Below are 69,884 nucleotides of genomic sequence, written 5' to 3'. Positions count from 1 at the left end.
GAATAGCATATCTCAAGGATGTTTCTACACCTATTTTGGTTAACAACCGCTTTGCACCTTCAGTCAAATCTACATCTTCCTCTTGGCATCTGATATCCAGAATCTTGCGAATATCATCCTCAGTATAAGGTTGAGTGGAGATGATGAGGAGTCGGTCAAGTAAATCAATGGGAATCCCGTGTGGGGATTTGTAATTTGTGCCTCGAATAGTGGTGATGCCTCTGTTGGTAGCAACAACTAATATGGGAGACATCTCATTCTCTAGAGCTCGATTGAGGAATGAAAAGCATTCTATGTCAAGCATGTGCACCTCATCAATGAAAAGAACACCTGGCACAATCTCTGCTTTTCCTTCTTCTCTCCACTCTGCCACTTTGGTATCGATTTGCTCTCTGACTTCTGCGCGAATTTCACCGGTATCACCAGTGAAAAGAGCCAGAAATCCCTGTGTTCTGTAAACATAATGTAGTTAGATGATAGGAACTAAGATGAGATACACAATATAAAAGCGTAATTATCAAAATAAAAGTTCATCTCCTCTATACACAAAGGAGCTTAACAGCTAAATGATTTCACATAGTTAAGTTGGAAAATCTAAGAGGAACTTCATATCAGTTTAGAATGGATCATAATTTTGGGGATAGAGGAGACCCTCATCAAATCAATGACTGCAAAGGACACAAAAGTGTATCAATCAAAGCATTCATCATAGATTGTGTTAAAACCGTATCTCAATTAAGAGAACGTGAACTAGGTTCTCCTAATCTGGACAAAAGCCAGCAATGACCATAATGAGTTAATGACAGCTAAACAAAATTTTACCACATGCTACCCAAAGCCTCCCTTGTTAAGTCCAAATTCCACTTCCATTGGTGAATTAATAGAGAGGAAAGCTCAGTGTGAGCTGAATTCTCATTGATGAAGAGAATGAAGAATGAAAGTTACAGTTACATGTACTGGAAGTAGACTTTTATACAATGATAAATAACCAACTGTATCTTTTAGCTAACTTATATCCACAATCCACTATCCACTACCACTAATTCAAGACTAAAGGCACATTTCTTAATTTATAACATTTATTTAGATTAGCTTATTTATGTCCAGAAGCTTTAAGCTAATTCAAAACATGCAATCACTTCCCCAGCTCCATGATGAGTCCACTGCCTATATTACAGCTAACCACTCAAATTATCACTTCAATTAGAAAATATTAGGCATAATCCTTTACTCTTAAACCAGCATTAATTAGTAACAAGCTAATTATATGGAAAGAAAACTACCTGCTATTGATAACATCAATCTCATGAAGAGTGACGCAATGCACGACCTCCTTCCTCTTCTGCAACTCTCCATCAGGGCACTGCACAAACTTCACCTGCGGCCCCATCGCGTCGAAATCCCTCGACCGAGAGAACGACCTTCCCAGCTTTGTAATCTTCCCTGAAGCCTTGTCAATGGCAATAACATCACCACCAGTCACCTTCTCCTTCCCAAGCGCCTCAATCATCTTAGCGCCGAGATCATACACCGTCTCCATCTCCGTCGTCTTCAGCGTCAGCTTCCCGGTCTTCGCGGCAGCTCCGGAGACTGAAGGACGGTCAATGTTGACTTCCACAACCTCACCCTCGATGACCTCGGTCTCCTCCTTGATGCGAACACCAATGGCCTTACGGAAGGCCTGTGTGAGAGCCTCAGTCTTCGACATCTCAAGCGAGAAGAGCTCGCTGCCGGCGATCATGGCGAAGGGGGTTTCGAGGCCGAGGGACTTGGCCATACCCATGGCGATGGCGGTCTTGCCGGTTCCAGGCTGGCCGGCGAGGAGGACGGCGCGACCGGCGATTTTGCCGTCCTTAATCATCTGGAGGATGACGCCGGCGGCTTTGCGGGCGGAGACCTGGCCGACCATGCCTTCGGAGACGTCGCGTGGCTCGAGGGAGGAGTCAAGGCCGAGGCCGCGGATGTGGGAGTGGGCGCCGACGCGCTCTATGCGTGTGAGGTCGCGGCTCTCCGAGAGCTTGAGCTCCGCCATGGTCGCGGCGGAAGAGGGATACGGAGAAAGGGTTTTTGTTAATTGTTAGGGTTTTGAGAGTTTGGGTGGAGTGTGCTGTGTCTGCTGGATTTTATTAGACTTTAGAGTAGTATTTATAAGTAAGTAGTTATTGTTAAAAATTATGGGGAAATTGAATAATCTTATTTAGCTCATTAGCTTAGGTTCGAGTCCCTCACAGTAGTTTAAACAAAAAAAAAATAAAGGATATTTTAGGAAAAGTAAAGCATTATTTCATGAGAATAAAATTATGTCACGAGAGGGTGCTGGTTCGCTAGCAACCCAGGGATTCGTGTGGACCCGCGTCTTACGATGGTGGAGTTCATGACTATGGTGACCATAGACTAGGACCTTGACGTGGTGGCCTATGTGCAGCGGGTGCTATGTGCCATTTGGGAGGCTAGAAATAAACTTGTTTTTGAGGAGCAGACCCTGAGTGTAGCAGCAGTGTTGGACTGCGTCGCTTGCTTGGTTCTCGCATCTTCTTCATCTTTCACGATGGCAGCGGCAATAGAGAGAGCGGGCTTAAGGAAATGGTGCAGACCCCCCGGAGGATACATTGAAGGTGAATGTCGATGCATCGGTGGGGAAGGAGCGATTGGCGGGTTTTGGTTTTGTGGCGAGGGACAACGTTGGTGAAGTCCTTGCGGCTGCAGCCAAATACCCAACAGTTGTGCTTTCCCCAACGGTGGCAGAGGCTCTTAGCTTAAGGTGGGCTATGGATTTGGCTATTCAGCTTGGCTTCAAATGAGTGCAGTTTGAGACTGATTGTTTGCTTCTTCATCAGGCTTGGAAGAAGGCTTTTGGAACTTCACATTTGTTTTCCATTATTCAGGATTGTCATAGTTTAGTTATGTTTTTTGATCATGTTGATCTTTCATTTGGGCGTAGGGAAGGCAATTCTTGTGCAGATTACCTGGCTAGGAGTGCCTCTTCTTTTCCGGATGCTGTCTGGATAGAGGAGGGGCCTCCCAGGTTGTCTACTTATTTGAGGGCTGATGTGTTGGCTTCTATGTCAGATTCTATTTGATTTAATATTATTGGTTGTTGAGTTCAAAAAATAATTATGTGCTGAGCTTGAATTTAAATACAAAGTAATTTAGAAAAATCTAAGTTTGGTATGACTTTAAGTTAATGGCTCATTTTGGGGCACGTTTACTACACCCACCCATTTTTGACCTGCTATTGCGGGTTTTCCCGGTTTTTAAAAAAAATAAAAATGCATATTTATTAATAACAAAAATTAAAAATGATAAAATATCAAATTAGAAAAATAAACCTAAAATTCTTCTTCTTTCATCTCTTCCCCTCACTGCACCAACTCTGTTCATTCTTCCATGAATTCTCTTTCTCCTTCGCTCTCACATACCCACCACCATGTACGTTCTGCACCCACCTAATTACATTGTGATGCAATTGCAAAGAAGAACATGACATAACCAAAGAATCAGAAGCATGAACAATAACAAGAACACCAAAATGAAAATAAGAATAACAAACTCACTCCCAACGCAGAACCCCCACCACCACCCAAATTCCACTCCCAACCCAAAACCCCCACCACCACCAACCCATAACTCGTCACAAACCCCAGATCCAAACCACCACCCAGAACCCACTCCCACCACCATCACCGACTTGTTCACCATCAACCCAGAACCCCTACCACCACCACCCAGAACCCACACCCAACCCACCACCACCCAGAACCCACTCCCAATCCACGCCACCACCAACCCAAAACCCCCCACAAACCCATATCCAAACCCCAAACCCAAAATCCATAACTCATACAAAATCGAAGGAAAAGAAGGGAAGAAGAAGTTGGGTCGTGATTGAAGTCTCAACCCAGAAATCAGACGTCGTGAGAAGCGGAGGTGGTTGGCGCTGGCCGAGGAGATTCCACCGTCGTAGATGCAATCGGATCTAGAAAAAATTTCGGAGGCACCACAGACCAACAGATGGCATCGGTGGGGACCCATTTCCCAGATCCTCTTCTTCCCCGTCGACGTTCATCGCTAAGAAGAATAAGATCTTGTGGTTTCCCTATACTTGTCTCAACCTTTTTTGAAATTTTCTGATTTCAACTTCACCCAACCACCTTAGAGAAGATCCACGACCCAAAGCTTTACTCTTTCGATTTTGTGGTGGTGGTGGGGTTTAAAGTTGTGGTGGCGGCGAGATTGGGTGGGGGTGGTCGGGTTTAGGGTTGTGGGTGGCAGTGGTTGTTGGGTGGGAGGAAGAAAAGAAGAAGATGAACTAATTAATGACCATTTAATTTGACCTAATTCAATTAACCTAATAATTAATTAAAGATTAAGAAATATGTTTTTTTGATTTTTTTAAATAAAAAAACCTGTTATTGTGGGTCTCAAAAGGAGGTGGTGCAACTTTGCCCCACAAAAAAGTGGTCCATAATAAATTTTTGGGTTAATCCTCTAATTGGTCCCTGTGGTTGTGTGGCCGTCTGAAATTAGTCCCTCCCGTAAAATCTAAGTCCTCGTGTTTGAAAAAGTGTGTGTAGCAGGTCCTCGCCGGAGGGACTAATTTCCACACACTTTCCAAACACGAGGACTTAGATTTTACGGGAGGGACTAATTTCAGACGGCCACACAACCACAGGGACCAATTAGAGGATTAACCCTAAATTTTTCCCTCGGTTGGTTTGTTACACCGTAAGTTTATACAATACATTGTCTATTATTGTTTGGTGTTAACATTGCATAGAATAATTTCATCAATCAGTTCACTCATATACATTAAAATGATGGATTATTTAATGTAGCATATAGGTTATGAATAAAGTGATTGTAGCGTATAAGTTACTTGAAATTATTTAATCCATTGTTTTAAGTTTACCCACACCCTTCACCATGACCACCTCCACCATAGCCGCCATTGCCACCTTCACTGCCACCACTACACCCCGTTGATGTCTTTATCGCCATCACCACCACCAACTCCACCTCCACCACCATCACCACCGCCACCGTCACCCTTCACCACCGCAACCACTGTCCTACAACATTGCAGCCACCACCACTACCACAACCAACTCCACCACCATCCTCACCACTGCCTCCACAATCCACCACCATCATTATCGCCACTATCACCTCTACCACCACAACCAACTCTACTACCCCCTCACAATTGTCTCAACCACCCTCCATCACCACCATCTCTTTATTGCCACCGCCACTCTATTGCCAGGACCCATCACTACTACTATCGCTGCCACAACTACAACCCTCCACCAGAGTCACCACTGTTGTCATCTACCACCACCACCCTCCACCAAGCACATGATTGTATCAATTTAAACAATTTGGTAAGTTATATATTCTATGACCAAAAGTTGCATAGTATTAAATTCTTATTAGGTCTAATACTATCAGATTTTATATTATACAACATATCAGGTAAGCCAATTTTATCTGATTTAAATTTTTTAACATGTTTTCTGATTATTCAATAAATGAGTTGTGCTCTTCTGTCATATGTTATGTCATGTTTCTCTTTACTAGGTAGTCTTTGCTCTCATATTAAGGGTATGATTAGCAAGTTCTACTAGAGTGGAGACGCTAACAAGCGTGGTTTGTATCGTTTGAATTGGTCTAAGTTATGTGTGCCTAAAGGATATGGTAAGCTTGGTTTTCAGGAATTCAAAGCTTTTAATGATGCGTTATTTCAAATCGGTTGGATGTTTAAGAAATTATGCTCTTGGAGGATTGGTGACGGCTCGAAGGTGCGGGTTTGGGAAGATACCTAGAGAGAAATTAAGAGAGATGTAAGAGAATAATTTTTCTGAGCAGGTGGAATTTTTCGGGCAAGGAAGAAGGAATTTTCTCGGCAATAAAAGGGTTTAAGTATGTCTTTTTTTTGTCAAAGTAGATTAGATTGAAGCCATAAGACAGCCAAACGACACCTATATCAGAGAGAATGACAATCCTTAATACATGAGCAATATTGCAATGCTTAAAATATAACAATAGAACTCATAACATACTTACTTATATGGATTCATACCAAGAACCTCATGAACCATGGAAAATATAAAAACAAATGAAAAACCCCACATCAAACCCAATATCTACCATTTGCAAGAACCAAAGTTGTCTCCTTTCTTTAGATCTCCATTTGTTGTTGCTATGTTTCAACCCTTCAGATGATTAAATTAACACGTAGTAAAGTGAGATAACGTCACAAGTCCAGTAAGTGAATTTCTCTTGACTTAATGGACTCGAGAAAAGCCCCCCACAACACGCCTCTAACCTTCAAATTCGTAAAGTCTCCGCGATAATACATTTTTACATTTACATTGTTAGGCTTTTCATTCACCTTGGGTTGCTCACTAGTGTTCTAGAATGATTGTCAAAGTTTTTCATAGAAGGTGGCCTAAACCTTCACACTCACATAGGTAGATGCATCAAGTGTGTGTATATAGAACCACCCATTAAGAGATGTGTAGATACATCAAGTGCATCTCTATAGCTCCACCCAAATATTGGGTTATGTATCTTTATGAGCTCTGCAAATACATCAAGTGTGTCTTTATATCACCCCCTAAATATTGAGCTATGTATCAGATGAAAATTAAGCTCAACCCCACATCACACGGTACCACACGCCATAGGGATGAGAAGTGTAGTGCATAGCAGTATTCGCATGACTTCATTTGACCGTAAAATAAGTATCCACCAAACATTCCTCTACTCAAGGCTTTATACTCACCCCCTCGAGCGACCAGGACAATTTTCCCAGCTAGTCCTTTATAAAGGAACTCACAAAATTTTCTTCTCTCACTTGTCACTTATGTGAAGTGAGCTTATACCATTTTTTATCAAGTATCTACACCACCATATCTCATGCATGTGTGTATTATCTTGCCATTATAGGCACTGTTGTTACCTACATCAATTACAGCTTGCCAAACATAGTGGATAAATATAGTTAGGTGTAGTTTCTCTACAATGGTAAATCATCAATTAAAACCATCACCATTAAGTCCTTGACCAAATCAAGTCTCATTGATTTATAAGAGGGATGAAAATTAACTTAAGAGATTATTAGCAACTGATTTCCCATAATTGGCAATAAATCATATTAAAAGCTACCATCAAGGAAATGGTAATTTCCTATATTGAATTTCTCTTAATTTCAAATTGATGTTACTTTTTCAATGAAAGTAAATGATATTTAGGGTTCGTTTGGTGGCCAGGACAGGATATGATAGGACAGGATAATAATCATATCATGTTGTTATCTGTTGTTTATTGCGCCAGCAGGATATGATAACATTATCCTGTCTCATATCCTATCATGTCAATCATGTGTAAAAGTTATTGATAACTCCTAGGCAAGTGTACCTATTCGTTAAGTAGTAATAAAATATCGAACTCAAGGATTGCGGTTGTCTAAATCAATTTAACTACTATTAAATAACTAAAAGACTAAAGAAAAAGGTTTGGGGTGAATAATTGTTGAAAAATAACTAAATTCAAAGTTGTAAAATTCAGTGAAAGGCAAGTACGTAGTATTGAAAGCAATCAAAAGGGGAAGTACCTAGGGTAAGATTTCATCAATTTCACTTATATTCTTAATAGACTAATTAACTCATGAATTATCTAACTTATTTATGGTGTTTGCCTAAGTTTCTAGGTGATAATCTTTTAACTACGCAGAACTTCCAATTAAACTGCTAACACTAATCTCTTAGCTCCTAGACGAATTTAATTGGAGAATTAATGTACTTAGTTACTAGCCAACACAATTAGGAGTTACCCTTATCTCTAAGGTGTAGGCGTTCACAATCAATTCCTCACCGGATTCCTATTTTCTACCGATTTCTCAATCGCATACAAAATAGCCAAGTTAATCTTCATGCATAAAGATTCATAGATAAAAGATTAAAGATTCATAGATAAAAGATGAGAAATTCATAAATAAAAATAGGATTCATGAGTCTAAAAGCATATCAAAACATAAGATCAAAAGAATCAAATTAGACACTCAAAGTACCTACGGAGGTTTGGCCATACATGACTTTCATAATCAGATAAATTATTAAAATAAAAATAGTTCTTAAAAAAGCTCAAAGTGTTGCTAGGATTAACTCCAGGGAAAAAAACTTAAAAGCTGCTCTCCAATCTCCAAATTACGTTATGTTCCCTATGTACGTTTTTTCCCAAAATATATATTCTATTCCAATCTGTTTCCGTTTTATTTCCAAATCCAATTTTTGCTTTCAAAGTCAATCACGTGATTCCTTTCAAATAAGCCAAAACCTGCTTCTGCCACGTGTCATCTTCGAATTGGTGCAGACCTATTCCAGTGCTCCGCGCACCACCATCCTTATGGTAGACCTTCGTCACGATTGTAGCACGTGGCAGAGAAGAAAATATCAACCGCTGGATCTCCGCAGGACAGGTGCATGGTAGATTCCATGGAACAGCAGCGCCGGATCAGCTCTATTATTCCTGATTTTAACATTAAATAAAAATCAGATAAATAAGATAAAAATATCAAAATAAACCAACTAAATTCTAATCAAATCTATAATTCAAAACGTCCTAATTAAAGATAGATAAAAACTAACAAAATCTAGAAAATCAAAATAAAAACTCATAAAATCCTAAAATAATTTAAAATCCGAAAATTATATAAAAATATCATAAAAACTAATTAAAACTCGGAAAATTAATTAAAAATAAAATAAAAGACCCACAAAAATACCCTTATATTCCCGAGTTATCAGTTATCCTGAGGGGGGAGCTAGGATAGAACATGATAGAATATCAGTTATATATTTTCTTTAGTATTCTAACTTCAAATTAATTTATTTTAATATTTTATAATTTACAATTTATAATAATATTAATTTAACTAAAATAAAAAATAAATAAAATTATTATTCATAAATAGTAAAATATACTACTCACTTACTAATATTGATTTATTAATAATAATAGACTAATTTAATATTTTCATCTCCTATTATTTAAAAATTATTTATCTACTTATATAATAATTTAAATATAAAGTATTTTTTAAATAATAATATTTTTAATTTAGTTAATTTTTATTGTTTATCACGTGTCGCAACTAAGTGAAAACCATTGATTACAAATATTATTTTTTAATAGTAATAGACTAATTTTCTATTTTCATCTACTATTATTTAAAACTACTTATCTACTTATATAATAATTTATAATTTAAATATAAAATAATTTTGAAATAATAATATTCTTAATTTAGTTAACTTTTATTGTTAATTATCACGTGTCACAACTAAGTGAAAACCAATTTGTTAACTGCATAATTTTATTTAAAATATAAGATATCTTCAAAACAATAAAATAGGCTAATTAATAAAATTTAAATTAATTTTAGTTATTTTAAAATATAAACTCATTCATGAAAGTGTAAAGAAATTAAATTTAGTACAATGATCATTTTTTTTGAAAGATAAAAGATATATATATTAATATCACAAAAAGATATATATATTACAATGATCATTTTTAAATGTATTTTTTATTCAAATATAAATCTGATACATTTTTCCTTATCATATTATGTCCTTATAATGTGCACCTCAAACACAGGATATGATAAAAGTCTATCCTGCTCTTATCTTATCCTGTTGCTATCATGTTCACATATCATATCCTATCCTAACTACCAAACGGGCCCTTACTATATATATACTTGAAAACTTCAATAGAGACTTTTGGAAATTGAATTCCTCACCCAGAAGCAGCTATCAGTTCATCAAATTCACCATGCTCTTCCTTTGAAAACTCTTGGATCAATTCACGTTGTCTCTCTGTCAAGTTTGTTGGGATCTTAACATTAAAATGAACGAATTGATCACCAAATGTGTAAGATTTTTTCGTCTTGATCCCTTTCTTTTTCAGAACCACCTTCTGACCAGGTTGAGTGCCAGGACGAACCTTAAGAACAACATCTCCACTAACTGTTGGAACCTGAATGGTTCCTCCAGAAAATTCCTGAGTGATACTTAAAGGAGCATCTACATGAACATCAAAACCTTGTCTACAAAACACAGGATCTTCCCCGACTTTGATAGTAACATACAAATTACCAGGGTGAAATCCACCACCACCACTTCTGAAAACCTTGATGGTTTCATTGTTATCCACCCCAGGCATAATATCCAACTTGATTGACTTTGTGCTCTTGATAACCTTTGCACCATTGCATGACTTGCAGAAATTCAATGCAATTTTGCCAGTTCCCTCACATATGACACAAATAGAGCACATCCTAACACAATCAGCAGCTTTGACAGATGTGAATCTTGACCCTTTACAATGCTTACAAGTTTCAAGTCTTGTACCAGGAGCAATCCCAATTCCACCACAAGTGTTACACAACACATCTGTTTGATATGTAACAGTTTTCGCGCATCCTTGTACAACTTCCATAAAGGATAGTTCAATGAAAGTCTTGACATCCTATCCCCAAACACTTTTCCCAAATCCACGACCAAAAAAACGACCAAATCCAGGGCCTTGTTTTGAAGAATGAGGTAAAGCGTCAGCTTCGACATCATACTGTTGACGCTTTACCTCATCCTTCAAAACCTCATATGCAGTTGTAACTTCCTTGAACTTTTTTCAGCCTCATGATCATCTTTGTTTGTGTCTGGGTGGAGTTTCTTTGCAAGCGCATAATATGCTTTCTTTATTTCATGTGACCTTGCATTCTTACTCACACCAAGAATGTCATAATAGTTTTTTTTTTCTTTTTCTAGTGATGTTGTGTTATGAATGGATTTGCATGTTGCCCAATATGTATTAGCTGCTCCTAATAGCATCCACTGCTTCAAAGTAACATCGTTTCCTACATTTGGAAAAAAATTTCCCATGGAAGGCTTGTAGAGTCATGAATTGAATACCCTATCAAGCCCTTTGGAAGAAGACTCCATTACGTACAGATTTGTCGGCGGCGTTGTAGAGGAGTTTTGCTGGAAGAGATCGAAGACGCCGAACCATTTAGAAGCTCTACACTACACACTATGGAGGTGAGTGTCAATGGAGATGCTTTGGAAAAGATATTGAGGGTTTTTGCTGGTTGCAAGCAATGGCTCTAAACCCCTCCCAGAAAACCCTATTAATAACAGAGGAAGGTTATCGTTATTTTTATTATTTTTCTAAGGGGAGAGAGATGCAATGCTTTCCTAATCCTCGTGGCTATGAGTAGGATTGTTCATGGTTCTCTGAGAACCAAAGCTAACCAAAAACCGAATCGTTAAGAACCGAACCAGACTCGAACCTAAATTTAAAAACCGGTTCGGTAACTGAACCAAAATCTCAAAACCCGTTCAGTAACCGAACCGAACCGAACCAATATATCCACTTATTCAATGTCCAACGGTTAACCGAACCGAACCTTTAAAAAAGGTGAACTGAATTAATATTAAGTTAGTTGATTCTGAAAAAAAAAACTGGTTCGGTTCACCGTTTTACCAAACCGGTTAATCGAAACTTGAAACCGGTTCGGTTCTCTCGAACCAAATTATTGGTTCAGGTTCGGTTCGGTTCAAGCAAAGAACCGAACCATGAACAGTCCTAGTTGTGAGTATATCAATATCAATCAATCAATATCAATATCAATATCAATATCAATCAATATATATTAGAAAAGAAGAACTTCTATCAGTCTGATTTAGTGACGTGTCATTCTCAGGTTAATTCTCAGTGACATGTCATTCTCAGGTTAATTCTCATAAAAATAATTCCACATGTCATTCTCATAAAAAAAATCCACGTGTCATTTCATTAGATAACTTCTTTTCTGTTGTGTTATTTTATCTTGAAACTGAATTTTAAAAGATTTGCCCTAATTATCTAAGATTTACCTAAGATTACTCCTTACTAAATTTATTTCCAAAACAAATTTTGAAACCGTTTTCATTATCTCTTTAAATTAGGAAAAATCTCAAACCTAATTTACTGCATATTTACAGCAATCCACTGATGTTTCCTTTTATTTTTCTCATGATCTACAATATAAAAATAAAATATGTAGTACTGAGATTATAATCCATTAAAATTTTAAAAGGTTTTCCCTAATTATCTAAGATACTGCATCAATTTGGTGACACGTGTTCCCTGAACACATATTGGGAACAACTTTAAAAAAAAATTAAAACATAAATAACTTAGAATTTAAAATATAATAACTGAAAACAAACTCGCATAATCACGTTCATGATTAATTGATGTATCAAATACACTAGTACAATTAGAATTTGAATGGTGGTTCACATGATTTGTCCATTATGTCATTTGTTTACGGATTTGATTGGTTCTCTTTAGAAATTAAGCTATTGTTTGGTTGGAGGGGAATGAAGGGGGATTTTTTTTAAATTAAGTTGTTTGGTTCAATTTTTATGAGGGGAGGGGAGGGGAGGGGAGGGGAGGGGAAGGGAGGGGATCAAAATCCCTCATAACTCAATTTTATGTCCCCTCCAAAATGGAGGGATTCGGAGGGGAAATAATTAACATGACTAAAATGACCCTATAAATTATATAAATTCCAGTGATACCCAATCAAATCTCTTTCTTCCCATCCGTGTTCAACTCAATTTTACTACTTCCATTTTTATATTGCTTGGCCCGGCTTTTTTTGGCTGTGAATGAAACTTTGCTAGGTTTTGAAATCATATTTAAACTTCGCAAGTTTTGAGTAGGTATATTCAAAAAATAAGATCTGCAAGAAGACGAATTTGAACAAGATGATGGAAGGAGTCCAGAAAAAGTGGTTTTCAAAGATATGCATGCCCACAAAGATACAAATGAATTTGCAAAAGGAGCAGAGGCGGCAGAGCACGCTTTAGTCAAACGAAGAGGTTAATTAGGTTTTTCTTTTATAAAGTAACAGTAAATGCAGAAAGCATGAAAAAGTAATTTAACTCTCTTTTCTAATAAATAAATGATTACTTTCCCTTCCCTCCTCTCCTTGAACCAAACAAGACGACTAATTAAAATCTCTCCCCTCCCCTCCCCTTCCCTCCTCTCTCCTTCATTAAAATTCCTCCCCTCCCCTCCTTTGAACCAAACAGTGCGTAAAGGAAAAGTTATCAAATCTAATCTCATCAATTTTTTCTTGGTTATTTTATCGATTTTTTTTAAATTTAAATCATGAACTGATCCGATCGGAATAACGGTTTAGATTAGATTGAATTGGTTTTTTCAGTTTTAGTTTTTTTTGGTTACCTTTTTTATTTTGGTTACTTTCAGTTTTAGTTTAACAGCGAAAATAAAATAAGATTACTTTTCTCACAAATGGGTAAAATTGTAAAGTGATAATTTTTAAAAAGAGTGGATTATGATTACATTCCATACCTCCTAATCTCCTAATATGAGGGAAAGCAAAATGATGAAAACCAATGGAATTGGATGTGAGACTTTGTAAAATACTATTTCCAGTTACTTTAATATTTGTTTTACAACACTTTATTGAAATTTATATGAGCTCAATAAAAAATATGAACCCTCATTTCTAATTTAGTGAGACATACATGAATTTTAACAATAACTCATAGAGTATTGAAAATAAAACGTTAAAGTGAGTGTTAGAAGTAGGGACAGACCTAAGAAAAAATTGAAGGGGTCGCAAATTTAAAGCTAATCAGAAGTATTAGTGACTAGCTTCTAATTTCTACTCAATGTTCGATTGACCACTATTTGATGTAGACACCTAAAGATAAGGGAAGAGAAGAGCGAAATAATGAATAAATGCGATAAAAAATGAGAGATAAAGATTAAAAACATGCAGTGTTTAAAAGATGTATGTACTTTTAATGGTACATGTATCATAACTCATTCTTAAATGGTATTTGCAGTTTAGTTATGTTACCATAATGCTTAGTTTCTATACCACAAAGTTCTTACTTGGTATATGTACTTTTAGTGGTGCATGTATCATAACTCATTTTAAATGGTATTTGCAGTTTAGTATTGTTACCATAATGCTTAGTTTCTATGCCACAAAGTTCTTACTTGGTATATCTAAAATATAAAATGACTACATGGCCAATCAATATGCCACCATAATATTCAACAACAAAAAAATGCCACCATAATAACATCATGGCCAATCAATATGCCACCTTAATGACTTCATGGCCAATCAATTGGTTAGAGGCTTTTCTTTTATGAGGAATGGGGTGAAACAACTAATCAATAATACTATTAAAAGAGCAAGGGTTATAAGAACCCAATGCTGATGTGTCGCACTCTGGTGCATTCTCTTCTCTCATTCAATCTCACCATAGTGGAATTCCACGTGTTCATTCCACAGTTCTCCATTGTTAATTATGCACACGTGTCCTCACCAGGTTTTTCCCCCTATTTTTTAATTCCTCTTCCACTATTAACTACCAATTCTTTCTCCCACTGTCAAATGCTAATTAATGCCATAATATGAATAACCATTAATGCAAATTATTAATTTTCATTCATCTCCCTTCTATCTAAGCGGCACACATTGAACCCCACCCCATGTGCTCTAACCGAAAAGCACTTTAATTACTCCTTTTGAATTTTCAACTTTTAATTTAAATTAAAAGTAACAACTTCTCAGCCAAATATTAATTATCTTTTTTGGTGTTCTCCTTTATCTGTTTTTATATCCTACTTTTTCTCCTTCCACTATGTTTGATAAGCGTGTAGTCAAATGCCATTTAATGGAGCCGGAAAAAACTTGGGTTTTCCCATTCTTTCTATGTGCAGCCGCCCAAAGTAACCCTACTTTTTCCCCTTTCAATTGCTTTCAGCCATAACTCTCGCACTCTCTACCAGAGATGGGTTATTGAGACCATCAACCATCATTAATGGAGATGACTCCTGAATTCAATTTAGAGATGGAGCCATTACCCGTCTCTTTTCTCCTATTTAAGGTCCATTAGGTATGTAGCTTGCTGTATCAACTCTTGCTTCGTTATTTCCGTATCCTCCTTGCCTTCCACATTGCCTCCTTTCTGCCATGGCTATCAATAGCTTCTTTAATTTATTGTATCTGTCTTTTGTAAAATATTGGAATTTGAATTGAACTATGTTGGTCTTATGAACTACATTTAAAAATTTATTTTTGCAGATCAAATTTGCTGATAATGTTTTCACATGAAGCATTCTTTGAGCTAGCTACAGATTTTTATCCCAGCGCATGTGTTCCATCCAGCAGGTTGATGTCTTCGTTTCCTTTCTCACTCTCATGTTTCTTTCAATTTTTTTTGACTGAATTTTGGTCTTTTTTTTTATCAAGTGAAGCATTTTACCACCTGAAATTTGTAGCCTAACATATTGCATAATTGCTTCATTGAGATGAAAATTCTATCGTACAGAGTCACACACTATGCAAGAATTATCCTGTAATGGGAGCCTAGCACATCATATTTTGGTCCATTAAGTATTTTTCTAAGGATTAAAGTATGTTAACAGTTATTTCACCGGCATCCCAATGAAAAAGATAGGTAAAGAAAAATTAGAGGTATAATTGCTACTGGAATTAATATTCTTTTTTTTTTCATGGATATGCATGTTTGATATGTTTGCTTTTTGAAGAGAATTGATGTGACTACATAATAATGATAATTGTGATGATTTATGATACATGTCCAAACCTAAATCACACCTGATAGGTTATAGATTGCAGTAAATGCATCATTCACCTTACTTTTCCAATCATTTTCTTTGGTTTAGTGATTGGAAATTTTGAATGATAAAACTATAAGAGCTGATTCTAAGGGCACTCATCCTCCAAGTATTGAAGAAGTGGTTATTAAAATAGGCTAGGGAATCTGAAAAATAGGAAATATTTTATAGAGCATTTCAATAGCACAAGCAAAAGTCATGTTCATGTAGTGGAGATTGATTGGTGTCTGTTTTTTGTTAGCTTTAGATATAACATGATTATAATTTTAGATTGGTGACTGTTTAAATATGAGTTCAACCATGAAGCCTGAGAGAGGCCTTATTTTTGTCACTTATTATTTTTTAACTCAGTTTATAATGTTGCAATAAGTAATCAATGAGTAGGAAGTTTGGGATGATCGAAAAATAGAAACTCTATCATAATGTATCAGCTGTATTTTCTATTAATGAGAATTTTTTCTAAAGATCTGTTTAGTTTAGTTGAGGTTTAAGTGGTTTATCCTATGAATGTGGTTCTTTTCTGTAAATCAGTATATTTTAGTTGAAGCTAAAAGCTAATTGTAAACTGAAGGAGTTCTCGGTGCACGAGGTTTTATAGTGCTATGGTTCTTATTTTTTGTATGACAGAGATTGCTTACCAGGAATAGGCATTATGTTTTTTTCTCTATGTCAGTGTTACTTTTACTCTTTGTTTTTATTCTTTGACTGATACTAATATTTTTCAATTAAATATTGTTTTCTTCAGGTGTTAAATAACAGACGATGGTAGATTAAGTGATGGAAATTGGGGGCTATTTGCCTGTGTTAGTTGTATAACATAAACTGGACATGTTAAACCAGTTATTTGAATTTGTATAAATTATTTGTCTTCTTTTAGGTTGTGTACTTGCTGTGGTTACTGATTTGGACGGATCAATTTTTCAAACATCTCTTGCTTTCAGAGATGAGCTTTAATCTCTAATTCTCTATGCTGGGAGTTACAGTGTTAAAATAAATTTTGATGTGTTAAGGAAAGATATGGTGTCAAAGGAAGAAGTAGATTGTTAAAAACCAAAGATTCGGTAATTGCATAGAAGGTGCTCTTTTCTTTAGGCATTTTTTAGCATTAGAGCTTATGAAATATGTATTTTTCAGTTGGAGGTATAGGGTTAATGTGTATGTGCGGAGTACTATCCAATAATAATAATAATTTTGCTATCATGGCTATTCGATTTATAATTAAGTTTTCAGTTTTCAACATATAGTCGTTTATCCATTTAATGCTATTGATCCCCATTTGTAAAATCAATGGTACAAGACTTCTTTTTCAAATGATTCAATAGCCCAAGACTTATTTTTTCAGTTTAACGTACATGTTTAATTTATTAAGTTTCTGGACATTTGTTTGAGGAAGGAATGTTTATTATAACAATAATAATAAATTACTATTTTCTAAATAAGATAATGTTTGAAATGTTATTCAAAACAAATTAATTTAAATCAATGATAATAAATAAATTAAGAAATACTAAATGTAAGCTCATCTATAGATTAATATTATAATAGGTTCGTTAAAACTAGTATTTTAAAAACGATATTTTTGTAAATGGTTGATTTGATTGAGGGCAATCTACATAAAGTAGTGCTAGCACACAAGTGGAAAATAACTAACTATTTGTAATTAATGAACATCTTACATTCGAGATTTTTATTCTTAGAAGATATATAATAGTTGTTTCCACACTCATAGAATTGATCTATTGGACATGTTTATGTTGATTTATTTTGGTTTTTTAAGATTATGATTGAGTTTATCAGTGTTAAACTTCAAATATTTTCTTTAATTGCGTAAATCTAAGTTTTTATTTAAGTAATTATTTGCCTCATATTTTGATCACTTTAAGATTGAGTTCTCAGTTTTAAACCTTAAATATTTGCTTCAGTGAAATAAATCTTAATTTTTTAAAGTCATAAATTACTTATTATGATTTCGCCGTGCAACGCACGGGCAAAACTTCTAGTTGAACATATATGGAATGGCAGGGGGTTATAGCCGTATCACCATACACTTAGTTCCGTCCATCACTGAAACTTTGTGTTTATCGGTAAATATGAGTTTTTTTTAACATAATAAGTAAATATGAGTTAAAAAAAATGAGTTTTGAGATAAAAATATTATGTTTAACGCAAAAGTAAATATTTGTCGTAACAAGTGTAATTGATTCTGAAAATTGGTTTATAGACGGTGCACTGTTTGAAAACATGAGAGGTAGAAACATCGACAAAAATAGATAGAGGCAGAATTTGCACAAACTTGAAATATTAGGGACCAAAAATGCTTTTTAGCCTTCTATTTATTGGCTTGATGATGATAATGTATTTAATAATGTCAAATTAGGAAACATCCAAAAACTAGAGGGAACGAACGACCCATTCATCCCCATCTGTGCCTTCCCATGGCCATTGGCACTTGTCAGTTCCTACGAGGCTACTATTTTTCCACTCTGTCATTTTCATTGCTTATATAGTGTGGACTTATTAATACACTTTCATACTTCCTCATGTTAATCTTCAGGTAAAGTTCGCAACGTTGACCAAAAGGAAGGTAAAGTTCGCATCTCTTTAATCTGGGTTATGAGAACAGATATTTTTGTTATTAACATGTATAAAAATCTGAAACACTGTTATTTTATTTCCTGTCTTTGATTATGAACCATTAATGTTGATCATGCAATCATCATATATAGGTTGTTCTGAAAGTTGTGGTTCATTTTTTATTTATAAAATAACTGAAAGCTTTGATTGTGGGTTTGTTTGGTGAAGGGAGTGAGAAGAACTAGCTAAGCTTGGAAAATTGGTTGTTTTTGTATTGAACTTGGGGATCAGATGGAGTTTCCTTCATTTTTTCATTTGAATGTTTGGAGGGCATGTGCAAATATGAAAGTCTGGACCATTGTATTACTCCTGCTACTACTGGAGAGTGATGATGTTGTGTGTTCCGGTTCGGATTACTTGGTTGGTCTTGGAAGTTATGACATTACTGGCCCTGCTGCTGATGTGAACATGATGGGGTATGCTAACATGGGACAAACTACATCTGGAATTCACTTCAGGCTGCTGGCGCGCGCTTTCATTGTTGCGGAGAAAAAGGGCAACCGGGTCGTGTTTGTGAACCTCGATGCTTGTATGGCCCCGGAGATTGTGACAATCAAAGTAATTGAGAGGCTGAAAGCCAGGTACTACCAGCAGTGACTAGTCTCAGCTCTTAATAGTTACTATGAACCCGTTTGAATGCGAACCAAACAGCATTTATTGGAGCTTATGTAGTACTTTTTCTAGTAAATAAGCTGTAATAAGTCTGTATCCAAACGGGCTCTACGAATATGATTCCTTATAGAAATTGCGGTGGCTTGACTGAACGGGAAACTTTATTTTGATTCCTGCTACTAGCAACTGATGTTTCTATTTAAAATGTTTTGATTCCAATAGTCTTGTTGTTGATGTCAAACTTTCATTTTGTTTCATAGATATGGTGATTTGTATACTGAAAAGAATGTAGCCATTAGTGGAAGTCACACTCATGCTGGACCCGGGGGCTATCTACAAAATATTGTGTACATCTTAACATCTTTTGGATTTGTGCGTCAGTCCTTTGATATCATTGTTGATGGCATTGAGAAAAGCATTGTCCAGGCCCATGAAAATCTCCACCCAGGATCAATATTTGTTAATAATGGTAAGGGGAAAAATTGCTTAGTTGTTCTTCGGTTCTTCCTTCCCCCCTTTGGCCCTTATACTGAGGTGCAGAAATGCAAGCCTACTCACATATCTTTTATGTTATTTACAACGGCGGTAGGCTTGCATACTGTTGGATAGTGTCAGGAAATGATGAGTAACTATAGGAATCAATTTTAGTTTCACATTTTGGGAGGGTGAGTATATTTGACTTCTGCAATAAGTACTTTTTTTTCCCATTATTATAGAGATGAAAATGAAAAGTATCAGCTAGAACTGCCTTTGTAAGTGTATTATGGATTCAGGCACACAAAAAAGAGCAAGGACTAGGAAAACAAATACATGTAATACAATGTATAAGATCCCAAGAGAGGATTGAATTACATATAAGGGAGTAAAGGACATCAGAACAGTGTGTTGGACTCCTGTGTATAAACAGAAGGATTAAGGGATTGGATTAATCCTGAAATTATGGGATTTTTAGACATTTTAGTTGTAAATTTGTAATTATTAGCTGTGTATTTGTTTCCTTTTTATTTAGGTGGTGTTCTGAACTGACTATTGGCAGAAGAATGTTATTCCTTTCTAGTTCCTATTTTCCAGCTTGATAGCTAAGCTATTCAGGTGTATATATTGTGATTGTTCTTATATTGTATATGTTGTTTACTTGTTCTTTCAAGACCGCTTCACATCTTTCACTTTAAATTATTATGAAATGATCTTTAGATAGTGTTGACTGCTACTCAGTGGCAGGGCCATGTATGTCTGGCATGGTTAACCAAACAGCTAACATGGAAACATATATGATAAGAAAGATGAAATAAATATAAAAACAGCAGGGATAAAGTAGCACAGCAAAAGTTTGTCTATTTATTTTTGCTAAGTTGTAGGGATTGATTCAGGTTCAATACTAGATCTCTATTTCTGTGCTGGTTTTGTTTTAGTACTGAATCACTAGATAAAATGATTATTACTTGTGGTGATAACTCATTTGAAAGTTATCTTCAACTTCCAGGAGAACTCTTAGATGCTGGTATAAATCGCAGTCCCAGTGCTTATCTCAATAATCCTTCTGCAGAGAGAAGCAAATATAAGTATAATGTTGATAAAGAAATGACTCTTTTAAAGTTTGTTGATGATGAATCGGGACCTGTTGGAAGTTTCAATTGGTTTGCTACGCACGCGACATCAATGAGTCGTACAAACTCATTAATTAGCGGGGATAATAAAGGTGCTGCTTCACGTTTCATGGAAGATTGGTTTGAGCAAAGAGATTCTGGAAGGGTGGATTCTGTTGAGCTTGAGGATGATGGCTTGCCCCAAAGAATCTCAAATATAATTTCTAGCCTTCATGATAATCGTAAGTCAGTTATGCTTTTATTTTGTATACAATACATCCATTGGTGAAATTATAAGTATCTTAAATAGCAGCAAAATTTATAGTTCTATAAGCCATCATTTAGAATGCTAAAACATTTTGAAACTCTTGACAGTGATGCATACAAACTGTGTCCTCATGGTTTTTACTGATGGATCAGTCACAAAAGGATGTGATGTATTACTTTTAGATATTACATTATCTGTTTAATATTTTGGCTAAACAAGAAAATGACATTTTAGAATGTAAGTGATCAAGTCTACTTTATTTTGTGTGTTTGACTGATTAAGGCTTTTATCTATTTCCTATCTGGTAATTGGGAAATAGCAAGTAGTTGATGCTTGGGCATATGCATATTCTGAGTTCTGACTAGCATTTGTTTTATGTCTTCAATCATTGCTCAAATCATGAAATTTCTCTGTTATGGTTTTGATCCTTAAATCCATTTATTTTTCTTAGCTGCATTTGGTATGTGTTCATGCTTGCTAACTGCTACTTTTGTTTAATTATTTGGTTGACTATTGTCTGCATGCAAGACAGAGAAAGGTGTTAATATGGTTGCTATGACTGACAATTTCAGGAAATTACTTGCAAGCGGGGGGATGATTAGTATCCATTCACTAGCTTGAGATATGTTGTCGTAATCTCGTAATCAGTATAATGATCTTATTACATATATAAACACATCTATAATATTGGGATAGTTATTAGGAGTTTAGGACAGATTTTATTCCTTTTGACGGTTTGACCTTGATTATCATTAATTAGAAATTATGTACAATGGATCTATAAATTAGGGTCTGTAATTTCTACCAAATCATTGAATAAGATTACAATTGTTCAGCCTTTACAAGTACTATATTAATTTTCTCATTTGGAATTCATCGGTGCAGGCCATGAATTACTGGAACTTGCTGCTTCCTTCCAATCTCCTCCTGGTAAACCAGAAACTAGAACTTGTAGCATTGCTAGACGTGTGAGAGGTTCTCGAAGGCAGGTTGACAAGCCTAGATTTGTAGCTGCATTTTGCCAATCAAATTCTGGGGATGTTAGTCCAAATGTGCTTGGAGCTGTCTGTATTGACACTGGACTACCTTGTAACTTCAACCATAGTACATGTGGAGGGAAGAATCAATTATGCTATGGCCAAGGACCAGGGTAATTATTTTTTGCATACTCTTGTTTTTGCAAGTGCATGGAAACGTCATGTAAGCCTGTGGTCACTGAATTGTGTCCCATAACGTGTGTGGCAGTTATCCAGATGAATTTGAAAGTACCCGCATTATAGGGGAAAGACAATTTAGAAAAGCAGTGGATCTTTTCAATGCAGCGACTGAAGAGATTAAAGGGGAGGTCGATTTTCGACATGCCTATATTGATTTCTCCAAGCTTGACGTAACTATTTCTAATCAAGGACCTTCTGAGGTTGTAAAGACATGTCCTGCTGCAATGGGGTTTGCATTTGGTGCCGGAACAATAGATGGACCTGGATCTTTTGATTTTATTCAAGGTGATGACAAGGTAATCATTGTTTTATACGTTATGCTGACCCGTTATTCTTTCTGGCTCTTAGTCCTAAATAACTGTCATGTTTCTATGCTTATTTTTCGTTCTGAATGTACTAAATTAGGGCAGTCGTTTTTGGAAGCTGATCCGTAACATAGTTAAGACACCAAGCAAGGAACAAGTAGAGTGCCACCTCCCAAAGCCCATTTTGCTCGATACAGGTGAAATGTGGAAACCATATGAATGGGCTGTAAGTTACTCACATTCCTGAATATTAGGGTTTTATAATCCCTTGGTTCAGTTCAGTTGTCTTCTCTATCCACTATAACATTGTCACATCTCATAGTCTAGTGGACTAGTCCTTTATTTTATTGTAGACTTCCTAGTATGAATTATCCACTTCTTGTGGTATACATTTTCTCAATACCTTCATTTTATGTGTATGTTACCAAAATTTGATGATTTCTTATGTTTCTTTATTTTCTAGTTTTCAGAAAATAAGTTTGTGGCTAATTATATAGAATTTATTTATGTACATAAGTGATCAACTATAACCACTTGATTTCAATATTTCTAGTTTCCTCAATCATTGCATGATTTTTTATTTGGGGGAGGGTTAATATAATATGCCTTGGAATATTGATTTGATAGATTCCAGCTCTGGCAAGTAAGACTGCATTTTTGTGCTAAATTCAATTATGTGTGAATATTTTCTGCTTAAATTTTGCGAAGGCAGATGATAATGACATTGTGAGAAATGCTAGTAACACTCTTTCTAACACTCTCTCTTTGATTGATTAAAATCCATGTAGGGTTCACTAAATTATATAGGGTCCACTCTCAATTTTGTGGGCGGGACCTACATCAATTTTAACCAATCAAAAAGAGTGTCGAAGAGAGTGTTTGCTAGCACTCCTCATGACACTGTATAACGAAATACTTTGCACAAACCAACCTAAAGAAGGGTGTTGTGCAGTTAGTAAATTGAATTATGAGTTTTCAAGCTATTTTTTATTAGATTTTTGCATTGATGAGGATTGATTATTTAATTTCACCAATTACATATATTGATCTAAGTCATTTTAAATTGCTCCCAAACATGTTTTTATTAATAGAACTTCAGTATAGAAGTTTTACCGCATCTGTTTTCAGTCACGCAGATATAGTATTTGATAATAGTATAAACGTACTTATTACTTGTATAAAGCTTTCTTCTTTCATGTTAATTTTGCAGCCTTCAATACTTCCAATTCAAATCCTCCGAGTTGGGCAGTTTGTCATTCTTAGTGTACCAGGAGGTAACCTGCTTATCTCCTACTCTCTTATTCGCTGTAATAATTTTCCATTTGTATTTCTATCCTTCACACCCTCAACTGTTTCAGCTATGACTGAAACTGTAAGATATGAATCCATCTTAATGTAAAATAAACCTGCTGAGATCAAGTTTTTGGACATTTTTTAGCTTAATTAAAAACTAAATTTTGTTGAACTACTATTTTCGATATCATGATATTAAGATGATTTGGGTTCTGCTGCTACTGGATGCAACTCAAAGCCTATCTAGACCTTTTCTACTTTTCTCTCTGTCCCATTCATATGTTTGTTTTAAGTGCAATCCAACTGTCTTTCTTAATATGTTGCTGTGTTATTATATTTCATGGTTATTTTTCTTTTCCTTGCAATTTGATGGTTATCATGCATTTTTCAAGCGATAGTGCCTATGTGTTGGCCTATGTATTTCTTTTTGTGATTCATACTTATAATTCTGCCAGAATTCTCAACAATGGCTGGAAGGCGTCTTCGAGATGCAGTGAAGACAGTGCTAAGTAGCAACAGAGATTTTGATAATGTTCATGTTGTTATAGCTGGATTGACTAATTCGTATTCTCAGTACGTGACTACATTTGAAGAATACCAGGTGCAAAGATATGAGGTCAGTTCTAAGAAACACAAAGCTTGCAGCAAGTATTTCATAGATTACCATAGCTAGGACAAATACAATATTAATTGAAACTCTTTTAGTGATCCAAACTCTTGATCATATCGTATTACTGTGTATTAACAAGATAAGGACATGGAGACACCAATGGAGAATGGACTGACAGACTTCTATAGTAGGATTGAAAAAAATTCTTACTTTTGTTTAGTGTAGCTTGTTACATTAGAATAACATGGTGCACACTAGTGTCTTTGTGCCTAATAGAATTTGGGAGACCTAACGCTACCCCAAAAGCTAGCATAGAGGTGAGGATTGTCTTCCTATATATAAGGGCTATCTTAGTCATATATCTAGTCAATGTAGGACTTCTCAACACACCCTCTCATGTCCAAGGTTGGACATCTGGAGTGTGCAATGTTCAAGAATGAACATCTGCGGGTGGCCTATACACGCGTAGTTTGCACTTAACGAATCTAGGATAAGCTCTGATATCATATTAGAATTTGAGAGACCTAAATCTTCCCCAAATGCTAGCTCAAGAGATGAGGATTGTCTACCCATATCTTGGCCGTATTTCTAGTCAATGTGGGACTTCTCAATAGTGCCAAAGGATCATGATCCTCTCATGTTGACACCTCACATGTCTATCTCTCTCTTCAAATGTACTAAAAGTTAGGATCCTCTAAATATTTATGAAGAGAGAGGTAGACACAATGCTTTATTTAACATTGTCATATAATATGAAAGGATCTTAATCCACGTAGAAGCACACACAAGCATATGGAGAATTTAGCTGTTTGTGGTAGACAAATCATTGTGCACCTCTGATGCATGGGTACGGCCAAATTGGCCGCGTACCCGTACCGGGTACGTACCCGGTACGCATACGCGTCGGGTACGCATACGGTACGTACCCGGTACGTACCCGTTACCAAAAAAAAAAGGGGGGGTTACGGGCCAAAACGACGTCGTTTTGGCCTTTAAAAAAAAAAAAAAAAAGAAGCAGAACCCTAAATCGCGTGAAAAGAAGGAAGAAAAGAGAAGCAGCCACGACTTTAGTAAATAAAGAAACCCTAAACTGGATTGCTTGTTGCTTGATTTCTCCCTTCAGTCTTCACGGCTTCCTACTCGAATCAATTGCTCCCTTTCTCTTTCTCTTTCTCTCTGAGGTAAACTTTCTTTGACTATGTCCTCTGGCTCTGTTGATCAATTGTGACTCTGAGTGTTTGAGTGAAGAGGGTTGTGTAATACTGTGAGGGCAATGGGTAATCACCTGAGTGAAGAGGGTTGAGGGACGCTGTGGGTGAGGGGGTGAGGCGGTGCCCGGTGGGTGAGTCATGAGTGAGTGAGTGAGTGAGTGAAGAGTGGGTGAGGCGGTGGGTGAGTGAAGACTGAATTTGAGTGTGTGATGTGTGGCTGTGAGTTTGAGGGCGTGAGGTGAGTGAGTGAGTGAAGGCTTGAAAGAGGAAAAAGTGAGAGAGACAGAACCCTGAAGGATGAGTGTGTGAGTGAAAAAGTGGGTATGGCATATGTGGCATTAAGATGAGGTTGCCCACTTGCCCTGTATTCAATTTGGTAGCAAACAGCCAAAATTGACTTCAAATCTGAAGAAATAATTAAGATAGGATACACATGTATCTAACGTACCCGTACCCCTGTTTTTTCAAAAATCGCGTACCGCGTACCCAATACCGTACCCGTACCCGTGCAACACAGTTGTGCACACTTGTGCATATGCATCAACACACTGGCATATGGACAATATGACAATGATCATAGTATTTTTTCTATAGCTAATCTATATGTAACTTTCTGATTTCTATTTTCATGTTGTCAGGGTGCTTCCACGCTATATGGCCCACACACACTGAGTGCATACATTCAGGAGTTTAAGAAGCTTGCAAAGGCTCTCATCAATGGCGAACCAGTAGAACCTGGTCCACAACCCCCTAATCTCTTGAACAAGCAAATAAGTTTACTCCCACCAGTTTTGGTGGACGGAACCCCTTTTGGGGCAAGTTTCGGGGATGTATGCTCTGATGTACCTCAGAACTCCAGTTTTAAGACCGGTGACACTGTGACTGCTTCGTTCTGGTCCGCGTGCCCTCGTAATGACCTTATGACTGAAGGCACCTTTGCCCTGGTGGAATTTCTTCAAGAAAAGGACACTTGGATTCCTGCTTATGATGATGATGATTTCTGTTTGCGCTTTAAATGGTCAAGGCCTCACATACTCAGCACTACGAGTAAAGCAACCATAGAATGGAGGATACCACAGGGTGTAACTCCTGGTGTCTATAGAATAAGACATTTTGGCGCTGCAAAGCGCTTATTTAGATCAATTCAACACTTTACAGGTTCATCCAGTGCGATCGTAGTGGCATAAGGGAGGCATTTCCTCACAGCCATTACTGTATTTGTGATTTGTAGTGCTGAACTCTAGCAAAATCCATTCAATCCTAAAGGATGATATTCAACTTTGGATTATCTGTTATCAGCTCTTCATCCATTTCCCTACAAATTCTGCAGCTAATACATCTACCCAGATTATTTACAGGGAGCAGTGAATCACACAATAACATGGCTTACAATTACTCTTCAAACAATGCTAACATCTTCTGGTTTCAATTGTTCATAATTGAAAGCATTATTGTCCTTGTATTTCTAAATAAAGTTAGCATAAATCAAGAAACAAATGAGAAATTTTGTATTGATCCATTTCGTTAAGCTCCACTCTCTCACTATTGATAATTTTCTTTCTTTTATGTTTTTGTTGATTTATTAAAATGAATCTTCTTCCTCCTATCTTGATGATGGGTGTTTAGATACAGTCGAAGTTGCTTTTAACACCAAAATTGCTTGATAGCAAAAAGGATTTTACGTGCCACCTTCAATTTCTCAGGCCCTTTGTGTTTATGTGATTTGGATTTACAATTTAGTGAGTTTACACATTTTATAAGATTAGGATTATACTAACAAAAATACACTTTTGGAACTTTACGTGCTGAAATTGGAATTTTTCTTGCTTTACAACTTTGAACTTTTGAATGTTCACTTCCAGTTTCAGAAGTTCAAATTTCAAAAGAAAAAAATATAAATATGAAACTTGAGTTCTGAAAGTTTATCTGGTGACTTGCCGTTCCTAAACTCCTATTTTGAAATTGATCTTTTTCTGTTACGAAGGAACATTAAAAGAAAGCAACAAGACTACACAAGAGAGTTCTGTCTAAGAAGAGATACAACATTGGAAGGGAAAACTTTCAAACCCTGTAGTTACTTGCTTAATTAAAGCATCTGACACCGTATTCTACTCAACCATGATATGAAGAAAGGACACTTGTCAGCTCCTAATTAACAATTCTCTGACAATGTAAAATATAATAATATAAAATCATTCAGACCTTTATGATCAAGCGGTCTAGAGTTCGATCTTTGCCGACTCAAAACTTCTAATAAAAAAGTTGAGTTTCATCATAGGTGAGCTTGTGCATTATCCACGCTTCAAAGCCAAATGGGGTCTTGCGTGAGGGACCGTGTTAGAAATAATAATGTAAAATCATTTTGATGACCCTTACCCAACAGTTCTTCTCTAGTGGAGCCCCTATCATCAGTCTTGACAGAAGCTATTGGTTTTTGTTAGGCGCTATCTTTGGATTATGATCGGTCTCTGTCAGGTTTGCTTTGAGATTGATAGTCTTCAGCTGTTAGAAGCCTCGAACCGCTCTTGTAATGACACATCTTATTTTTCTTCAGTGTTTCGTGATTGTCGTGACTTAACTTCTTGTTTTGAGTTTATAGCAGTACTAGTAATGTTGCGTTTGATGCCTTAGCTAAGTTTTCTTTTTCTTTTGGCTCTATTGTTTAGAAAGAAAAATCTCTCCGAGAGTCCTCCTTTGATTATGACCGATGCTTGTTTCTTCTTCTTAATAGATGCATTTTCCAAAAAAACCAATCATTAATTAAGGACAAATGGATTACACGTGTATCACCATAGTAGTACTCTTGAATTTTCTTTTAAACAAATCATTTCTTTATTTCTCTGAAAGTTTCCCTTTCTTTTGTTATTTCTTGACTTTATCTAGACTCGTTGGCGTAGTTGTTTCTTTGTCTTTCAGTATTCCTAGTGTAACAAAATAAAACTAATTGTTTTTAAAAATATCTCCACTAAAACAAATAAAAAAATCATTTTTTCAAATTAAAAAAAATAGTATTACAATTGTTTCATCTTTTTTTTTTAAACTGAATTGTTTCATCTTTTTAGCCATCTTTTATTTTTTAGATAATATACATTTCAAGATAGTTTTAATAATAGCATGAATGATTGAAATCATGGTGCAGCTTTCTCCAAACACTTCACCCTCCAAAGAGCTTCTCACTCTGCATCATCCATTTTCATTCTCTCTCCCTGTCACTCCTTCTCCTTCCCAAATCAAAACCCATTTCCTCAATCCACCCTTCATTCCTCCCACATTATCAAAATACTCTCTTTATCCATCAAACTTTCTGACTTCAACTTCATTTTTTTTTTTACCTTTTTTCCTCCCTAATTCTCCTTTAGTTCATCTTAATTCTCCACACCATTTCAAATTTCATTTCAATGAAGATGGCATCAATCTCTGGAAAAGTGTTCACATTGGGGTTGATAAGCTTCTGGTATGCTTCCAACATTGGAGTTCTGCTATTGAACAAGTACCTGCTGAGCAACTATGGGTTCAGGTATCCAATTTTCCTCACCCTGTGCCACATGATGGCGTGCTCAATCCTCAGCTACGTTGCCATTTCATGGCTCAAAGTGGTGCCAATGCAGACGGTGCGGTCAAGGGTACAATTTGTGAAGATATCATCTTTGGGGCTCATTTTCTGCTTGTCTGTGGTAGGAGGGAACATCTCCCTCCGTTACCTCCCGGTGTCGTTCAACCAGGCTGTCGGCGCCACCACGCCTTTTTTCACGGCAGTGTTTGCTTATTTGATGACCCTTAAGAGGGAGGGTTGGCTCACATACATGAGTCTTGTCCCTGTTGTTGCTGGTGTTATGATTGCTAGTGGGGTATGTAACTCTTATCTCCTTTGTTGTGGTGTATGCTTTTGGCGTGTGTTATGTATTGTGCTAGTTACAAAATGTTGTGGAGGATTTTTTGGTGTCCTCCTTCAGAGGCAATCATGTTCGAGCCGGGAACATCCACATCATGATGGGGCTAACTCTCCCAGCGGAGGTTTTTTCCATCCCACAAGACTCGAACCCGAGACCTTGCTTAAGGGGAATCAAGCATGTACCACATAGCAAAAATGGCTGGCCAGTGCATTAGAGCCCCCGTTATGCGTAGGGTCCGGGGAAGGCTCCGAGTCTAACCATTTGGTTTTTTGCATAATAGGCTGTTTCCATGATTTCCTGACCTTAGTCACATAGCAACGACTTTTTACCATTGCGCCAAGGCTCCCCTTCTTCTTGATTAGTTAGTTGTAACTTGTAATGGGATTTAAATCATTTGTCTTATTCTCTGTAGAAAAAGACTCATTAGCAAAAACAAGTAATTAGAAAGAGAATATTAACTCTTAGAAGAGTGGGGAATTTTTTGTTGTGTTGCTTTTTTATTTAAAGAAACAGGAATGAGACATGTGAAATGAATAGGTTATTGTAATCAGTAACATTGTTATGCAATTATGTACTAGTATGTTGACAACTCTTAATTTATCGTTTGCTCTTATAAAACATGAGCATGTGAATATGTGATGCAGAAATTATGCATGTGATGCGTGGTTAACTCTGTAATATGTAATGAGACTTAAGTGCATTACTTTGAGTGTTTATGCGATTTTCTTTTGTTTCTCTGGATTTTCTTTCTAGGTATATTCCTTGAAGTAGTTTTAGCCGGTTAATTTTGGAAATGAGTTAAGTTAGCTCTGCTTGAGATGATCTTTTCTAATGTCAGATTTGCTAGGCCAGTCAATGTCATGTCATTCTTGTGTATGAAAATGGGTTTCTGCTTGGAGTTACAAACTACATTTATTGATTTTTGTTATATTTTTTCTTACATGGATGAAGGGAGAACCAAGTTTTCATCTATTTGGATTTTTAATGTGCATTGGTGCTACAGCAGCCAGGGCACTCAAAACAGTGCTTCAAGGGGTCTTGCTATCTTCTGAAGCGTAAGGAGCTGAAACTTTCTCCTGTCTATGTATTTGAAAATTGGTGGTTTCTCATCATGCACTGCTCATTGAATTGTTTCTTTGGTCTCTCAGGGAAAAGCTCAATTCTATGAACCTTCTCATGTACATGGCACCAGTGGCTGTTGCATTCCTTCTTCCAGCTTCAATTATTATGGAGGAAGATGTGGTTGGAATTACAATTGCACTTGCTAGAGACGATTCGAAGATTTTGTGGTTACTTCTCTTCAATTCTTCCCTGGCATATTTTGTCAACTTGACCAATTTTTTAGTTACAAACCACACCAGTGCATTAACACTTCAGGTATCACCCCTCTCCTTTCCTCCATTGAAATTATAGAAATTTCTCAATCCATCAAAATGAGAATAATAGCCATATATATGGTCATATGGAACTACAATTTCTTCATATTCTCACATACTTATTTGATCATTTATTTATTAGACAATAATTTACTAGACAATAATGATATTTTGATTGAATAGCAAAATGGATACATGATAAAGTTGTTTTGCAAATGGATACATCTATTGAAAAGAGGTTTTGCAAAATTGTTTTGTGATGTGAAATATTACTCATAAACATAAAAGATAAATAAGGTGATCGAGCTCATATGATGTTTTGCTTACCACTTTGTATTCTGTATTCCATTTATCTAAAAGTCTTACGAAGGTTATAAAGGTTGTCTTGAGTTAAAATAAATACAAACAGACTTTTCCTGTCTCCTTTTATTTTGATATAAGCCTATTTTACTTGTTTCTGGCCAAACAACAAATTTTTGTGATTTCCTACATACTGCGTAAACAGTAGCATCTACAACCCTGAACACCACTGCGAATAGGAATTTATGAGTAAATTAGTGAAACTCCTGAGGATATATTTTTCATCTTAATAGTCTGCTTTCAAAGTTGGACTTTTTCATTTGGGATTTTTTACCATGTGAGGTTTCGCATGATGAATCTTGACAAGTTTCTAATATTTTCAATCTCAAATGAGTTCTTTCCTTAGTAGGGGAGAAAATGTACTAGTCATTTAATTGGTTTCTTTGAGGTAATAATATACTCAGTATAATCTGTACATTCATATTCATATTGTACACCATTAACATGAAGGCATGACCCCTTTGACAGGTCCTAGGAAATGCGAAAGGAGCTGTGGCAGTTGTTATATCCATTTTGATTTTTCGAAATCCTGTATCAGTTACTGGAATGTTTGGATATTCCCTCACAGTTATTGGAGTTATCCTGTATAGTGAAGCCAAGAAACGGAGTAAATGAGATATCTGCGTAATTTAACCGAGTTTTTGTCTCATTAGATCAATGTTGCTTCTGCCTTCTAGCCACTTTTTGAACTTCTCATGCGAGCATTGTAAATATTTCCTCATAAAATTCTTTTACAATTTAGTTTTTGAGTCATTGAAGATGTAAAGAATTCTACACCTTAAGCAAGTCACTAACAAATTTTGAAATTGATCCTATGCAACATTTGCCTTCCTTCTTTGCCTCTTGTGTAGATTGACAGATAAATCTGAAGGAAGCATGTAAATTTTGCACATTCATGCAATCACTAATTATCTAAACTTAATCTTTTTTATAATTTATTAAATCTGAGGCAGATTAAGTGGAGCTGCCACATCAAATTCTCTACTCTTAATCCATGCCACATAAGCAATTTTAAGCAGTTGGAGAACTCACATTTCTTTATTTCTCAACTTCCAAAGGTTCATTTTTAGTAATATTTCCAATTATACCATTTCAAAAAATAATTAGTGGTTTTATTTGAAAAGTGTTAGAACTGGTGCCGGCCAGAATAAAGGAATGAACACAAAATAGAAGAATGTCTCCAAGAATCAATGGATTCTTGAGAAAAGGTATTATTACTGAGAAAATGATACTAGTTCAGGGAGTTACAACTGAATCCAATATTCAGTTCCACCTAACCAATAACTTCCCAAAAACTATCTTATCAAGTGTATTGACTTCCATTTATACTATCTAAGCTAACTCAGCTAGTTAGTTCCTAACTAGGAAGACCCTTGTTTCTGATGCCTTTTTAAAGGAGGTTTAACTTTCTGACTAAACCTATCACATATCCATTGGGAAGGGATAGCCCCAAGGTTGTTCTCCCCACTTCTGGATCACCCTAGAACTTGTTAGCTACGAAGAAACTGATGATGAAGGGTGGAAGTGAGGAAATGCAGGAGTCCATGCAAGAGATAGAGATTGTTGTTCCTTAAACAAGACCCTCATGGCTGGGCTATTCTGAGTAAAGGTTCTCATGTGAAGCTTCTTGGTCAAGGTCAGAGCATGCTTTGTACTGTCAGATTTTGATATTTTGATACTTGGGAAGAGAAACCACACCAAGATGTGAGCTTCAATTCAATGAAGCTTTCAAGGTGTTCCATGGGAAATGCAAGATTTAAGATGTTCCTCACAAATGTGAATATAAGGAATCTGCTAACTATACTACTGATATTCTAGCTCACATACCATGCTCAAGTAAGTGTGACCAAGAAATGAAGGGCTTCTGTTAAGTACAGGTGTTACCATGGTTTTGAAGCAAACGATATTGAAGGAAGCTATGTAAATTTTGCACATAGTGCCTAATTATTTACCAACGACTACTCTGAACATATTTTGGCAGCTTCAGACAAACTATTATGCCTTTGTGCTTTACTATTTCATTAAAGCGTAAAATTATGTTAAAGCTTTCTGCTTAGATTTATCATTCCATTACATAGTTGTTCTGATTAATGAAGATAACAAAAGTAATGCCTCAAGATGAAAAATACAAGGCCATTGTGTATGATGGTTCTAAGCAACAATAAGGCAAAATAGTGCAGGAACCAATATGGCTCCTTCAAGTGAGGATAGAGCTTCTGTTAAGTACAGGTGTGGCCATGGTTTCAAAGCAACAATATTGAAGGATGCTATGTTAATTTTGCACATTACGCCTAACTATTTACCAATGACTACTTATATTTATCATTTCATTAAAAAGTTGTTCAGATTAATGAAGACTACAAAAGTAATGCATCAAGATGAAAAATACAAGGCCCTTGTGTAAGATGGTTCTAAGCAACAATAAGGCAAAATAGTGCAGGATCCAATATGGCTCTCCCCAAAATTCAGAAATTGACCATTGATTTAGGGAAAAACAGTTACATGTACTGGATAGGAAATGTATAAAAGCATCCTACAACTACAACCAAATTCAGAAACAAACAATGCAACACCAAAACTAAACTTGAGGTTTAGTCTCTTCTTCCTCCTCCTCTATCTTGGGAGCCAAGTAGAACCGAACATATCCCATCTCTGCAATCTTGTACTCAACAACAACTGGAAGCTCACTTGACAGGCTAATGGTGACAGTACTAGATAATGGTGTTGCTTTTGTGAATGAGTTCATGTATCGCAAAGCAAAGGTCAATGAGACAGGCTCATTCATCTCTATGACTGTGGCTTCTTCAGGCTGTAATATCAACCCACAAATGCATTCATGTAAAAACATCAGTCAGTATGCAATTCCACAATCAAACATGAAGAATGAAAACATAAACATTTCATTCAATCTTACCTTGTCCACAGAAGTATTCTGCCTACAGACTATATTTGCAGTCCCAATGTCTCCTTTGGTGGAAAACTTCACACCTTCCTTGGTAACAGAAATGACCACTAACAACATACATTACAAAATGAGAAATTTTAGAACAAAAACAGTCAAGAAATAGAAAACCTCAGAATATCAATGAGCAGAAATGGTTACCAGTGTCACCAATGCTACTGAGATCTTTGCAGATCCTAGCAAACTCAGCAGATGGCATCCTAACAATGGCATGGTATTCTGCCTCTGGAATCCCAAGGTGCTCACTATCAATGTCCATCAGCTTCATTTCAAAATCAGAAATCTTGTCTTGTGCTTTAAGACATGAAACAAAAACAAGTCAGACAAGAAAAATGACAAATCATGCAAACATTCAAATTAGACCTCATCTTAAACTGCTAAGAAATTACATATGCTAAATTGACAAGAAACCCAAGAAATATAATCCCAACTCTAAAACATGAACCAGCTACACATTAACCTTACACCAGCAAAATTAAACACCAAAACCCTAACATTTAGTAAGTCCTGGACAATCTAATCATGCTACAAACATCAATGCATTCTAAAATTCCCAAAGCACAGTTACTATTCTAAAGAGATCATTTCTCAAAATAGGACATAGCTAGCTACATTGAACGTACGTGAGAAAAGAAAGATTCATCACAGAATCCTAATACTCAAACAAAACCTAAAAGCATATCAAATTAAAGTGATAGCAAAATAGAAAAACTCTTCAAATGAACATAGCTACGAATGTATAATCAAGAATCCTAACAGTCTTCAAGAAACCCAAAATCGCAAGATTCACAGAATCCTAATACTCAAACAAAACCCAAAATCGCAAAATGCTATAAACACCAAACCCTAACACTGAAATTCCAAAAATGAAAATAAAAAATTGGGGAAAACAAAACTTACTAGGGCTTTCAAACATGAAGGTGACAGTGTCACTGCCATCATCGGCCTTGATGGTGATGATATCATCATTTCCAGCGCATTTGAGCATCTTAGACATGTTGCTGAGATTCATACCCATGGAAATGTTGCGGTCACAGCGGTAGTGTTCAAACCCCTCCGAACGGAGCAGCAGCGCCACCAGTGCGACGTGGCTGGAGTCCATGGCCTGGAGGGAGAATCCGGTGGTGGAGCAATCGAAGTTGGCATCGTTGACCAGCTCCTTGATTGACTCCAGAACCTTCTTCAGCAGAGAACCTTGAACCAAACGGAGTTCCAACATCTTGATCTGGCGGTGGCGGTTTCTTCTCACGGAGCTAGGGTTTTGAGGGTTTCGATTTTCTCGGGAAAATTGGTGGGAAAATGAAATGAGAGTAGGAGAGATGGGAGGGAAAAGGGTATAAATAGTGGAAAGTTCTGGAAGCTGGTTTGGGCTTTGGCGGGATGGGCTGAAATAATTGATTTCCCGCCATGATTTTTTTATGCAATGTTTGGAGGGAAAACCTCTTTTGTTTTTTCTTTCTTTCTATTTTAGTGAGATTTGTGTAGAAAGATTATTTTGCTTTTCTTGTTCCCAGTTTCTAAAGAATCATTCAATTAATTTGTAGCACATTATAAATTTTATTTTTATTTTAACTAAAACTAAAAATAAATGTAATCGTTGATCTTATGTGTTATAGTTTTCCTAGTCATTTTTTCGGTTGATTTGTTAGAATGAGGGTATTTTTATTTAATTAAAAGTGTGTTTGTTTTGGCTTTTTTTTAATATCATTTTTTAAACATTTAAGATGTTTGTTTCCATTTCAAATGAATAAAATGATTTGGGTGCAAAGGATCAAGTAGATCCAACCGAGCCGTATGACCGACCCGAAGACAAAATGACATATTGGATTGGATTCGCAGTCATAATAAGATTTGGATAAGGAGGACACAATGGGCTTGGTTCAGATTCCAAGTTCAATAAAAAGTGAAATATAGATCGAACCAACAATCAGAACCTATGTGTCACTTAAAGATTTTCTTTATATTTTCTAATCCTAATCAACCCTCTCAATCCCACTCACTTGAGTTGTGAGTTGTCTCTACTCCCCCCATCTCATCTATGTTCTTCTTTTTCTTCGCAACTCAGTGCGACTATCGCATAGCTAGGTGCTCTTATCTCTTGTCTTCTCTCTCTATTAGTCATATTTTGTGATTTTAGGTTTTATTTTCTAATTCAAGATGATGAAACTCATGCAAAATTTAATGACTATACAAACTACCTTATGGTTCTCATTTTCATAGATTAAGGAGGTTTTTTTTATCTACGCCTTGAACATACCACAATCGAATGACTTTCGCAACAATATATCAATCCGCTCTTGAAGTGTTGAACAGAGAGTAAACACACGTAAACTACTGGGCAAAGACACAGAGAGTCAAACAATCAACTTATAGGAAGGTGAAAGTTAAACCTAAAACTTGTGGTTAGTTGTGCCAACCCAAGTTGACGAAGATACCAAATTTGTTCCCATTATATCTCAAATTATAATTTAAAAGTTGAATTTTTCCTTTGCATATTCGTTATTATTTTATTTTTGAAAAGTCATTAGGTTAGCTCAAGTGGTAAGAGCTAGGGGACATAAGGGTTGGGGAGGGGAAGGTCCAGGGTTCGAATCCTGTAAGGGAAATTTGAAAGAATTTTCTAACTTACTAACAACTAACCACTAACATTTGCCTATAAAAAAAATACTGAAATTAAAATTTGAATGAGTAGTGGCGCAATAATTCCAATTAAAAATTTCCAAATTTTGATTCAATTTTTCAAATTATATTTTAACTTTGACAGTCCAGATTAAGAATATTTATACTATCAGATGACATGTTCGATGGATTAAGAGTCAAGACTTTCTGTTTTTGGGGAATAAGGGCTTAGCTTGTTAGAGAAGCCATTTCATGAGCAAAATATGGCAGCAACAGAGGAATTAATTTGAAAGTAGATTAACGAATGGACTAAAGTTGCTCAATGAAAAAAAAAATGAGGATTTAATTTGTACAATTTGAAATAGGCAACTAAAATCAAGCAAATGTAAAAGTAAGAGAACCAAAAAAGTAAGTAAACCTAGGCCAGGACTATTTGTACCATCCCTCTTTACTATCCACACCATCCCCTTTTTTTATAATCCCAAAAATACCCCCAACATAAAAAACATACAAAGTAGCAAAAAAAAAAAATACTCTCACAACTCACCTTCTTCTTCCTTCTTCCTCTTCCACTCTCACATTCCCCATCCCTATTTCATCTTCTAAATCAAGACATCACACACCTTTGAGGTATTTGAAGCTCCAAATCAGTGTAGAAAATAAGTGGGTGAGATCAAGGAAGAATCAAAGCGCAAAATAGGTTTGTTTTTGAGATTTGTACTGTTTTTTCGCGTAAATCTGGGTAGAATATATGGGTTCTGGTTCGTTCCGCTGTCAAGATAGCGGACGTTGTCTTGTTTCCGCTATCTTAGTAGCGGTAACTTCCGCTATCAAGATAGCGGAAACTACCGCTACTAAGATAGCGGAAGTTACCGCTACTAAGATAGCGGTAACTACCGCTATCAAGATAGCGGAAGTTACAAAAACTTAAATTACGGATATTGTTGCAGGTTCTGGTTTTGGGGTTTGACTTGGTGAAGTTTGTTGTCTATTAGGAGCATTATGGAAGCTGGAACTTCTGAGGTTGATAATGAACATGATGGCACAATTGTTGTTAGGGTGGATCTCACAAAGGCCTTTACTACTGATAAAGTAAGTATTAAAATTGTTTAGTAAGGACTTGCAGATACGTTTATGTGATGAGATAATGATTTATAATTTTTGTATGTGCAGGCTTTTGCATCCCACACTGATCTTATTGATTGGGCTCGCTGTGTAGGTAAAGAGAATGGTTATGTTGTTATTGTGATTAGGTCTGACTACGGATCTGCAAAAAGGAAGCCTTTGATAACATTGGGATGTGAACGTGGTGGGAAGTACAAACCAGCGGCTAAAGTGTTAAAACGCAGTCAAACTGGAACAAAAAAGTCTGATTGCCCTTTCAGGCTAAGAGCAAGGCCTGGTGGCGTTGATGGGCGATGGAAGGTGATAGTTCATTCTGGGATTCACAACCATGATTCAGCTGAAACATTACAAGGTCACTCTTTTGTTGGTCGTCTAAATCCTGATGAAAAGGTCATGGTGGGAAGTATGATTGAGAAAAGGGTTAAGCCAAGCGACATGTTGATTGCACTAAGGGAGAAAAACCCCAACAATCTGACTCGAATCAAACAAATCTACAATGAGAAGCAAGCCTACAATAGGATTAAGAGGGGACCTTTTTCGGAGATTCAACACTTGATGAAGTTGTTGGAAGGTGACAAATACGCATATTGGTCTAGGGTTGAGGGTGGTTCTAATGTGATTAAATCTCTGTTCTTTGCTCACCCTGATTCTATTCATCTTTTTAATGAATTTCCTACTGTGGTGCTTATGGACAGTACATACAAGACCAACAGGTACAGAATTCCTTTACTTGAAATGGTTGGGGTGACATCAACTAATTTGACATACTCTATTGCCTTTGCTTACATGGCGAATGAGCGCACAGATGAGGTGTTATGGGCATTAAATAGGTTGAAAGGGTTGATTGTGAAGGAAGAAAATCTTCCTAAGGTAATTGTCACTGACAAGGACACTGTTTTAATGAAAGTCATTGAAGACGTGTTCCCCGCAGCTCGCCATTTGTTGTGCCAATTTCACGTTTCAAAGAGTGTGACCGGGAAGTTGAAGACACTTATTCAGTCGATAGAAACCCGTGTATTTATTACTGATATCTGGAATCGGTTGATGCATGCTAACAGTGAGGCTGACTACCTTAAGGAGGTTGCAGCGATGCAGGTGAATGCATGTAACTTATGGCCATACCTTGAAACCAATTGGTTTCCGTTGAGACATAAATTTGTGAAGTTCGAGATTGATACCTGCATGCATATGGGGTGCACAACAACAAACAGGTAGTTACTAATTATAGCTTCCTTCCTCAATAATCTTTGCTTTTTGGTGAATTTATGTGATAATTGTTATGTTATTTGTTGATAGAGTTGAAGGTGCGCATTCAAAGTTGAAGAAGCTTCTTTCAGATAGCCTAGGTGACTTGGTTAAAGCTTGGACTGCTGTCAACAAGCTTCTTATCATGCAGCATGACAAGATTAAAGAATCATACCAGCTCAGCATTTTTGTCACCGAGCATACTCTCAATGATGTGTTTTATAAGGATTTGCGAGGCTTTGTTTCTAGAGCAGCATTGCATATGATTGCTAGAGAGAGGAAACAAATCGGTAGGCCTCGTGTTGATGGTTTATATTGCGGTTGTGCGATTAGAAGAACCCATGGACTACCATGTGCCTGTGAACTTCAGAAGTTAACTTTTGTCCCATTACTTGCGGTACATGCCCATTGGAGGAAATTGAATTGGGATTGTTCAGACCCTGCCATTGATCCTGAGTTGGGCGTCAGTTTTGAGTCTGAACTTGAAGCTTTAAAAGTTAAATTTGACGGATCTTCTGCGGCAGTGAGGAAGTCCATCATTGATAGCATTAGAATGATTTCTTTCCCGGAAAGGACTTCCATGTGTCCTCCTCCAAAGAAGGTCCCAACTAAGGGTAGGCAAAAAGGCTCTTCGAAAAAGGTCACAGCAAAGAGTATCAAAGTACCTAGTCAGCGCTCTACAAAACGTATGGCGTCTCGTTGGGAGCGTATTGATGTACAATATCCGGGCTCTTGGGAAGGTAGCAACTCCACACCAAATACTAGTCAGCGCTCTACAAGCCGAATGAAGAATCAAAGCCTCCGCCCAAGCATGTTGAGACAAATCCCCGAAGAGTTTCATCCATTCATTGATTCCTTGGTTCATGTAGAGGGAGACGGACACTGCGGATTTAGATGTGTTGCTGCAATGTTGGATATGGGAGAAGACAAATGGGCGATTGTTCGTCGGACTCTGATCTAGGAACTTGACACTGAATTTGACATGTACTGTTCAATATTTGGGATAGCTGAGGCAAATGAGATACGTTGTGCTTTACATGTCACTTCAGACGGGCCAGTAGGAGACGATAAGTGGATGACCGTTCCTAATATGGCATACATTATATCCACAGCTTATAAAGTGGTGTTCATGACCCTTGCTATTAGTGGATGTAACACTTTCTTCCCATTGAGAGGAAGTGCAGACCCACCGACACTCCACAAACGCATTGCAGTTGCATTTGTTAATGAAAATCACTTTATTGGGGTAGTTAACTCTTACCGTATTGTTGTCTTTTTAAGTATATATATATATATTTATAGTGTTCTAAGATGCTTAATTTCCCAATGCAGGTTGTTCTTCGTGATGGGCACCCAATGCCGCTCACTGCTCACATGTGGACATATCATCGCAGGAATGAGGCCAAGACATGGGTTGATCCCTATTCTGCTCGAATCGACACTTATAGTGCATATCTTGCCGCTAAACATGGTGGTGGTGATCACTCAAGAATAGACCTTAGTGAGGATTAATAATTATTGTAATGTTATAAACCTTAGAGAATTTATGAGCATTCTGAATTCTGTAATGTTATAAACCTTAGTGAATTTATGAGCATTCTGAATTCTTTAATGTTATAAACCTTAGTGAATGTATGAGCATTCTGAATTCTGTAATGTAACCTTAGTGAATATTATGAGCATTCTGAATTTTATACCCAGGCAGTTGCCGCTATCTTGATAGCGGACGTTACCGCAATCTTGATAGCGGACGTTACCGCTATCTTCATAGCGGAAGTTAAAAAATTAACAAGCAGACTGAAATTATTGTATCCGCTATCTTGATAGCGGACGTTACCGCAATCTTGATAGCGGACGTTACCGCTATCGTGATAGCGGAAGTAAAAAAATAACAAGCAAACTGAAATTATTGTATCCGCTATCTTGATAGCGGACGTTACCGCAATCTTGATAGCGGAAGTGAAAAATTAACAAGACCTCTTCACAATGAAATTATTGTATCCGCTATCTTGATAGCGGAAGTTACCGCTACCTTGATAGCGGACGTTACCGCTATTTTGATAGCGGAAGTAAAAATTTAACAAGATGGGTACAAAGTGAGATTGGTGTATCCGCTATCTTGATAGCGGACGTTACCGCTATCTTGATAGCGGACGTTACCGCTATCTTGATAGCGGAAGTTAACAGAATACAAGATTAGATTGTTGTAAAATTCTCAGTAAAAGTTTAACAGAAAGTATACAAGATGAGAACTGAAACTAAAATTTGGCTGCAGTTTCCCATAAACATAAACACATCCATGTCCATAAACATAAACATATACAACATTCATGTCCATAAACTTAAACAACATAAACACATACATGTCCATAAACATAAACACAACTACCAAAGTCAACAACATAAACACATCCATCACTCATAAACACTAGCATCACTCATAATCAGCTGAAGTCCCAACCCCGCTAGCACTCCTCTTCTTTCTACGTTGCTTTGGCTCCTCCGGTCCCTCCAATGTCTTCTGAATAATGGAATGCATAGTATGAACTACATCCCACATGGCTGTGCCCTCTGCGGGTGCCCCAACAGTCTCTGGATCAATAGCAACAGTAGAGTATGTCGACAGCAAAGCAAACTGACCCTGTAACATTCAAAGAAAGTGTCAATATTCGCAAGGTAATATTGCAAGAAAGTGTCAATACAGGGTTAAGTTTAACAAACCTCAAGAAATGACCAACGGTCAACTCTCAGCTCCTCAGGAATCATGAAAGGATGTGAGTGTTGTTTGTACCAGTCATTGTACTCAGTATCACACTCGTGCGGGTAATCAACATAGCGTCCTCTAATAGTATGGTTCCGCCAATCCATCCACATAGCATCACAATCCTCGCATGAAACTTTTGATGGAGGAGCTCGAGGCTTGGACTGCACAATCCCAAACTGCCTGGATACACGCTCAGGTAGGTATGGATAAACTGAGCCGCTGAACCTGATGAATCCACTATACAGTGAGACATGTTCAAATGAACGATGAACATAGTGGTCCATATAAGGCCTCCATATCACTCCACCAGCAGGAAAGTTATCAAGATTAAGTCTCTTCTGGTCCACTTTCTTTGTCCCCCTGAATGCCAACCACCTCCTAGCCACAGGCATACCCGCTTTGTATTGAGGGAACTCCTTTCTCTCAAACAGCACCCAGGAAAACGTGCATATACCCACGCCTGCAAATCTAAGGTGTCAGTATTAAAATACAAAAAAATACAAATGAACTTAACAACAAATATGTCAAATACTGACCTGTAGCAAAGTCAAATACCCAGCAACTGTCCTCCCAGTCTTTTTGCAAGCCTCCCCTAACTGACCATACAAATATGCCAACGCCGCCGCACCCCATGCATACTGACCAGCCAAGCTAATATCCCTGAAAAGCTCAAGATAGGCAACACTGACAGACGTGTTACTCTTATCACAAAAGAGAGTCATGCCAACCAAGCGTAACAAGTAAGCTCAGGCTGCTTCTGTCCATTTCAATTCCTTCACACGGTTTTTCACAAGAGCTAGAAGCCAAGCATAATGAAGACTAGGACCTCTACACCTCCGAAACTCATCCTGCACCTCCTCAATTGTCACCCCCAGCAAATCAACAACCACAGGGGCAGCCTCTTCCTTAGTCGGCTTGCCCAATGAGAAAAAGGACCCTACCACAGGGATGTGCAATAGAGCTGAGACGTCATCTAGAGTGATCGTCATCTCGCCCCACGGCATATGAAATGAGGACGTCTCTGGCATCCATCGCTCAACAAAGGCGGTCACAATGCTAAGGTCAACTGAGCCGCTGTTACAACTATACGGAAGGTGTCCCAACCCTGCAGCTGCCACAAGTGTCTTCACATTGTCAGAGAAGAATTTTACAGGAAAGAAGTGTTTTCCATGATGATGAATCTTCAATGGGGCCTACATTTGAAGTCAGATCGCACATATGACTTCCAGACGTCATGCGCTATATGCTGCCCAAACTTAGGCAAAAGAGAGAGGTCATAGGGACCTCCGGGATACCAAACACCATCTGTTCCATCACCATCCTCAGACTCTCCATCCTGCTCACTATTACCATCCTCATCACCATCTTCAGAACCCATCTCAACCTCATTCTCATTATCATTCTCATTATCATCATCATTCTCATTCTCATTCTCATAATCATTGTCATTGTCATTCTCATTCTGCAGACCATCACCATCCTCAGCACCCCAATGTCGTGCATTAACCAGCACACCCTCCTCAACTTCTCCCACACCCTGAGTCCCTTGACGATCTCGGCGAGCGGAAGCATGAGTTCGCGAACGGTCTCGGGGAGGATGAGGTGGTCGTGAAGCCTCTCCCACAACGCGTTGTGTATGTTTTGTCCTTGCCATCACGCCTGTGTTAACAAAGAAAATCAATGTTAGTTCTTTATTTACAAAACAAAACCCAAAGCACATATTAATAAAAACATGATTTCATGGCATCACAAGTTTCTGGCCTACACATGATATGAAATCTGTAGCTGACATGATTTCATGCTAATTAACCAGAAATCAGAACTAATTTGAATCACAAAGGAAACAAGCTAGAATATTACAAATTATAACAAGCTAGAATACAGGGAACAGACCTGAGAATATTACAAAGCAAACAGACCTGTGCTATAATATTACTAATTTTGAAAATCACATATTAATACTGCAAATTATAACTCCTGTGCTTCTTGATCGAATTACACTACCGCTATCATAGCTGCGGAAACGACCGCTATCATAGCTGCGGAAACGACCGCTATCATAGCTGCGGAAACTACCGCTATCATAGCTGCGGAAACTACCGCTATCATAGCTGCGGAAACTAACCCGCGATGCCACACTACCGCAATCCTTGATTGCGGAAAGGTGAAACTGTGTGGGTTTTTAAACAGGCTAACAACTCGGAGGGAACAACATTGGGCAAATGGAATGAAAAGGGAACAACTCAGAGGGAAAATGTGGGTTTTTAAGCAAACCAAAGGGAACAACTCAGAGGGACTTACCAGAGTCAAGGTTCCTTCTGAAATTGAGTCCTTCTTCCTCTTTCTTTCTTCTCCTTCTGAAATCGTGATGGTGATGGACAACGGAGAAACCGTGATAGAGGCTAGGGTTTTGGTGGGGAAATGTGAAGGAGGACCGTGATGGAGGCTGGAACTTTGGTGGGGAAACCGTGAAGGAGATGAGGAGATGACCGTCAGAATGAGAGGAGATGAAGAGGAGGAGATGAGGGCCGTGAATGAGAGGAGGGAGATGGGAGATGGTGCAGCCGTGTAGATTAGGTTTTTTTTTTTTTCATTGGAGCAGTTATTTTTTAAAATATTTGGGGGTATAAGTGTATTTTTGCACTTAAGGGGATGGTGTGGATAGTAAAGAGGGATGGTACAAATAGTCCCTGCCGTAAACCTATTGTAACTAAAACTAAAAAACACCCTACAACTACATCCAAATTCAAAAACAAATATATTCCAACACAAACTAAACTTGAGAATTATTTGTCTCATCTTCCTCCACCTCTATCTTGGGAGCCAAATAGAACCGAACATAATCCATCTCTGCAATTTTGCACTCAACAGCAAGTGGAAGTTCATTTGATAGGCTAATGGTGACAGTATTAGACAACAATGTTGCTCTTGTGAATGAGTTCATGAATCTCAAACCAAAGGTCAATGACACAGGCTCATTCATCTCTATAAGTGTCTCTTCTTCAGGCCATAGTTTCAACACACACAAATAAAACCATGTAAATATGAATGGGTTAGTCCTTTTGATGGGGTATTTCTTTCCCTTCTCAGATTCCCTTCTCTATTAGTCATTCCAGAAGAGATGGGAATCAGGCTGCTCATTGTTTAGCAAAGTTTTCTTTAACCAACCCCAATTTTTTTAGGTTGAAGATATCTTGTTTGTATTCAGCACATTGTTTAGCATAATTTTTTTTATACTGTCATTTTGAGCTATTTATCATTTTGTTGCTTGCTATTTTTTGTTTTTGCTTTGTTTATGCAGTGATGCCAAGGTTCAAGCGTTTCCACAACCCACAAAAATCAGCGCCTGGATCATCGGTTGAAGCTTCTTCACAATCAATTGAAGCTTCTTCACAATCAGCTCCTGAAGTCTCTCAAAAAGCCCCACCATCTAAGAACCCCGTGACTACACCATCTTGAAATGTTGAAGCAATAGGTATGTGTTATATTAACTTTGAATTATCATTGTTATCATTTGATGTTGCTTTATCTTCTCATCATATGCTGCCCTTTTAGCCTTATCTGATAGTACACTTCATGCCTCTTTCTATATCTTAATTTAGTGGAAAATCTGTTGTTCTATATCTGTTAGGACGTGTTGTTATCAGGGTGAAGTATGAGAAATTTTTGCCTTTTTTCTATATCTTAATTTTTGCCTTTTTCTAAACTTGTTTATTGTTAAAGACTTGACAGGAGCTATTAAGCATATTAAAGTTAAAGCTAAGCAAGTCAATAACTTGCCTAGTGGGCTACGCATTTTAGTTGATTTTAATGAGCAAGACTCAGCATATGGTGATGCACAAGGTCTACTTGCTGGATTTTTGGGAATATTGGCATGTAATTGCAATTTGTTTCCAATTGATTTTGAAAGATGGACGGGGAAAGTAGGCATACCTGAAGATTATTTTAATGACTGTTTTGCAACAATTATAAAGGTATAAGTATTATGCATACCTAACTTATAATTTATTAAATTTTATACTTACATGTGAATTTCATATTAAAAAGTGTTTGTTTTTTTGGAAGGTTCGTTTTTCTTTTAAGACCACTAAAGCCCTTGCAAAGAGATATTGCAAAATTAGTATGGGGAAGAAGTGGTCGGCGCATAAGCAGCGTTTGTGGAGTGAATTTAATATTCCAACCAAAACCATAGATGAAATCATTAGAAATGTTCCGAATGGTATAGACAAAGATCAGTGGGTTCGCTTTGTCCAATATCGTATGAAACCATCTACACAGGTACATGTTTGAATAACTTGATTTCTACTTCAAATCCTTGATTTTTACATCTGGTATAATGTGTTGTTTTTGTGAGCTTCATTTCCTTGGTTTTTACATCTGGTATAATGTGTTGTTTAACTTGAGTTTGTTATTTTCACAGGAACGTTGTAGAAAAAATAAAGAAAACCGAAGCAAGCAAGTGATTCCACACACCGGTGGTTCTAAAGCTAACTCAAGAAGAAGACATGAGATAGTAATGACTCTAACCTCTACATGTCTACTATTTGTCTAACTTTTTAATGATTATTTAACTTTAATTTTTCTATCTTAGTTCTTAGAAACTGGGAAGCTACCAAGTCGTGCACAAATGTATATTCTAACTCATACGAAAAAAGGATGGATCCTTTGTCAATGATGCAGCGAAGGGTGTAGTGGTAAGTTTAGCTTGACTCTGCTGAGTCATCTGATGTTAATTAATTACTCATATTCTTTGACTTTGACTGTGTGAATATTGGAATTATGTGAGTGCATTCATTGGCTGTACATTCATGTTGCTGATTTCCCTGGTAGCTGTTAGTTTAACATGATTCTTTGGTTGTACATTCATGTTGCTGAAAAGTATATGTTTAGTATTAACTACTTAGTCTACTTATTTCCTCAGGTCATGTGTTTATAAACTGAGGAATAATCTTTCTTTCTTTCTAATGCATTATTGTTTTTCAAGTTCTGGTTTGAGGCTAGATTTTTACATGATTAGTGACAAAAATTTACATATTTACATTTTCCATGCTTATAGGAAAAACTTGAAGTGGGTTTGACTCAAAGCACTGTTGATGAGACTCAGATTTCTCCTTCCGATACTCTTGGTATAACGCTAGGGGAAGAGCATTCAGGGAGAGTGCGGTGTATGGGGATGGGAGCAACTCCTAGTAATACAATACATTCAGGAACACTAGACTTCGAATTTCAAGTTTGAGTTGTTCATCTTCTAGCCAGTGGCAAGAGAAGCACAACAATTTAGAGAATGCATTTAAGGCCTACCTTATAATGAAGGAAGGAAGGATACCTGAAGAAATGGCTCGCTTCTTTGCTCCTGAACCACATGTATGTGATTTTCAATTCTTATGATTGTCAACGAATTATTTGAAGCATGATATTAATTTCTCTGACTAAGTTAAATTAATTAGCAAATCTGTACTTGACATATGTAAATAGTGATCAATTTTCAAATAAATAGAAACACACCTTGTGTTAGCAATTAACTCTTACAAATGAGAGTTTTAAATTAAATCAAACAATGATGAAATCTGTTATTTCAGGGATCCACACCATGCTCTTTTCAACCAACATAGCTCCAATGTAAGATTGAAATGGTTGACATTTTAAACATCTAATCCTCACTGATTTTCTTTTCACACTACAAAAAAAACGTTAATTAGTGGGGGTTATTTAGCGGGGGTTTTAACAACCCCCGCAGATTACATTAATTTTCATTAGTTAGGGGAGGTTTTAATAACCCCCGCAAAAAGTTACGTTATTAACTCTCCCAATTTTCACTCTCTGAACTCTCATCTCACTCTCACTCTCACTCTCACTCTCACTCTCACTCTGAACTCGTTTCTCATTCTCACTCTCACGATTGCAACCTGATTCGTTAACCATGGAAGTTCCTGAATCCTTTCCACCGATTTGATCTCTCGATTTCCACCGATTGCAACCTGATTTGATCTCTCGATTTCCACCGATTTCAACCTGATTCACTCTCGATTTCTTTTGATTCGACTCTCAATTTCACTCTCCTGATTCCACTCTCGATTAAACCCTAAAATCTACTCTCGATTCTCTTCATGATTCCTCAATCTCCAGTGTTTCACGAGAAAACGCTCAATCTCTGCTTCACTTGCATTTTCCTGGTAAGAACTTAACTCCACTTCCATATGAGTTTCAATTTTGCTTCTGATTTTGAGTTTTGTTTCTCTTTGGAATCACAAATTAGGCAGAAATTCTCTGGAGCTGGAACCTAGACATTGTTAGGAGCTGGAAGGTAAGTCGATTTCGTTTGCTTAACTTGAATTTCTATGGCTGGATTGGTATGATATGATCGAGTAAAACTGTGGAAGTAAATACAGGTTTTCTAGTTTCAATTGGCTTCTGGGAGTGTTGACTTGTTTCATACGATTGATAACTTGGATCAATCCCAATTTTTCAATGAAATACTCAAGTTGAATCTGAATGGGGAACCCCTTTTAGCTACTAAAATTCCTATATTAGAAACAAAGCGAATAGTATAAAATCATTTATTCTGTTTGATATCAGCATCTAGCATTGACATCAGCTGCATATTCTGTTATAGAAGAACGTTGCACACTAGTATTTATATTTACTTTTCCAAGTCTTGTGTTGGTGATGTTTGTAGCCAGTATAAATGGGATTATCCCTTATAGCTGCATATCTCTATTTTATATTTCTATAAACAGTGATGGTATTATGTTTTGCTTGCTCCCCATAAGAGCTTGTTCTTGTTGATGTTTAATGGCTTGTTTTCTCCTTTTAACTGTGTTTTAGGCAGGAATAAGTTTCAAGGCAATCTCTATTGCACTACAAGAACACATTTTCCTTATCATTTCAATATTTTATGAAGCAGGATTTTTTTTTATACTGTTATTGGGAACTGATTGGTACTGTCATTTTGAGCTATTAACCATTTTGTTGCTTGATAGGTTTTTGCTTTGTTTATGCAGTCATGCCAAGGTTCAAGCGTTTCCACAACCCACAAAAATCAGCGTCTGGATCATCAATTGAAGCTTCTTCACAATCAGCTCCTGAAGTCTCTCAAAAATCCCCACCATCGAAGAACCCCGTGAGTACACCATCTTGGAATATTGAAGCAATAGGTATGTGTCATATTTTCTTAACAATCTTGGAATGAATTATTATCTATTCCCTTTTTCTTATCTGAAATTATTATCTCTCTTGCCCTCTCCCCCCTCTCTCTCTAACTTACATACACACAAGATATTAATGAGCTTTTAATGGTTAGCTTGCAAAACTTGAGCTTAACTCATTTATATAAACTGACTGTTTGGTGAAACTTAATTTCGCCATTTGAACATTTTCTTCTTAAACCATGTATCGTTTTCAAATCTTCCTTAGGAGAAATAAATACTGCTGAGTAGAATATGTATATGCTTTTAGTGGTGCGTTATGAGTTTATGACTAATTAGCATCTTAGCCTGTGTGCACTACACAGTAAAAATAATATAGACCAGATTCCTATGATCCTTGTTCTGGAGTGCATCTACTTCAATGACATCAGTTTTCTTTCTTCTTCAATCTTCAGTGGTTGTTTGTATCAATTCGTTTTGTTTTTATCCAGATTCACATGTAAATTGCATTTCAAAGGGACAGTGTAACAGTGAAGGTTGAAGTATTGATAGATCATGCGAGAAACTTGAGGATAGCCATAGGTTGTATTTTTTTATCCTAGACATGTTTGGTTGTCTAAAGTGTACGAACTATATAGGTTAGAGAATGAAACATCTATTTGGAGTTCGTTTAAACTAGTGAAGTAGGATGAAGTTCTGAAACATTGGTGAGGGTTGTTACTTCTAGGAAGATAAGAGCAGGCAAGAATGAGAGTTGTTATGATGGGGGGTGGCAATGAGTGAGGGGTGTGGAAATATATTTATACTAGTTAGAATGGGAAAAGAGAATATTAAAAAACAAATGAATGGATTGGTTTTGATATTTGAACGAGTGAAAATAGTAACTGACAAAGTTGAAACTGAAATAAAGAAAGAAGGCCTAGGATGCTGCAGAGAAAACTGTGTGTTCATAATCATAGAATAATTTATAAATAAATAAATAAGATCATGACACTTTAGAAGATGGACTTTTGAAGTGGTTTTAGTGTAATTTCTCTAGAAAAATGAGATAGATGCTTTGAGAAGTTTAGATTTTTGGTGTGTTGTTCATCTTATGTCCATCTTAGGAAACAGTCACTTGCCCCTTCTTCTATAGTCTCTGCTAATTTTAGCTCAATTTGTAGGATTTGTCAGTTACTAGAGTGGTTCTCCAACTAAATTTACATTTTAAGCTTACTTTCTTTTCCTTCCTTTTTTACCTGTTATAGAAGATGTGTACCGACCTATGCTGTAAGCAATAGCATATACCTTGAGAATGAAAGAAATTAAGACCAGTAGTGCATCCAATAAACACATGCTTCTTATCCTTAATATACTACAGGTTCTTTACTTAACTCTGTTTTATCTTTCAGAGACTCAAACAGGGAAATTGATGGATGTAAATTTTCTCTCTTTGTTTCTTCTTTCTACTGTTGTTACTTATCTGAAAGGTTTCTAGAAAGTTTCTTGCTATAATCTCAATTTCTCAAGTTTTCATTTTCAGGTTGTATGGAGTACTCTCCAAAATATATCATTGATTTCTTTCCTAATTGATATTACTCTATTTGGATGGGCAACCAAGCAAGTTATAAATGTTATTCAGGTTGGTTCATGATACATTTATGCTTGATATTTAGATGATGATTGATGAGGTGTTGTATAATGTATCTATCTAGTTTTTTTACCAACCCCTACCCCATAATGAAATGAGGAAGAAGAAGAGAAGCAAAGCATGTAAGAGAAGAAGAGAAAATCCAAACTCCAAAGAAAACCGAGCGGAACTTAATAGTCTATATTTTTCAGTTTGGAATATTCATCTTGACAGAGTAATGGGAAATTTGTAACCTTTGAGTTCCTGTAATCTGAACTTTCTTTTAGCATGACTCAGGAACTTCATATTGTGACCTGATAATTGGCTTCAAAGATTTTTTTTACATTCTAGCTATAGGCTTTCTTGGATTGAAAGTTGTGTATGGGTTATTTTGGATTGTAAGTTGTCTATGGGTTTGTTTCTTTAATTGAAGTGTTTTGTTATGTTAGATTATGAGGTTAAAAATGTTCCTAGAATATATTCTAGGCTGTAAATAATTTCTTGCATTTAAGGGAGGTTTAAAACTCCCGTTAAAAAAGCTTGCGGATAAGGGAGGTTTAAAACCCCCGCTAAAAACCGCCGCTAAATCCATATACAGGTACCAGGGTTTGCTGAAAAACGCCGCTAATGATTTGTAGGGAGTGTAACTTCGGGATTTTTCAAAACCCCCGCTAAGTAACTCGCGGGGGTTGAAAACCCCCACTAAATGCAAAAAATAAACCCCACTAAATAACATTTTTTTTGTAGTGTCAACCAACATAGCTCCAATGTTATTTCTGTGTTTTTTTTAAAAAAAAAAACAATTCGTGGCGGTTAGAAACACCCGCTAAACAAACGCCGCTAAATAATTTCATGTCCGAGGGGTTGTTAAAAACCGCCGAGGTATGCGTGCGGCGAGTCTATCAGGAGGGGTTTTCAAAACCCCTGCTAAATGAGCCGCGTGGGTCAAAAACCGCCGCTAAATGTGAAAAAAAAACCCCGCTAAACAGCGAATTTTTTGTAGTGAACGTACAGCCTTGTTGATACTACCAATATAATTAAGAAATCAGATACTACCAATATAATATAGCTTATAAAAAAATAGATACTATCAATATACGAGCCAAGATATCATTCACGTTGATTAGGATTTATGTTGTTTATTTGTTGATTTTATCCTAATTTTATCTTATTATTTATTTTTAGAGTATTAATTAATTTTTATGGTATTTTTATTGAATTTTGGAATTTTTAATTAATTCAGGATTTTATGAGTTTTTATTGTGATTTGCTAGATTTTGTTAGTTTTTATCTATCTTTATTTAGTACCTTTTTAAATTTTAGATTTGATTAGGATTTAGGTTGTTTATTTCTTGATTTTTATCTTATTATTTATTTAATGTTAATTTCAGGAAATATTTTATTTTATTTTTGAGTTATTTTTAGAGTATAAATTAATTGGGATTTTTTTTAGAACTAGTTGTTTTATTAATACGAAAAAACTAATCATTGTTTATTTCTTGATTTTATCTTAATTTATCATTAGTTTTGGTTTAAAAAATTATTTTATACAATATAATATCAATATCAATATATCATCAATATCAATATCAATATCAATATCAATATATATATATATTAGAAAAGAAGAACTTCTATAGTAACATGTCATTCTCACGTTAATTCTTAGTGACGTGTCATTCTCACGTTAATTCTCATAAAAAAATTTCACGTGTCATTCTCAGGTTAATTTTATATTTTTGCTTTATTTTTAGAGTATTAATTAATTTTTATGGTATTTTTATTGAAGTTTCGGATTTTTAATTAATTCATGATTTTACTAGTGTTTTTTTACCCGCGCGTTGCACGGGGAATATGTCTATTGTATTTGATATATTAATCAATACATTGATTTTTTAGATTTCTGTTTTTTTTTCCAATCATAACCTCAACATATGAATATGATTGTTTGTTAACCAATTCGCTGTATTCGTGAGATAAAAAATTTGATCCATATATCATTACTCATTTATAATTAATAAAGGAAATACGATTGAATCCATATGTAAAACACTAAAGTAATGAAAATATACTATTACAAATAATATAATTGACCAAGGAGATGAAAGTGAAGTTGTAAAGGGGGAGGAATCAGACGATTGAAACTGAGACAGATTAGGGATTGAAAGTAGTGACGCTCGGTGACGGATCTGAGGCAAAGGGGAGTCGCGATCGGAGTAGATGACCATGTCGGTGTTGAAGGAGGACTTGCTGAGGGGTGGCGGTGAACGAAGCGGGTTCTGATATAGGAGGTGTGGGGTGAGAGTTGACCTTCTTTTAGGGTTCTGATTTGAATTGGAATCGAATTCAAATAGAGTAAAATGAGGAGAGAGTAACATGTGTAATTCATGAAGAGTGAACTATTGGAAGGACACGTGTAAAGGAGGATTGGCGAATCAATCAGGTATATATCGGGACCGGTGATAGGTGCAATTGAAATTAAATTTGAATTTGAATTTGTGAACCATAAATGCTGAAAACGGGAAAGAAGAGAGAAGATTTGAAAACGGGAAAGAGGGAAAGAAATGAAGGCAACGTGGGTCAGAGAAGAGAATTCATGTGGGAATGCCACGTATTAAGAAGCAATAGAGAAACATGGGAATGACACGTAGGGAGGGAGCTGTGAGAATTAATCTGAGAGTACCATAAAAATTAATTAATACTATAAAAATAAATTAACAAAAGGTTAAAAGGAGAAATCATAGGATTCCTGAAATAAGGGTGTTTATGTCAACAAATATATTAATAATTGCAATCTTAAACAATGTGCATAACCTTAAACAACAAAAGATCAGGAACGGATGGAGTATATATTAATATATAGAGGAGGAGATGATTGATGCAGTATCTTAGATAATTAGAAAAAATCTTTTAAATTTTAATGGATTAAATCTCAGCATTACATTTTTGTTATATTGTGGATCATGAGAAAGAATAAAAGGAGAAATCATAGGATTCCTGAAAATATGTAGTAAATTAGGCTTGAGACTTTTCCTAATTTAAAGAGATAATAAAAACGGTTTCAAGATTTGTTTTGGAAATAAATTTAGTAAGGAATAATCTAGGTAAATCTTAGATAATTATGACAAATCTTTTAAAATTCGGTTTCAAGATAAAACAACACAACATAAGAGAATCTATCAAATGGAATGACACGTGATTTTTTTTTATGAGAATGACACGTGTGATTTTTTTACAGTATTAATTAATTTAAGATAAGAATAAACAACCTAAATCCTAATTAATTTATACTCTAATAATAACTCTAAAATAAAATAAAATATTTCCTGAAATTAACATTAAATAAATAATAAGATAAATTAAGATAAAATCAAGAAATAAACAACCTAAATCCTAATCAAATCTAAAATTTAAAAAGGTAATAAATTAAGATAGATAAAAACTACAAAAATCTAGCAAATCACAATAAAAACTCATAAAATCCTGAATTAATTAAAAATCCGAAAATTAAATAAAAGTACCATAAAAATTAATTATAGAAACCAACCTCTATTCAACCTGATCTTCATCCTCTTTTGTTAAATATATGGTCTGGAAAAGAGCTCCATCTGCTTCTCTTCCGGTTTACTCTAAAAATAAATAATAAGATAAATTAAGATAAAATTATGAAATAAACAACCTAAATTCTAATCAAATCTAAAATTTAAAAAGGTAAAATCCTGAATTAATTAAAAATCCGAAAATTCAATAAAAATATCATAAAAATTAATTAATACTCTAAAAATAATCAAAAATAAATTAAGATAAAATCAAGAAATAAACAACCTAAATCCTAATCAAATCTAAAATTTAAAAATGTATTTTTTTAAGATAATTAACCTGAGAATGACACGTGGAATAAATAACACAACATAAGAGAATCTATCAAATGGAATGACACATGAATTTTTTTTCTTATGAGAATTAATTTGAGAATGGCACGTGTGATTTTTTTTGAGTATTAACTAATTTAAGATAAGAATAAACAATATAAATCCTAATTAATTTATACTCTAAAAATAAATCTAAAATAAAATAAAATATTTCCTGAAATTAACATTAAATAAATAATAAGATAAATTAAAATAAAATCAAGAAATAAACAACCTAAATCTTAATCAAATCTAAAATTTAAAAAGGTAATAAATAAAGATAGATAAAAACTACAAAAATCTAGCAAATTACAATAAAAACTCATAAAATCCTGAATTAATTAAAAATACCATAAAAATTAATTAATACTCTAAAAATAAATAATAAGATAAATTAAGATAAAATCATGAAATAAACAACCTAAATCCTAATCAAATCTAAAATTTAAAAAGGTACTAAATAAATATAGATAGCAAATTACAATAAAAACTCATAAAATCATGAATTAATTAAAAATCCGAAAATTCAATAAAAATACCACAGAAATTAATTAATACTCTAAAAATAAATCAAAAATAAATTAAGATAAAATCAAGAAATAAAAAACCTAAATCCTAATCAAATTTAAAATTTAAAAATGTATTTTTTTATGATAATTAACCTGAGAATGACACGTGAATTTTTTTTATGAGAATTAACGTGAGAATGACACGTTACTAAATCAGTCTCATAAAAGTTCTTCTTTTCTAATATACTAGTGTTTTTTTACCTGTGCGATGCACGATGAATATGTCAATTGTATTCGATACGTCAATCAATCCGTTGATTATTAAAAATATATAAAATAACATATGAAATAAAAGAATCTGAAATGCTAAGCAAAGTGGACAGCAAGACTTCTCTTCTAAGCCTGATTGAGATCAACAGGAACTCGTTTCACATTCTTCGTGAACATGAAGACAATAGCACAAATCATAGATAGAAGGAATTACCAACATATTAATTCCAAAAAAATTGAATGTGATAGTAGCACAAATCAGGACTGTGAAAGATAAATCATAAAGTATTACATCATTGCGTTTATACCAAGTCATTCAAATTTGAGCCAATCTTGCAGGGTACCTACAGAATTTATGATATATATCAGACTTTGTACATAGTTGATTTAATCAGTAAAAACTTATTTTATTGTAAAGAAAATAGAGCGAACCGTAAACCGACAATAATAATTTTGAATTCGATGTTCATCAACTTATAAAATGTAAAGAATTTGAAGGGAAGACCAGAGTCAGAAGGTGTTAGACTTATCATTGGAATGTATTCTGTTTTACCCAACTTGATTCCTGATAAAACAGTTGCAACAATTATATATTGAGTAAGATGAGTGACTCTCAACCGGGTTCCATTACACAAACCAGCAGCTTGGTCTTTAAAACAATTAAACCTTTAGATTGCACCATAGCAGATAATGTGTCCTACACAAAAGTTTTATCCGTTCCTCCAAAACCATAAAGGAAAAAGAATCGTCCCTTATTAAACATGACTGCATCCAACACCTGCTTATATACACCCTTTTGTTCTCTGGTAAGGGAACCAACCAACTCTTCATTTTGTTCATCTTTTCCTTATTGTAATGTGGTACAAAATATTTTTACTTACCAAAATGAAAATACATATATTTTGATCTATTAGGTTGCAGACCAACAAAATGAAACAAAACTATTAGCTTAACATGAAAATATTTTCATGTAAATATTTCTCCTCATTTTTTCATATAAATTTTCCTCCTCATTTGGAGCTTTTTATCCTTCAATTTGAACTATTCTCTTATATTCTCTTATGACATGTTTTCACATTAATATTTAGTGTAAGAGTATGAAAAATACTGAAGTTATATTGGAATTTATTTTTCTATTAGTTTCGCACTAAAATTATTTTCATGTAAAACGTTCATTCATGTGAGTTTTTTTATCTATATTTGTCATTATCATGATTACAATTCATAGTCGAACATTCGGAAAAGATCTGCAGAACCTAACAGAGGGTAAGAGAAGCTGGAGCATCTTCCAAAATAGGTTTGAATTTAGAAGAAGGTTAGAGCATTGCAATCCAAAAGAATCAAACAGTTGCGATGTAAAGACGGGACTTGCTGAACTTCATAGGTCAAGTTAGTGGAGAGGATTTATACACTCCGGTTATACATTCTATTTACCTATCTAAATGTAGTGGTAACCTCTCAATCAAATTGTCGTTTCTACAAAGAATAAAACTTTAATCAAAATATAAAAGTAAATATATTAATTAATACCATATAGAATAATTTAAGAACACTAATAAAAAACACTTCAATATCCAAAAATAAAAACTAAAATACAGTTTAATATCAGAGCCTAGAAAATCTAGGAATCTTAAACTACCAATCCTAAAATCTATAACTTGAAACACATCAAATATTCTCCTTGTTACACAGGCCTCATTCTCCTTCCCATATTTGTCAAACCCCCGCCGAAGTGCCCCATTAACGCTCCAATAGACTACGAATAAATGCGCGTCAAATCAGCACAGTCCCCAGTCTAATATTGGATGCAGGGACCCATCAGGAAATCCTGGATAAGTTTTCAACTGGTAAAGAGCCAATAAGAATCCAGTTTAAAAGCACATATAGGAAAAACTACAAAAAGCCTTTGATAGAAAAAAGCAAATAACTAATGATTGTTCATGTTATGTTCTAGATAGTCATTTTGTAGAAGAAAAAAAAGTAAATAACTTAAAAGAGACATGACAAATGATAAAAAGTCTTCTTCGGTTATATGATAGACATCTAGTTCCTATCCATGCTATCTCCAACTGGGTTGAAGATAGTACAGACAACAGAGAAAGATTAGAAAAAATAATCATATAAAAAGGAAAGGAAGCTAGAAACAGAATAGAATTTCATAAAAAACCAAAACCATCTAACTCAATGTCAAACATGATCTCATATGTCTGAAAAAGCAGCACATTCCAATGACCCCCCGAAATTGCATCCCCAAATCCAGTTCAACTTTAGATTCTTCATCCGTGTTGATCTGATTTAATGCAAACCATAGCTCAAAATATAGAGTCCATAGCACTTCAATCTTCTAAGGACTTCGAGCTAAGCAAAATCCTAGTTCCCGGCAAAGAAATTGTAGAAGAGAAATGAAGAGGAAAAAATTTATTTTTTTCTCTCTTCATCTAATTATTGCCAATCCTAATTATCTTAGTTGCTACCAGCATCTTGGCTCCACTAATAGATTGCAGGTTAGGCAAACATACCACAATAGATGATCCTTTCCCTATGTGGCTTGTAGCCTCATATCAAATTGCAAGTAAAAAACTCCGAATCAGATGAGACAAAAAATTCATGAAAGCATATATGCCAGGCCTTTTACTTATGCATCAATCCATGATTGCTTCGGGGACATTTTATCTTGGCAAGAAAACATTCACATGAAAAAATCAAAATACAGAGGAATGCTAGTTATAAATAAAGAGTACCAAAAAAAAAAAGTGAGAGATAAAAATCAAAATATATCATTTGGAGGTCTTCTTCTATTAATCTTATCCTTGTTGTTCAACATATGACAATATTGTGATGGAACTTAGAGAACAACAGCTGTAACCTAAGGATGAGTTAGTTCAATGATATGAGAGAACTACTAATTAAATGTATGATTAACTTCTCAGTTCTCACCTGTATCCATAATAAAATCCAGATTGCAAGAAGCAATGTATAGGTTCGTGGAGTATGAAAAAAGAGAAACATTGGAATGTGTCACTGGAGCATTCAAAGGCTGCACATGAAAAATACACTATAAGAAGGAATATCATATATGATGAGTGGATGAGTGAGAATTCTGGACCATTTAGCAGTAATCACATCATATGGAGGATTTCAAAGATCAATACAAAGATTTAAATTAATGACCCGAAGCTTTTGAGCAAATACTTGCAAGTATAATGAATTCAATCAATAATATCTTCAGTGAAAACATTTCTAATCTAGCCAATCAATCAAAGAAGTCTACAATGAAAAATAATGTCCAAATCCAATCTATAACCTGGAATTTTAAAGTATTGAAAGTTAGAAATGTAACTGGTTTCTTTCTTACAACATCCGAATTCCTAATAGCTGGAAGCAAAAGGAAACTGATAATGCTTGACACTGCCAGTCATGCATTAAGGAATCTCACGATCTTCTTCAACTTGACCAGCTGCAAAAGTTTAAGATCCAATTACAAAATTTATTTACCACATCCAAAAGTAGATATGAAATTAAAACCTATGGAAAGCTAAGAGGTTGTTCACTTACACTATTTTCTTCCTGTATTTTTTAGTAAGCAGAAAATGTAGCATTATTGTAGTTTAAAATTAAAACATATCAATTGAAAATTATACTCAAATACAAACAACAACAGTTTTTAGGTTTCAGAGCAGTCTTAGATGCAAATCATCTTACTAAATGGATTCTCATTTACCAGAGAAACAAAGAAGTTAACTGTGTAGAGAAAAACAAAGAAGTTAACTGTATAGAGAAATCCTTGGGGTTTTACCTCGGAGATTTATGCCCAAATTTGCTTGAACATCAGCGTCATAGTTATATTCCTTGAACATCATATCACAAAAAAGTAAGAATTAACGTGAGAATGACACGTCACTAAATCAGTCTGATGGAAGTTCTTCTTTTCTAATATATATTGATTGATATTGATATTGATATTGATATTGATATTAATATTGATATTGATATTGATATTGATATTGATTGATATTGATGATTGATATTGATATTGATATTGATGAGTTTTATTGTGATTTGCTAGATTTTGATAGTTTTTATCTATATTTATTTAGTAACTTTTTAAATTTTAAATTTTATTAGGATTTAGGTTGTTTATTTTTTGATTTTATCTTAATTTATTTTAGATTTATTTATAGAGTATTAATTAATTTTTATGGTATTTTTATTGAATTTTTGGATTTTTAATTAATTCAGGATTTTATGAGTTTTTATTGTGATTTGCTAGATTTTGATAGTTTTTATCTATCTTTATTTAGTACCTTTTTAAATTTTATATTTGATTAGGATTTAGATTGTTTATTTCTTAATTTATCTTATTATTTATTTTTAGAGTATAAATTAATTTTTATGATATTTTTATTGAATTTTCGGATTTTTAATTAATTCAGAATTTTATGAGTTTTTATTGTGATTTGCTAGATTTTGGTAGTTTTATACATATTTATTTAGTACCTTTTTAAATTTTAGATTTGATTAGGATTTAGGTTGTTTATTTCTTGATTTTATCTTATTATTTATTTAATGTTAATTTCAGGAAATATTTTATTTTATTTTATTTTTGATTTAGTTTTAGAGTATAAATTAATTAGGATGTTTATTTTTTTCTTAAATTAATTAATACTCTAAAAAAAATCTCACATGTCATTCTCAGGTTAGTTATCATAAAAAAAATTCACGTGTCATTCCATTAGATAAGTTTTTTCATAAAATATTATAATCAGATTGAATTGTCAAACAAATTTGATGAGGTGTCACTCCCAAATTAATTCTCATTTGATGTTTAAATCTGAGAAACTTTTTCATAAAATATTAAAATTTTAAAAGATTTCCTATAATTTTCTAAGATTGACCTAAACCAAATTAAAAGATTTGCCCTAATTATCTAAGATTTACCTAGATTAAATAAAAAACCAAAAAAACCATAAAAATTTAATTAATAAAAACTATAAAATCACAATAAAAACTCATAAAATCCTGAATTAAATAAAAATCCGAAAATTCAATAAAAATACCATAAAATTTAATTAATATTCTAAAAATAAACTTTTTCTTCACCTAAAATTTATTCTCATAACAAATCTTGAAACCGATTTTTTAAAGGTAATTTTAAATCTGAGCAACTTTTTCATAAAATATTAAAATCTTAAAAGATTTGCCCTAATTATCTAAGATTTACCTATATTACTCCTTACTAATACTGCATCAACCATCTCCTCCCCTATATGTCTCTATTGTGAACCGGTTGGCATGGAGGAAAAATTAGGAAGATCACTCGAGTTTGCAACTTGCTTCATGTGGTGCTAATAATTGTGCAAGTGTTTGACATAAATGTTGTTGAGTAATTAGATTATTTTCCTCATCCTCTTTTGATATATTTTGAACAGATACAAGAGTTTGTTTGAACTCGCTTCAAAACCACCGAGTTCCCTGTTGACAAGGTAAAACCTTTGCTCATACTTGCTTATTATTCCATTCTATCTATAATTATCAAACTTTATGATGTGTATATAATCATATCCCTGGGTTCCCACAGCGTCTCCATGTTGCTAATCCATGTGGGTCTTGATGTCGTGTGGCTCTAGACGAATCCATTCTTTACAGGCGCTATTCACACGGAGGCAGCGGGGATGCTTTACTAGAAAGAAACTTTTCCTCAGCATTGTTTTCTTGATTATGAATTGATGTTTTCATCCAGAGTGAAAGTGTTGGGGATGGGGGCTTAATCTGCATGTATTATTTTTGTTCATATAGTTTCTGAGTTAAGTGAATTTAAATCAATTCCACAAACCCACAACTTTATCATCAAAGCAGAGGATTCAATAGGTCTAATTGGAAAATAATAATAGTAGTAGTTAATAATAATAATATTTCCATTTAATATTATTATTTCTATTCACATTAGGTAGAACCCACCCTGCATCCATGAGTAAAGATGTCCAGAGTTTATATTGACTGCCTGGAAAAGAGAAACTCTACTCAAAGAGCACTCAGTTGAACACTTCGACAAAGTTACAAGACTAAAGAAGCTTCAAAACTTCACAACAACAACAACCCATTAACCCACTAACCATAGATTCCGATAAATTAGAAACAAGCCACCGAACTGATTGTGTGCACAGAATACAAAGGGGAGAGCTTGACCGAATTTCACTATTACAACTTAAAATTGCACTTCTTAGCTCAAATGAAATTTAAAACCAGAGGAGATAGTTTTGATTCACTCAGACTTAACATGCAACTTCCATTTCAGTTCTGCTCACTTTTCTTTCTATCTATCTTTTCTTTTTTTCTGTAAAATCACACATCATATCTATCATTTCTCTCTCTTTTCTTCCTTTATCACTTTTTTGTGTGAGAGGAAATGAAGTGTGTACAATACCAATTGTACTCAGAATCAAAGTTTGATTGCTTTTCCATTTTCACGCCACAAGGCTTTAAATATTCTATTTTAATTTATCCTTTTTTTTGGCTTTTGGCAGACGTATATATGAATCATACATAGCAGAATGATTACTTAAGCCTGAATACTTAAGTACCACTAAGCGGAGAGAATTTGCCGGAGTTTGTATTGTTAGAAGTCCCACTTTGGCTAGAGATAAGGCCAATCAAGTGTTTATAAGGGTTGTGCAAACCTCAACTCTTGAGCTAGCTTTTGTGGTTGAGTATAGGCCTCCCAATTTCTAATATGGTATCAGAGCCTATCCTAGATCCATTTGTTGTGTGGAGACCTCCCATATTTGGGCCACCCGTTGTTGTTCCCACGTTCCAGTCTGTTCAATCCTGGACGTGAGGGGGTGTGTTAGAAGTCCCACATTGGCTAGAGATAAGGCCAATCAAGTGTTTATAAGGGTTGTGCAAACCTCAACTCTTGAGCTAGCTTTTGTGGTTGAGTATAGGCCCCCTAATTTCTAATATGTATCATGAGGTTTGAGAGCATAATGAATTCGATTGCTGGATCTTCTGTTTCTCGTTACTGAAATGATTGTTTATGTTACCTGTTGCTACTTGCTACTCTTATTCTATTGTTCAGCTTTCGCGCTGGGTTCTGCAAATTTTTTTCAAGTCAAGTAGTTTGGCTGGGCTCCCATGATTTTGAAATTTGATCATGGTTAGGCTAGGACATTTTAATACTATATTTCTTTTTTTAGTTCCATCGGAAAATTAGACAAGAAAACAAACTAACTACAAGAAAACGAGTCCCTCAAGATGAAAGGTTCAACTTCCGCCGGAGGTCTCTAAAAAAACTTAACGCCTACAGAATCCCAACACATACCCAGCTTTGCTAAACAGTCCGCTGCTGCGTTGCTGTCCCTGGGAACCCATCTAAGACTGACTTGCCATGAAGCATGCAGAAGAGTTGCTATATCTCCCAGAATTGGACAAAAATTGTGAGTATCTGCATTGTTCAACGCTTGTAGTATCTCTTTACTATCAACCTCTGCTATGATATTCCTGTAGCCATTGACCCAAGCCATTCGCAGCCCATCTCTCAGAGCTTCCACTTCTGCCATGAAAGCACTCTCCCCGTTCCTTCTTGACCAAAAGCCAATCAGCCAAACACCATCCGCGCCACGGAGGAGGCCGCCACCACCACTATAGGCACTGCCTTGTCTCCAACTCCCGTCCGTATTGAGCTTTATCATCCCAGGAGGTGGAGGGTGCCAAACATCACTAAGAAGAGCACTAGTACTTTCTAGCTGTTCAGGATTCAAGCTGTACATTATATCATCGTGTTCGTGTGCCATCCGACGCCACGCGTCGTCCAAACTCCAACTCTCTTCCTCAAAGACGGCATTATTCCGCCATTTCCATATTCCCCAAATTCCTGACAGAAAGATGGTTCCACGATCTCCACAAGCTTGCGATTGGATCCAATGGGAGACGTTGTCCGTCAAAAAATTGTTCCAACCCAGGGCCCCCACACGAAGCCATATCTCTCTCGCATGCGGACAGTCTCTGAGGCAATGAAGCACATTCTCAATCGGCGCCGAGCAACGAGGACACGCAGGGGAATGAGCCATTTTGCATCTGAACCGATACTCATTTACTTGGAGAGAATTGTGTAAGGAAATCCAAACAAAGAACTTTATTTTTTCTGGAGCTTTCAACTTCCAGAGCCATTTCCAGTAGCCTGTTTCTCCGTCTCCTGTCAACGTCTCATGCAACCAGTTATAGGCATCACGCACAGTGTAGTACCCTGTCGGGCTATGCTTCCAAATCCAGTTATCCCTGCGTTCAGGAGTCAGGATTGGGGAGATCTTAGACAATTGCTCAGCAATCGCTGGCGGAGTAATAGTATAAAGACCATTTAAGTTCCAAGTGCCATTACGAATAACATCCCGTAAAGAGAGATTGGTATCCGAGATATGTACAAAAGGTAACTGAGGAGCCCACGCCCCCTGGCCAGACCAGTCTGCATACCACATCGAGGTCTCTCCCGAACCTAGCTTGAACTCAAAACCTTGGTGAAGGACGTCTCTCGCGCGAAGTATCCCTCGCCAAACCGGAGAGTCGTGAGGACGAGATCCAACCTGGAGGATTGAAGAATTCCGCAGGTACTTTTGTCTCATAATCTGAACCCACAAATTCTGGGGTTTATGTATCATACACCAAACTGCCTAGAGCCGTATTTGCCAACGAGAGATCACGAACACCCAGGCCCCCCTCATCCTTAGACTTCATGACTGTGTTCCAGTTGATTAAATGCCACCCTCTCTTGTTGTTGCCCTTGGCCCACAGAAACGTCCTCATAGTTTGCTCCATATGCTTGAGTAACGTCCTCGGAAGCCAAAAAACTTGCATAACATAGGTGGGAATGGCTACCATCACTGATTTGACGAGGCACGTTCTTCCTGCTCCATTTAAAAGATTTGTTCTCCAAGATGCCAACTTACTTTGGATATTTTCCAGCAAGAAATTAAAGGTTTGAGTTCGCACCCTCCCCCCATTCAAGGGAAAACCCAAATACTTGCCAAGGTGTGACACGAACGGTATAGGAGCGATGCTGGCTATCTCTTCCCTAACTGCCGCACGCACACCCTTGGAAGCGATAGCTTTGGATTTATGAATGTTTACTTTCAACCCAGAACTATCGCAGAAGAGCTTAAGGGCCACAACTACAATATTCACTTGGGAAGGAGTGGCCTTGCAAAACAGGAGAACATCGTCAGCAAAGAACATGTGTGAAATTGGAGTGCCATCCTTTGTTAAGCGAATAGGGTTCCAACTACCTGCATCCACTAGCTGTTGAATGAGGAGAGAAAATCGTTCCATGCAGAGAACAAAAAGATATGGAGAGATTGGGTCTCCTTGGCGAAGACCTCTTCCTGGTTTGAATGGTTGTAGTCTTTCCCCATTCCAAAGCAGAGTTAATTGCGAAGACATCACACAACACATGATCAGATTAATTATTTGAGGTGGAAAGCCATAGAGAATTAAAGTTTCCCTAAGAAAATCCCAAGAGATGCTGTCATACGCCTTTTCCAAGTCGATTTTAAAGGCCAAACTTCCCTTGGCTGTAGTTGATCAGTCCATGAAATGAACAATCTCTTGTGCAAGAAACGCATTGTCCATTGTCCCTCTTCCCGGCAAGAAACTGCTTTGCATAGGTCCCACAATATGATCCAGAAAGGGTCGAAGGCGATTCACCAACACCTTAGTGACTAGTATGAAAGTGACATTACACAAACTTATGGGCCGGAACTCCTTGATGGTGCTAGGGTGATCCACCTTGGGTATTAGAACCACCAAGATCTCTAATAACTGTTCATCCACCTTGCCTTTAGCTAGAGCCTTCTTCACAAGATGCCAAAGATCATCTCCAACCTGTTCCCAGAATTTTTTGTAGAAAAACGATTGAAAGCCATCGGGGCCAGGCGCCGTAAATGACTTCATCGACATCAGGGCACTCCGCACCTCCTCCTTATCAACCTCATGGGATAGCAAGACTTGGGCTATGTCTGAGAGCCTGGGAATCGCAACCTGGGGGAGATTGGTTTGAGACATATTGGTGTCACGAGCGAATAGGTTCACAAAATAATCTTGCGCAATCCCTCCCAGCATGGTTTTGTCTGAACACCAAGAACCATCCTCAAGCTTAAGCCTATGAACCATGTTTTTCTTTCTGCGAATCACTGCCTGAGTATGAAAGTAGGCCGTGTTGCGATCACCCAATCTAATCCTGTTATCCCTAGCTTTCTGAAACCAAGTAAGCTCTTCTTGTTTAAGAATGCTCTTGTATTCACGCTGTAGATCCTTCTCGAATTGAACTAGGTCAGAGGTGATATTCTTGTTCAGTTCCCTCTGTACTCCTTTCAAACGAGCTTCAATTCGGCGTTTTCTCCTAAATATATTACCAAACACATTCTGATTGAAGTCTACTGCATCCTGACGCACTCGTGCCAGTTTCACCTGGATAGACTCCTCTGATTGTCTCCACGCATTATTCACCAAAGGGGCAAAGTCCGGGTGATCAACCCAGGCAGCCATGAATTTGAAGGGACGATTCTGACTTCTCTGAGTGGGTGCTCCACAGTGGATTAACAAGGGATAGTGATCAGAATGGATCCTGTGGAGAATGTCAACAAAAGCATCTGGGAAATCCATCCTCCAGTTTATATCACCCACGACTCTATCAAGCCTCTTGGATAGTATCACTTTGTTGTTCGCCTTTCTAAACCATGTGAAGCGGCCTCCCACTGCCCCAAGGTCAATCATTCTACACGCATCTAGAACGGAAGAGAAATGAAAGGCCCTGTTAGGAAGAAAGGCTCCCCCACGGACTTCAGAAGGTAAGGTGATTTCATTGAAGTCTCCTACCATGAGCCAAGGAACTGTCAGCTCCGCCCGAAGTTCTATTAGATGATCCCAAAGAAGTTCCCTGTGAACTGGAACCGGCGACGCATAGATCGCAGAACAAGCCCAAGAGAAGCTATCTTTCCACAGTTCAAATGTCACCGCTTGCTGATGGAGCTGCAATAAACGACAAGAGAAGTTAGAAATATTGTTGATCAATACCCAAATTCCTCCACTAAAACCTATTGCTTCAGAGATGAAACCAGGGGCAAAACCCAGTGAGTTCCAGAATTGTTTAACTCTGTTGAACTGACATCGCGTCTCTAGAAGGATGACGACATCTGTGAGACCCAAGTTTTTAAGCTTAGAATAAGTGGAAGAGATTTCCATTTACGATTAGGCTTGACGTATCGTGAAGGAAAACCTGAACGAGAGTTTATCGGAAGGAATATATTTATGAAGGAGAAAGTTCAGGAAAAGTTCAAGGATTGCATTATGATCGATAAAAGATATAGCACGATCGTTTTACGCTTAAACCTAGGTCAGAAACCCTAGTATATAGCTAGTTTTCACTTTTAGGCACGACGGAAGTTAATTCCAAAAATCTTCAGAGAAATGTTAGAACTTCTCTTTTTCCATATATCACAATCGTTTCGAGGCGAAACTCTAGGATCTACGAACGTCCGATTCCAATCATCGGAAGTTTGCCGAAACCGAATCCCTGGTATTTCAAAACCCTAGAATCACCCGACTATGAAGACTTTTTCTATTCAGAGCTTCAAATGAATATTCTACACGCGTACACCCATTTCTCTTGATGATTTCAATCTTTCTTCAGAAGGAAGTTTTCCATTCCGACATCCGATGCAAAAAGCAACTTATCGGGTAAAATAGTTTTATACCGACTATGCATTAGTTGCCAAAAATACAAGGAGACCTCTTTTTAGTTTTGGAATTCTTTCGCCAAAACCTATCTTAGAATTCATGGAGAATGACGCCGGAAAAATAAGATTCGCGAAACTTTCATTTTACCGCGTTTTGCCAACCTCTATATATAGCCAAGAAAGGAAGAAAAACACAAATTTTCCACCATTTTCCCCACCCAAACCCGCGGCCAAGAAGAAGAAGAAGGAGGAAGAGATTTTGTTCAATCCTTGCTTGATCGTCGATCAATCAGTTGCTGCTTCAAGGTTTCGAGGTATAGTCGCTAATCCTTACCTCTGATCGCTTTTTCCATAGCTTTTCTGTAGACTTTTCTGAGCTGATAGTTTATGGGTTTTTGCAAAACTATCCTGAATGTTTCATTTCTGATTCTAAACCTCTTCCTTATGTGCCCAAGATCACTTCTGCCGGATTAGATTTTCCGTTATGCCGCCGGATTTCCGCCGGAATCAATTTTAGCCTTAAATACCCATTTTTGGAGTTTTTGGAGTAAAGCTTCAACCTTTAGGCTGAAAACTATCGCCTTAGCTTAGTGCTAGTAGGATTAGTTGTCATAAACGTCGTTAGTAACGTCCCTGTCAAATTTGGTTTTTGGGATTTCAGTTTTAAAAATCCTAAGTTAAAAATCATGACCAAAATACCCCTGCGACAGTTTTTGATCCGATAATTTTTCCGAGTTCAGAATACCCTTAGTTACGGCTAATGATAGCATAGGAACCAAGTTTGATCGAAGAAAAATCGAGTCCCCTAATTACCTAAAGTGGCCGAACCTATTAAGGGGGGAGGAGGAAATTTCCTTTTCCGAAAACTTGTCCTTTCGCGCTAGATTATCGTACCTTAGAGTATAGATTACTTCGAGTAACCTTAGTAAGTATCGATAGCTTAGTTTTCGATAGATTCTGATAGTATTTCTGTGGTTTTGCTCTAAAGGTGATTTTGAGGAATTCCCAGAGGAGCAAGCCTTTGATTGTGAACAAGTGTTAGGAGATCGTCCTGGAGAATCTACAGGTGAGGGCTTCTCACTGAATCTCTAGTTAATGCTTAGGGTCGATGTTTTCGACATTGTTTACTGTTTATGCACTGGATTGTGTGTGATTGGAAAATGTTTTCTGAGGCTTCGGCTGACAATGTAGATGATTCATCTACTGAATGTTTTTGAGATTGACTTACATGCTATGTGCTATGTGGGTAATCTAGGATGTGTGGTGCATGCTTTATATGCTAAGTGCTATGTGGTTATTGCTTAATATGTTGATATATGGCATGTTGATTGATTGTGCTGAGTTATTTATGGTTATGCAATGAAATCTGAGTTTCTGAAAAGTGAGAATAGCGGGCAGGTCATGCCGATTTTATTTTGAGAATTTTGAGAAAGTTTGATAGGACGAATGAGATTCGGACCTTGTTATGGTGTTTCATGGATCGAGACATTCTCTGGTGTCATTTGGGGATTGGGAGATCCCGAGAACTTATAGGATTTGCGATAAGACTAAAAAGGATATTATTTTGAAAAGAAAACTCATAAGACATTAAACAACCTCTAAATCTTCAATTAATGATAATAAACTCGAAAGGAAGCTTCGGATGCAAATCTTAGTCTTTGGAAAACGAGAAGTGTCGTCGGATCCAATCGTTGAGGAAGCTGAGAAGTGTTGAGTATGTTGATGCTCTTGTGCTGTTGGAGTAGCTATGCGTTGTTGGGCTATCCTGGGGATAAGTCCGGGAAACCGTTAGTTTCCGAGAGTGTAATACTCTGTGCTAGTTGAGCAGTTGTGACCATCGGATTGAGATGAGTCGGATGATTTGGAGATCATCATGAGTTACTATGTTGATGTGAAGAAGTGTCTTTTGTCGCAGAATCGACTTTACCTTAGGGTAAGCTTTTAGAGACATTAATTTAGCTAGAACACGTGGCGACGTGTCGAGTGAGGTCGGAGACGTTGTTTGGCTAATCACTGCATTGCATGCACTCATTAAGTGGTTTAAACACGGCGAGATACCTGACCACGGCGGATTCCAAAATTGGTTATAAGACCAGGATTTCCGCGTAAGAGCGCTACTAGGTGACTCTTAGTAGCAGACCGAAATGGCAGACCTACGGGTTATGGCTGATCTGGCTACCTTGGTTTGGTGTAAGAGACACGCGGGCAGAATGGTCCCACCGTTGCTGGTGCTAGGATTGATCCGGTTGATGTTCATCCCAGAGGCACGCGAGCAGAATGGTCCCACCGTTGCTGGTGCTAGGATTGACTCGTTTGATGTCCATACCTATGTTTGGTGTAAGAGGCACGCGGGCAGAATGGTCCCACCGTTGCTGGTGCTAGGATTGATCCGTTTGATGTCCATCCGTTCCGGATTGCATATTGGTTGACTGGGTTAACCTGCATATCATTTCATGCAACATGCATACTGACTTAGTTGATGAGTGTGTTTGATACTTGGTAGTTCTACTTGATGCATGTTAACTGTGATTTACAGTCGTTATATTCTTTGTGGAATAATGCAACCCTAGGATGTTATCCCTAGTTATAAGCCTAAGTGGCTAATCTTTTATCGGTATCTATTGGTGGTATTATTTATATAATTCTTTGGAGTTGACCCTCGCGTCTTCTGTGTGTGCTTTGGCGAACAAACGCCCTTTGTCAGATGTCTTCGGCGGGCTGATTCATGATGGTTCATCCTTCGGGAGGAACTAGGGTTGAGATGCGGGAACTGGAGCGTATCGCGGTTGTGAGAGGAGAACAGATGGTGTACATAGACTAGGTCGTTCTGGATTTCGAATCCGGACGACGATCATGCGAGCATGTAGGTTTTAGTGCTGGTGTGAGCTCCTCGAGATGG

General features: G+C 36.3%; 9 protein-coding genes, 2 long non-coding RNA genes and 1 pseudogene across 11 annotated transcripts in view; 7 read left to right on the top strand and 5 right to left on the bottom strand.

Annotated features, from left to right (window-relative positions):
• Positions 1 to 2,136, bottom strand: part of LOC130721852 (uncharacterized) — a 2,610-nt gene extending 474 nt beyond the window's left edge. Inside the window, exons 1-2 of the mRNA XM_057572433.1 lie at positions 1,284 to 2,136; positions 1 to 452 (exon numbers count right to left, since the gene is read on the bottom strand). The exon at positions 1 to 452 is cut by the window's left edge and continues 474 nt beyond it. Of these exons, the coding sequence (XP_057428416.1) occupies positions 1 to 452; positions 1,284 to 2,032 (1,201 nt within the window). The 5' untranslated portion in view covers positions 2,033 to 2,136. The remainder of the gene's footprint in view (positions 453 to 1,283) is intronic.
• A 7,665-nt stretch (positions 2,137 to 9,801) lies between these two features.
• Positions 9,802 to 10,946, bottom strand: LOC130725277 (chaperone protein dnaJ GFA2, mitochondrial-like; annotated as a pseudogene).
• Positions 10,947 to 14,744: 3,798 nt separating this feature from the next.
• On the top strand, positions 14,745 to 16,781 carry LOC130721917 (uncharacterized). The gene is made up of 3 exons (XR_009013700.1): positions 14,745 to 14,993; positions 15,182 to 15,268; positions 16,484 to 16,781. It is a non-coding gene; the product is annotated as an uncharacterized LOC130721917 (long non-coding RNA).
• Positions 16,782 to 18,131: 1,350 nt separating this feature from the next.
• On the top strand, positions 18,132 to 26,762 carry LOC130722345 (neutral ceramidase 1-like). Its single transcript, XM_057573039.1, has 10 exons — positions 18,132 to 18,322; positions 18,541 to 18,953; positions 19,245 to 19,453; positions 20,468 to 20,812; positions 21,724 to 21,988; positions 22,084 to 22,351; positions 22,461 to 22,586; positions 23,571 to 23,634; positions 24,109 to 24,269; positions 26,113 to 26,762. Exons 2-10 carry the CDS (start codon positions 18,604 to 18,606, stop codon positions 26,659 to 26,661), a joined length of 2,337 nt encoding a protein of 778 aa, XP_057429022.1. The 5' UTR covers positions 18,132 to 18,322; positions 18,541 to 18,603; the 3' UTR covers positions 26,662 to 26,762.
• Positions 26,763 to 28,730: 1,968 nt separating this feature from the next.
• LOC130726891 (probable sugar phosphate/phosphate translocator At3g11320) lies at positions 28,731 to 33,110 on the top strand. Its single transcript, XM_057578218.1, has 4 exons — positions 28,731 to 29,322; positions 30,319 to 30,422; positions 30,516 to 30,744; positions 31,572 to 33,110. Exons 1-4 carry the CDS (start codon positions 28,873 to 28,875, stop codon positions 31,716 to 31,718), a joined length of 930 nt encoding a protein of 309 aa, XP_057434201.1. The 5' UTR covers positions 28,731 to 28,872; the 3' UTR covers positions 31,719 to 33,110.
• Positions 33,111 to 33,482: 372 nt separating this feature from the next.
• Positions 33,483 to 35,386, bottom strand: LOC130726327 (proliferating cell nuclear antigen). Its single transcript, XM_057577576.1, has 4 exons — positions 34,966 to 35,386; positions 34,207 to 34,359; positions 34,018 to 34,115; positions 33,483 to 33,912 (listed from the first exon to the last, which is right to left on the bottom strand). Exons 1-4 carry the CDS (start codon positions 35,282 to 35,284, stop codon positions 33,682 to 33,684), a joined length of 801 nt encoding a protein of 266 aa, XP_057433559.1. The 5' UTR covers positions 35,285 to 35,386; the 3' UTR covers positions 33,483 to 33,681.
• A 2,300-nt stretch (positions 35,387 to 37,686) lies between these two features.
• On the top strand, positions 37,687 to 40,015 carry LOC130725276 (uncharacterized). Its single transcript, XM_057576522.1, has 3 exons — positions 37,687 to 37,776; positions 37,858 to 39,020; positions 39,106 to 40,015. The coding sequence occupies exons 1-3, from the start codon at positions 37,687 to 37,689 to the stop codon at positions 40,013 to 40,015; spliced, it is 2,163 nt and encodes a 720-aa protein (XP_057432505.1).
• Positions 40,016 to 40,036: 21 nt separating this feature from the next.
• On the top strand, positions 40,037 to 40,566 carry LOC130725275 (uncharacterized). Its single transcript, XM_057576521.1, has 2 exons — positions 40,037 to 40,300; positions 40,387 to 40,566. Exons 1-2 carry the CDS (start codon positions 40,037 to 40,039, stop codon positions 40,564 to 40,566), a joined length of 444 nt encoding a protein of 147 aa, XP_057432504.1.
• Positions 40,567 to 41,488: 922 nt separating this feature from the next.
• On the bottom strand, positions 41,489 to 42,540 carry LOC130725274 (protein MAIN-LIKE 1-like). Its single transcript, XM_057576520.1, has 3 exons — positions 42,374 to 42,540; positions 41,776 to 42,286; positions 41,489 to 41,695 (listed from the first exon to the last, which is right to left on the bottom strand). The coding sequence occupies exons 1-3, from the start codon at positions 42,538 to 42,540 to the stop codon at positions 41,489 to 41,491; spliced, it is 885 nt and encodes a 294-aa protein (XP_057432503.1).
• A 24-nt stretch (positions 42,541 to 42,564) lies between these two features.
• On the bottom strand, positions 42,565 to 43,472 carry LOC130725273 (uncharacterized). The gene is made up of 2 exons (XM_057576519.1): positions 43,016 to 43,472; positions 42,565 to 42,929 (listed from the first exon to the last, which is right to left on the bottom strand). The coding sequence occupies exons 1-2, from the start codon at positions 43,470 to 43,472 to the stop codon at positions 42,565 to 42,567; spliced, it is 822 nt and encodes a 273-aa protein (XP_057432502.1).
• A 1,394-nt stretch (positions 43,473 to 44,866) lies between these two features.
• Positions 44,867 to 46,598, top strand: LOC130725272 (uncharacterized). The gene is made up of 5 exons (XM_057576518.1): positions 44,867 to 44,870; positions 45,542 to 45,792; positions 45,884 to 46,096; positions 46,239 to 46,331; positions 46,410 to 46,598. Exons 1-5 carry the CDS (start codon positions 44,867 to 44,869, stop codon positions 46,491 to 46,493), a joined length of 645 nt encoding a protein of 214 aa, XP_057432501.1. The 3' UTR covers positions 46,494 to 46,598.
• Positions 46,599 to 48,134: 1,536 nt separating this feature from the next.
• LOC130722005 (uncharacterized) lies at positions 48,135 to 50,926 on the top strand. Its single transcript, XR_009013742.1, has 2 exons — positions 48,135 to 48,972; positions 50,486 to 50,926. It is a non-coding gene; the product is annotated as an uncharacterized LOC130722005 (long non-coding RNA).
• Positions 50,927 to 69,884: the final 18,958 nt, after the last annotated feature.

The sequence above is a fragment of the Lotus japonicus genome, chromosome 6, assembly GCF_012489685.1.
Source record: "Lotus japonicus ecotype B-129 chromosome 6, LjGifu_v1.2".
Classification (NCBI taxonomy): Eukaryota; Viridiplantae; Streptophyta; class Magnoliopsida; order Fabales; family Fabaceae; genus Lotus; species Lotus japonicus.
The sequence above is the reverse complement of the archived record's forward strand: the minus strand, read 5'-3'. Positions and strand labels throughout refer to the sequence as shown.

Excerpts from the sequence above, each read along its gene's own strand:
- LOC130725276 (XM_057576522.1), top strand. The coding sequence starts at position 37,687 with ATGGAAGCTGGAACTTCTGAGGTTGATAATGAACATGATGGCACAATT. Across the intron at positions 37,777-37,857 it reads AGGCCTTTACTACTGATAAA|GCTTTTGCATCCCACACTGA; the intron begins GTAAGTATTAAA and ends TTGTATGTGCAG. Across the intron at positions 39,021-39,105 it reads GGGTGCACAACAACAAACAG|AGTTGAAGGTGCGCATTCAA; the intron begins GTAGTTACTAAT and ends ATTTGTTGATAG.
- LOC130722345 (XM_057573039.1), top strand. The coding sequence starts at position 18,604 with ATGGAGTTTCCTTCATTTTTTCATTTGAATGTTTGGAGGGCATGTGCA. Across the intron at positions 18,954-19,244 it reads ATTGAGAGGCTGAAAGCCAG|ATATGGTGATTTGTATACTG; the intron begins GTACTACCAGCA and ends TTTGTTTCATAG. Across the intron at positions 21,989-22,083 it reads TGCTATGGCCAAGGACCAGG|TTATCCAGATGAATTTGAAA; the intron begins GTAATTATTTTT and ends CGTGTGTGGCAG.
- LOC130725274 (XM_057576520.1), bottom strand. The coding sequence starts at position 42,540 with ATGACTCTCTTTTGTGATAAGAGTAACACGTCTGTCAGTGTTGCCTAT. Across the intron at positions 42,287-42,373 it reads ACTGGGAGGACAGTTGCTGG|ATTTGCAGGCGTGGGTATAT; the intron begins GTATTTGACTTT and ends CTGACACCTTAG. Across the intron at positions 41,696-41,775 it reads ACCGTTGGTCATTTCTTGAG|GGTCAGTTTGCTTTGCTGTC; the intron begins GTTTGTTAAACT and ends TGAATGTTACAG.
- LOC130726891 (XM_057578218.1), top strand. The coding sequence starts at position 28,873 with ATGAAGATGGCATCAATCTCTGGAAAAGTGTTCACATTGGGGTTGATA. Across the intron at positions 29,323-30,318 it reads GTGTTATGATTGCTAGTGGG|GGAGAACCAAGTTTTCATCT; the intron begins GTATGTAACTCT and ends ACATGGATGAAG. Across the intron at positions 30,423-30,515 it reads GTCTTGCTATCTTCTGAAGC|GGAAAAGCTCAATTCTATGA; the intron begins GTAAGGAGCTGA and ends TTGGTCTCTCAG.
- LOC130725275 (XM_057576521.1), top strand. The coding sequence starts at position 40,037 with ATGTACTGTTCAATATTTGGGATAGCTGAGGCAAATGAGATACGTTGT. Across the intron at positions 40,301-40,386 it reads ATGAAAATCACTTTATTGGG|GTTGTTCTTCGTGATGGGCA; the intron begins GTAGTTAACTCT and ends TTCCCAATGCAG.
- LOC130726327 (XM_057577576.1), bottom strand. The coding sequence starts at position 35,284 with ATGTTGGAACTCCGTTTGGTTCAAGGTTCTCTGCTGAAGAAGGTTCTG. Across the intron at positions 34,360-34,965 it reads CTTCATGTTTGAAAGCCCTA|CACAAGACAAGATTTCTGAT; the intron begins GTAAGTTTTGTT and ends CATGTCTTAAAG. Across the intron at positions 33,913-34,017 it reads AGAATACTTCTGTGGACAAG|CCTGAAGAAGCCACAGTCAT; the intron begins GTAAGATTGAAT and ends TTGATATTACAG.
- LOC130725273 (XM_057576519.1), bottom strand. The coding sequence starts at position 43,472 with ATGGCAAGGACAAAACATACACAACGCGTTGTGGGAGAGGCTTCACGA. Across the intron at positions 42,930-43,015 it reads TGTGCGATCTGACTTCAAAT|CTGCAGGGTTGGGACACCTT; the intron begins GTAGGCCCCATT and ends CACTTGTGGCAG.
- LOC130725272 (XM_057576518.1), top strand. Across the intron at positions 45,793-45,883 it reads GTTTTGCAACAATTATAAAG|GTTCGTTTTTCTTTTAAGAC; the intron begins GTATAAGTATTA and ends TTTTTTTGGAAG. Across the intron at positions 46,097-46,238 it reads GTATGAAACCATCTACACAG|GAACGTTGTAGAAAAAATAA; the intron begins GTACATGTTTGA and ends TTATTTTCACAG.